Source organism: Periplaneta americana, chromosome 13 (assembly GCF_040183065.1).
Source record: "Periplaneta americana isolate PAMFEO1 chromosome 13, P.americana_PAMFEO1_priV1, whole genome shotgun sequence".
Lineage (NCBI taxonomy): Eukaryota > Metazoa > Arthropoda > Insecta > Blattodea > Blattidae > Periplaneta > Periplaneta americana.
The window spans coordinates 136,834,558-136,906,646 of NC_091129.1; the positions used below are offsets into that span (position 1 = coordinate 136,834,558).

Sequence of the window (72,089 nt, forward strand, 5' to 3'; positions counted from 1 at the left end):
CTCACTATTATACAGGGACATCATTTTATTTTTACTTCAATTTTTATTGTACCTGAGTTTTTTTAATGTACTTCACTCCCACCCCTCTACTAATGAAGTTTCAACTGTTTTCAAGACAGAATCAAGGCCGCTTGTAGTAAACAGCTCTGAGTTACTGAGTATAGTAAGTTCCAGAAATATTTCCAGTGACGAAAGAACTTTTAATATTGAATCATATTTTCGCACAGGTACTGTCCGTTTGCCTACGTCGCATCCCGATTTCCCCCACCTGCTTCTGCACGGCCCTCTGTAAAAGCTGGGCTGTCTTAGCTCTTTTCTGAAAACATTAATTTCTGTTAGGAATTGGACGTTTACGTAATATTACACAACTGTTTACAATAACTTAAATAAAAGGACCTCGTTAAGTAATTAACTGTCACGTGATTTCCCTCCTTTCTACGATCCTGCGGAATAACCACTTGGACGGACAGTAGATAACATGTCTGAGTAATTTTATCTATGCGAGTCGGGCAGAAGTGAAGACTGAATTTACATTACATAAGGTACTCTTTTATAGAGTAGGTATAGAATTATTTCAACATGAGTTACTAGTACGAAGGACGAAACTGGTAATTGGAATTAGATGTAATAGTCTATAGTGCGATAATATGCACAAAAGAACTGAAGCCTGTAGGCTATCGAAATTAATGGCTACCATCTTCAAAAATGTGTTTAAATATCCATATTATGATTATTTTTCAATTGAACTTCATTATTCTCTATATTGTACGCTAATGTGCTGTAGACAGTATAATATACAGTGCATAATGAATACGTTCGCATGGATAGCTCAGTTCGTGAGTAAAAACACTTATTCTTTATACAGTCCTGCATTTTGATTAAATAAAAATCCTAATGAAAATTATCGAACTCAAAATCGCGATATTTCCTAGTTTACGTAAATGGATGAAGTACTTTTCTTCCCTCCTATACCTAGTAAAGTGATTTGTTTGTTTTTTACGCCAGTATCATCGAACTCCAGTTGTGGAAGGGGATAGCGAACGGGTTTTCCGGTTCTCTAAAGGTATAGCCAGGTTAATATTAAAAATGTTAGTAAAAATAAAATGATGTCCCTGTAGTTGTTGTTTAGTCAACTGTCCGAAGACAGGTCTGAACCTCACAAGGGATACCAACATGGCACCACTTATGAGGCAACTAGGCCAGGAGATAATGAGGTAGAGCGGCCAGTTCCTTTCCCTCTCCATTGCATACATTATTTTGCTTCTCCAGAAAGGCAATAAATACAGTAGTTCATTAAAATAGTGTGACTTCTGTAAGAATGTCGACAATCGTAATGTGCTGTATTATTGCATACCACACTGCTGTGCCTTCTTAAATTACTTTATGAACATTAATATTTCAGATAGAGTCACGAATTGCAGTGATAAGCGGCAATTAAGCCGGCAGTCAGTGTACGCATTTCATAACGAAAAGTCGGCCGTGCGATAACAGGCCGAGTCCCGGTATTCCTCGTTCCCGAGAGTGCCAATCTCGAGAATACGATTCTCGGAACTGGCGTTATCGGCCAGCTAGTATCGCCTACGAGAACGAGCGGGAGTAAGAGTCTGTTTGCCCGACACTACATACATCGCCGATTAATGTTGTTTTAACACGAAGTAAATTGAATACATTGTAATTGATGTCACATTTTTTTACTATAAAAGAAAGGGGTACTTAATACACGCAAAACTACATACATATTATGAAATAGCCCCAAAGAAGCAAGCATACCTTCTGATACAAAAATGGAAATATTACATCCCCAGACACAACTTCGATCTTGTTACTTTTCTTGTACCTAATCCTTAAAAAACACATATTTCTTTAAATACCTGTCCCTTGATTTCTCAGGAATCAATCGGCATTCAGCCTCTTTAACATCGTTTAAAATTGTGAAGAGGAGGAAACCTGAGTTTACACAATTGCTCATTTTGATGTAATACAATTAGTGATTTTCATATAGCCATTGTTCAAATAAACAAGGCAATGCTTATCAACAACATGACGTTGAAACTTGTGTGTCGGTTTCTGATATATTGTACTTTATATGAAGAATGGTTAATAAATAATTAATAACCCGGTACACTCGCATTTATACACATTTTCAGACTCTAAACACCCAAGAAGGAAGATTTTTTGAGAGCTGAACCTGAAAATCGAACTCAGGACCTTTAGATCTGGAAGCCAGCATGCTACCACCAGACAACTTGGATACCAAAAACTGTAACGACACTACCCTTCTAGAGGAAACAATTGATGTCATATATCTCATATTAATACAGTTATTAAATTTAATTAATTTAATTAACTTAAGTGAGTTTGAAAACTTCTACAATTTTATTTTATTCAAAATTTATGAATTTCAAATAACATGAACATGTTTACAATACTATCATCTGTATAATACAGTATTTAGTGCCTTTAGGATTAATTAGTTTTTAAATTATATTTTTAAAGATAGTGACATCACTAAAAAGGCTCCTTGTGACAAAGTTTTCAAAATGTTTAGTTCGTCTTGAAAATAATCATGGGAATATAAATTAATTAGCTCTTTGAGCTCAATCTAAATAGAGAGTCACAATACATTTTTAAGTGGATTTTCTTAATTTTTCACCATTATTTCACTGCAGTGTCCCCTTAAATAGAGTTTTCGTACTTCCGTGTGCTAAAATATTGTACGTAACTGGTACGAAAATGTATTTCTCATATTCGCTTCGAAATTCAGACTTCGCATAGGAAAGTACGCGTATTACTTTCCGTACTTAACCCTGATCACATATAACAGATTGATCAGTCTAATAGACTTTCAAGGCAACAACTTTTATCAGTTTCACTATGCTGCCATCTAGCGACTACAAAAGAAGCCACGTTATAACCTTGGATGGAGTAATAGCTTGCAGCAGTACTTTCATCTAGCGGTCGTTATCAAAAAATTCATTTTCGACAGTGGAGGCCCTGTTGGTTGTTCTCTTTTATATCCTGCCATCCCATAACATGACAATGGGCAATTTCATATATATGTGATCAGAGATAGGCCCTGCTAGTCACTTAAATAATTACTTATTATTAACTTTATACATGCTATTTGCAAAAAGGAAATTGTACCTGACCAACGGAAGGAGTCCATATTGTGCCTAGCTTTAAGAAGGGGGAAAAGACTAACTCTAGTAAATTTCGAAGTATATCACTTTTATTTATTATTATAATAATTATCTGGTTGGTTTGGCTTACAGACGTGGTAAGCAGGCCATTACTGATTAAATGACTTACTTATGGTTTTAAGGATTCCGGAGGTTCATTGCCGCCCTTACATAAGCCCGCCTTCGGTCCCTGTCCTGTGCAAGATTAATCCAGTCTCTACCATCATATCCCGCCTCCCTCAAATCCATTTCAATATTATCCACCCATCTACGTCTCGGCCTCCTCAAAGGTTTTTTTCCCTCCGGCCTTCCAACTAACACTCTATATGCATATCTGGGTTCGCCCATACGTGCTACATGCCCTGCCCATCTCATTCTCCACTCTCCTGTAACTTCATCCCTCTTAGCCTCAAATATTTTCCTAAGCACTTTATTCTCAAACACCCTTAACCTCTGTTCATCTCTCAAAGTGAGGGTCGAAGTTTCACAAACATAAAAAAGTACAGCAAGATTATTGTAGGTCGTAAGTACTTTATCATGAGATTAAAAGTGGTGGATTCCTTTGATCTAGATATTTCAAGATGCATGAAATTTTTTGGTGTTTATTATGTAAACTCAAGTCTTAACACATCCACGAACTTGCGTTTTGGCACTTTTACTAATGAAAGAGTGTTAATAAATAATTGTAACCGAGTGAAGTGAAATTTCGGTCAGTATATGGGACCGGTGCCTACCCAGCATCGTGTTGCACTTGGGGAGCTACGATAGGTAGCGAAATCCGGTTGAGAAAGCCAGCTATAACGGCTGGGAGGATCATCGTGCTGACCACACGATACCTCAATTCTGGTTGGATGATCGTCAACCTCTGCTTCGGCATGTGGACGTGAGGCCAGCAGCTGGCTGGTCGGTCTAGGCCTTTCACGGGCTGTAGCGCCACGGATTATTATTATTAACCGAGTGAAGTTCGTCCCTATATTGAACATTAAAGAGATGAATATTACTATTGCCATCATTTTTACTCAAGGGGCCCAATTATTACTTTCGCCGGAGATTCATACCATTCTTGATTCGTCCCTGATAATTACTTATCCAAGCTTACAAAGAATTAGCTCATTTATATTGGCAGCATACGAAAAGCAACATTATTTTAAAACCGAGAGCGAATCGTATGGTCCTGTGTGACATTTAAATCGGCCTAAACCGGGTTGATAATGATGTTAATTTTTAACATTTTTATCTATAGAAGTTTTCGGTTGGAGGTACAGTTATGTAAACAATAATTAATTTATCCGACTTAAATGTATTATAGGCGTATTTAATATCGGTAGACATGACTGGTATTGCGCAAATCAAGCTTTCAGGTATAACTCCCTGTAAAGTTGATTTGAATAATTTCGAGAGAAAAATTGTTCCGGGGGCGGGCATCGAACCCGGGACCTTTGGTTAAACGTACCAACGCTCTACCAACTGAGCTACCCGGGAGCTCTACCAGACACCGATCCAATTTTTCTGTCTATATCCACGGACCTCAAAGTTGGCTGACAACTGTCAATCAATCAACATTGAGTACACATTAAATCTGAGTGACTTAATTGGGTAAAGGGAGATCCCGAGAAAACCTCAACTACGACCTTGGCGCCACAAGTGTCACTATGAATTTTTCATATCCCAGGCCTGGCAGACTCGAAGCCGGACCATCTGCGTGGCAGGCTAAAGGTGTGACCACTCAGCTACCGGATTGCATTGGCAATTTTTTTTTCTTAGAGAGTTTTATTTTTATGACTCTAATTACAATTAGGAGGAAAGCCAGTAAATCGCATGGGGCAGTATATCGTATTTGTTAGAAACACAACAGAGAACTATCAGAACTATTCTTGTGATGTTACAACCACAATACATTAAAAAGGTGGCTATGTTAAGTGATGCAATATAATTAAAACACAAAAAGAAGGCACAGATGTGTTGGAAGAATGCTGGGACGATTGAATTAAAAACTAAATCAAGTGTGTAATTTCAGCGTCCACGTTTAACGGTTTCAACTAGAATACAGTATTTCCAAGGCGAACAAACTTTGGAAACAAAAGACTTACCTCTTTTCGAGCAGGTAGTCAGGATACCCCGTTAAAGGGTATGGACTCATATATAATATTAGTGATCACCATCAGTGAGTCCTCTTATATTCCAACAAATACACACGTTGGTGGAAGATGGGCAAGAACATGATGTATATTACAAATGAATATTGTGAAGAGAAATGACCACGAAAATGATGATTAATGGAAGGTGCCTACAAATAACGGTAATTCACTCTTCCAGAAAGATGAGAAAGTAGATGGTCCAGGAGATAACTAACCAAAGATTGACGAGATGAAAATAGAGATTAGGAATTGGACAATAACAAAACAGATGTACTTATTGTTTAGGACTACTCCTCGTACAAATTTTACCTGGACAGTCCGGGAATCCAAATACTTGTCCGGATTCCATAACAATGCAACTCCGAACGCCTGAAGTTTGGAAATATCGAAGCACTTACCCATTACATTACAATATTATTAAAATGAAATGTTTTCTCATGTGATGAAAAAGTAGCAACAACTACTTACCGATTAATACTTACTATATCGCTGCATTGATGTTGTGAAAGTAGAAATTCAGTGTAAAGTCAACCATTCCCAGATATGTTCATTTTTATGACTGTTTGCTATCCAAGTGAAATAAATAAATAAATGAAATTGACAAAAAGTGGACATTATAAAATAGGCTATACAGTCTGCATACTTCTGATCGGAGTTTCGTCTAATATGTACAGTCTTTCCCGGGGGTAAAAGGCGGTCAGAGCGTGGTGCCGACCACACCACCTCATTCTAGTGCCGAGGTCATGGAAAGCATGGGGCTCTACCTCCATGCCCCCCAAGTGCCTTCATGGCATGTTACAGGGATACCTTTACCTTTTACCTTTATGTACAGTCGCTCCAAAAAGATTGAGCGCTCTCTTGATAGCGCATATGACAGGATCCCGACGCTGCGTTCACACGAACACGTTTTCTTAATTTCAGATAAGTTTACATGTTAACCGACTCTTATTCAGATATGGAAGAAAGAGAAAGGACACGTTGCAGAGCTGCGAAGTAGCTAAGCGGTTAGCAGTAAAGTAGTGACTGGAATCGACGGGTGGCAGGTGGAGACTGGCGTAGGTTCAAATCCCCCTACCAACCTTTTTTTTAATTTAGCTTATTCCACGTTACGAGAGTGTGAATATGATCTTGGTGTCCTTTAGGCTTACAATTTCAGTAAATTTCGTTACGATCCTTGTCACTGTTGTATGTGAAATTGGATTGTGATTTGGATACATATAAAATAAATTCGCCGCCTCTCGATGAGATCATTGCCTGTCTCCATAGCCAAGCATAATTAAAATTAGATTCTTTCTCTCTCGCTTAATATCAGATAGGATTATTTAACGCACTAGGTGTCAGATTCAGTCCCTTGAATAAGTTGTTTCTGTATCAATAAACATGATTCCGTGGATATAAACAAAGGACAGTGAAGTCACAGTAAACAGAAGAAGCGTTTTTCTTGTATTCCATGGATATAAAGGGCAGTCAAATCACAGCAAAAAAAAAGTTTTAATCGTATTATCGTTAGACTACACTTTTCTGTTCTCTTGATTTAACAACAATATATTTGTACAGAAACATCTAACGTGGATGCTTATTAAAAAAGCTCTTAATGAGCATTATTCGAAAATATATCGGTTATTTTATTTAAAAATAAGAGACTTGGACTTACTTCCAGAACATATTAACCAAAAACGCAATCTATGAAATGGAAAAGAAAAGTAACGGACTGTAATCGAACTCACAATCTTCAGCTTTGTTGTTCTTTGCCTTAACCATCTACGCTAAACTTACACATGCGGGAATGCTGTGTATCATACTACTAAACGTTGACGGATGTCTAATTAAAAGCGATGTGTATTTCTTAATATACCGTGATTAAAATAGGTTAATTTAAAGGTCAATCAATTCAACCATTTCGTTCTCCAGAGTTTTGTAATAAAGTTAGAGACTGAGGAAAAGGCTTTAAATAACACAATATTATTTTCCATATTCTGTGAACTAATCGAGATGGTATAACGCATGCGCAGATGTGCCCAAGAGATACTTTGAAATATTAATCGGTCAATCTTTTTCGGAGTGACTGTACATCTATTATCAAACAATATTTCTCACTTATCGATATGTTTCAGAGTAAGAACAATACATTTGAAGTCTGATTAGGGGAAGGTTCAGACCTGTCCTCGGATAGTTGACTAAACACTACATGGTAATACCTGTCCCAATAAGGACCAGGTCCCTTCTGCAGACTTGTACCCTAATGGGCCCCAAGCACTTCCTATATCAGCATTGGAAACCCATACTGCCCAAGACTTCTCCCTAGTCTGTTTTTAACTATTAGAGATAATAGACTGATTTCTGGTCGACATCACACGTTTAAAAAGAAACTCCTTCCAGTGTATTAAATTAATCGTGCAAAATAAATTTCACAAACTGAGCCGTTAAGTTGTGTATTGCGAATGGTGGCGGCAGTCCCCATGCAACCTAAGAAAAGCTGATCCTGTACATAGTTATTATCGCCGCGCTCTCATGGTTAACATTCGGCAGGTCTTTGAAATTTAATTGCATTATTGTTTTCAATTTCTTACGTCGCCGCTCCAATCACCCGCCTCAATTTCAATATTGCAACCAATAAGCTGCTTCCATTATTAAATGACACCTACTTGTCTAATCCACGTGGACTAAAACCGAGGTTGCAATGTCTTGTGCTGAGAACGAACGAAGAACGAACGAGAACGAAGAAGGTATGTGATTAAAAATTATTATTAAGAGTTAAGAATGTCAACGTACTCATATATGAAATAATAGCCATTTAACAATATAACAAACTAGTGCTTATTCTTATCGAGGAAGTAGACGTGACAACGTGACGCTTAGAGCGAAACTACAGAGCAACAACCGGTGGGCAAAATTATGTTTTAAAAGCACACCGCACGTTATTGTATGATGCCGACATGTTAACCATGAGAGCGCGGGGATAATATATTTAATTCGTAATTTCATTGAAAATGGAATCTCTTTCTCCATGTTCATTATTTATTTTTCTGTCGGGTGTTAGATCTATATTGCATAGTTTGAAGGCCATTTTCAGGGTGCAAAATTTTTAAACATAAATTAACTGCAATCACTTATGAATAACAGTACGAACCGCCACATAAAATTAACAAAGATATTTTAAAACACATTTGTTAGGTCATTTTTTTTTTTAATTTTTGACCTCTTACAACTCATAAGAGCATTTTTTTATTCGGTCATTTTGGGGTATTTTAATTTAATTTTGGCCATGAATCCCCATTATTAATGTAAAATATTATTTATTTCGTTTGATATTTTCTCTACATATTTTTTTTTCAATTAATACCAATTATATTTGTATATTATTTTAATCGTTTTTCTACACAAATATTGTCATTTTACCGCAGCACACCCCCACATAATGGATCAGTCCAACCACTCCTTCAATATAGACTCCTCTATACCTGCTAGTTCCGTATAGTGGCCTTGTGGTGGACTATATGGAACTACATCAGGTAAAATAATTAAAGTGTAAAAATGATTTAAAATTAAATAAACTTGAATGTTGGTACTAGAATTTAATTACTAATCTAAATATTAATATCCCTACTAAGCCAATTATGTAAGATCAATTTTTAGGGCTTTTTGAAAGATTTCTAGTTTATAAATGCATTGTTTTTAGGACATTTGTTCATGATTTATAGGTCAACAAAATCCTAGCCCTATTCATAACCAATACCACTCGCAAGTGAAATTAAAGCACGAAACTAACCATTTAGCTGCTATCTACATTTTCTCCAGATTAGAAGAACTACAAATTTGAGGAAATTTGTTACGAAAAACATTTTAAAACGAGGGAATGGGTAAATGGAATTGAAATTCAAGAAAAAAAAAGAGCAGTGTGAAAAAAAAATTTGTTTTTATGAAAATTTCTTTAATAACCTAAAAAAACACAAATGGCGACACTGCGTCGCATTCTGTGATAATATATGTACAGTAATACTCGTTATTGCTGAGGTAGTAGTAACAAACACTAACACAAGTTCAACTAATAGCAAAAACCCGTCATTTTAGGAGACTAAAGATTTATCTTACATCTTACACAATAATAAATTATAATACAACAACCTTCTGGTTACTTGGCACATTGTGGAAAGATGGCACTCGGAATGCGAGACCAGTCGTGGACAAGCAATAGTTGCCTGTCCGAGAGTGGTCTGGAGGTCACATTATTGTCTGTAACACAGGGAGAAGCAAACGCGTACAGAAAAGGCTATTTACTTCTATTTGCCTCTGCTAGAGACCATTGATGTTCACAAATTTCGAAGGACTGCAAAATAGTCCATTATATGATTTTGCCGAGAGTATATCGTATCACTTATTTCCAAATGCCTCTTACACACCCGTAAGGAACAAATATCTTTTTAAACACTTAAAAAATCTTTTAATAAATCAGCAATTATCCATAACTTTTAACAAGATAAACACCAACATAATGGCTTCTACGTTCAGAATAGCAACAGTAACACCAAAACTGCTAGTTGCTCAGTAACCCTGGATATGACCTTAATTTGAGTATCTTACATTATCAGTCTTGTAGAAATAATACAAAATAATAAGTCGGCTGTCATGATATGAGTGGAAGATGTGCTTCAGCAGATAAGAGATCGACCATTCAGGCACGGTTTGAAAGCTGAGGAAGAAACGCATAGTTAAATATCACGCAGGGTCCTTGAAATTAATAAAAAATATTAAAATAGAGAGCAGCAGCATCTTCAGATATGTAACGTTAAATCACTGAGACGATCCGTTTATGTGAAATGTCATGAAAATGTATAAAGCAAATAATATAAAAATCTTATCTTACATAATGTAATCTCATATTACATTGGGACATGAACCAAATACATGTGTAAAATTTGGAAGCTTATCCGCATAAAATTTAGGCCTGATGAGATGTGAACAAGACGGTTCACAAACTGTACATTGGATTGATATGATTGATGCCTATTATAAACCTTCGAAAACTTTCACATTTTTACTCTCCATATATATAGATTCATTATTATTGCAGTCAACAACTCATCTCCGAATTAAATCAAAACAATACTATGTAACAATTTAGTGAATATCTTAACAATTGACATCATTTAGAATACAGTATCACTCCAGGAACAAATAAACCATAATGCGCCACTTCCAAGAACCGAGGAGTACAGTAAAAATGATGTACAGCCTTGAAACCTGTCTTCATAGTTAAATAGCAGGTTTTTTTGTACCACATATAAAGACAACCTTCACAATACATCACTTAAGAAAATTATATTCACAATGAATTTAACAGGAACATAAAATAGGAGACTTACAGCATTCGTTCAGCATTTCTATGAAGCCATATTAAAAATCCATACAACTAGTCTCTAAATTCATCTTCAGGTCACAATTACATATGGCTTTCACTGGGCAATGGCTGAAACCACTGGCATGTTAGTGAGGTGAGCATTCTTTCTGCGATGCGTTTCACAGTGCTTCAGCATGTGGTCCTTGCGTATGAATCCCTTCCCACATACATGGCAGGCGTACGGTTTTTCACCCGTGTGGAGACACATATGCCTCCTCAAGTCTGTCTTATGATTGAACTGTTTAGGGCATATCTCACACTTATATGGCTTTTCACCTGCATGTTTGCTTAAATGCTGGAGGTACATGTATTCCGCAGTGAACCTCTTTCCGCAGCGGTCACACTTGTACGGTTTGTGTCCAGAGTGAAAGCTCTTGTTGTGTTGAGTGAGATAACAGGCTTTATTGAATACTTTGTCACAATCTAAACATTTATGAAGATCACCCCTTGATATGGACATAGACTGGAAAACTGAATTCTTATTAATGACTCCATTGTTATTCGTGATATTTTTTACGTTATTGTTGTTGTTAATTACTTTTGCAGATATGTCTTCTGTGCCAGTACTGGAAATATCATCTTCATTCTTCATATCATCTATTACACTCTGTAAGGACTTCTCATGATCACCGTTAGTTGTACAGTCTGGAGTTGTCGCCGGTGATATATTTTCATCTCCACCGCCACTTCCGTTCGAGTCTGATGGAAGTGCATTGCTATTGCTGTCGTCAAGAAGACTCCCTTGATCTTCGAAGTTACTGGTCCAGAAGGAATTATTATTGTACGCGTCACTTTGCTTCATTGTTGTCAGTAAATGTTGGTTGTGTGTTATGTTATCACCATTCAAGAGCCCCCCCACATTGTCAACTGCTGTTGTGGTCGGTCCCGAGCTCACCAAGGAATAACCGGGCGATGAGGCCGCCGGATATACTGCTGTCAATCCACCAAAGCCGTTCACAGAGTTTGCCACGAAGGGGTTATTTCCTATATGAGCGAAACTCGGCAGCGGTTGGTTATCCTGCTGTGACGAGGATGACATAGACAATAGGAACTGCTGTTCATCCTGAGCATTGAGCGGGGACACGCTACCACCACTGTTGTTGCAATTACCAGAAATAGTTATGTGGTGGTTGCTGCTGATAGAATCCGGCAGCATTTGCTGGTGTTGTGGGAGCATAGAAATGTGGGGGGGCTGTGCGTTTGGGGAATACATCTCTCCGAGATTCGTCATCTGGAGCGTAGAAGGTGGTGTAGGATGTCGGGAAGGGTGAAGTGATTGGTGCTGAGGGATGGGGTGGTGGATAAGGTGATGTGTTTGGGGCTGCTGGGGTGAAACCACTTGGCCCAACATGTAATGGTGCTGGGAAGAATGTTGGGGGTGCATTAGTGGGTGGTGTAATACTGCCTCGGGTGGCGCCTGTGGAGTGGGAGATGTACGGACGGAACTGGAAGGGTCGTGCACCAAGTTGTTCTCGCTGTTGAAGTTGGAGGTGGTTAAAAACTGCAGGCCCCCCGTTTGTGCCTCCGCTGTTATCGAGGGACCTGCCATCAGGTTTGGGGGACTCCCTTGCTGTTGGCCGGCAGGTTGCAGAAGACTGCTATGTTGTAGCGACGGTGTGATCCTTCCGAAGTTTCCATTACTGCTCGCATCGTCACTTCTCGAAGATTCTTCAGCAGCCAGAGACACAAGGGAAGGGCCTAAGCCGCCGGGCACTGGACTTGGCTGAGATACGTGCGATTCTCCTGTAGGAGTTCCCCTAGAACTGCTTGGAATATCGGGTGCCGCACGACCGGGATGGTGGTGATTGCTGATTGGCTGGGTGGCGGGGTCGGGTGCCCCACTCTGCTTCACAGCGTTTTTATGTAGCGTTGTGTTGTAGTGTCTCTTGAGATGGCCAGAACTAGTAAACCACTTATTGCAGGCGGAGCAGTTATACGTTTTCGGCCTTCTCGCTTCGTTAGATTTCCAAGTCTGATTACCTTGCTGCTGGGAACCCTGCGACATAGTAGGTCCATTTTTGTGCTGGTGAGGAGATGTGGAAGACATTGGGCCTGGAGGAGGAAGACTAGATGTTGGGATGTTGTTAGGAACGGAAGATATGTGATGAAGATGATGAGGATGCATCACTTGCCCAGGAACTGGCACTATGTGGTGAGGATATCCTGCCCGCTGATATGTCATGGACTGTTGCTGAGGAACTGTCATACCTTCTTGTGATGTCACACATTGAAATCCCGGTGGTGTCGTGGAAGACGTGGGGTTATGTTGTTGCATATTTCCCCAGAGCATGGCAGACACAGAATGGGGATTCCCGCCTCTGTTATTACTCTCACCAGCTGCAGCCCTTAAAGCTGCTGCTGCTGCTTCTTCTTCAGGATGGTACACTTGATGAACTTTGTGAGAGTCCAAGTCTAGTATCTCTGCTGCTGGCTCGTCTTTGACTTTCCCACCACCACTCTGTTGACCGACGGGTGTACCAGGGTCTGGACTTTCATTATTGCCCTGAAAGTTCTGATACATTGATTCCTGCTGGAACCGCATCTGATTATTAATGAAGGAAGGCGATGGTGCTGAGGGGTGTGCAGAGCTGAGGTGCTCCATCAAAGCCGAACTGCTGTTGCACACAAAACCACATTTGTCACACTGATTCGGCGTAGACGGAGGTTGATATGACGATGGAGATGGTCCAGAAGACGTCACACCATTGTTACGATCAGGTACGTACATTTGGCTCGTCGATGTCTGTGGTTGATGATAAGGATGATATCGGTACATACCGGAAGAAGTAACAACAGGACCGATAGATGACGACGGAGACGGTGATGTTACTGAATTTGGTGAAGATATTCTGTGATTGTCCACACTGGAAGATGACGAAGGGAAGTCTACACCTGAGCCTAAAATGTACCCTGAATTGTTCCCACTATCCACAAAGAAGCCACTGGCTTCACTGCTGGTTGGTATGATGTTGCCGTACTGCTGGTACGGATTCAGAGCTCCGTTTTGTTGCTGAGGAGGCGTCCTCTCGCTTAGAGTGTAGCCTGTCGAGGTCTTGGGGGAAAACCTCTGGGCCGACGGATCTTGGAAGGGTGACGGCGCACTGCTGAAGCTGCTGGGTGTCGGGGGGTGGTTGTAGGAGTTGGGCTGCGGGCTTCCGCCCCCCGTCGGACGCCCCGTTTCGGTCTTGATCATGCTGTCACTGGAGTCTGCCGGTGCAGTCGTGATCCCGCCTCTCTGCTTGTTGGAAGATGCATTATTGTTGTTGGTCTCATCTGAAGGATTCCCCCACTTTATGAGCAGGTTCTCCTTGTGATATCGTAGATGCACATCCAGCGACTGAACGCTGTCGAAGTATAATCCGCAAGTCTTGCAGTGATGTTCCTGCTGCACACCACTATGTGCCATAGCTATGGCCCCTTGTTCTTGCACCGAGGTGCCCCGACATATATGTTATAAAAATATCTATATTCTTTGTCGCAAACAATAACGAATGATTTTCACTGCAGCGTAAGTCAATGGTAACTTGTATCAGGATGACGAATGTCTATCCATTGTCACTAGCAGCAAAACACTTTGCACTATTTCCACTTGCTTCCCAGCACCTGCTACTGACAGCATTACCTGCGAACACAAAGTGCCAAAATTATCATACGGGAAACCAGATTGCTACACGCAAACTACTATTGTATATATTTATAAACAATTATTATAATCTTTAACGAGAAAGATCTAGTTCAGTAACATCTGAAGTTTCATTGAAAACTGGTCTATGTCCGATGTCGTCAGGTATGACCTTCCAACCAGTAACAAAAAAGACCTGTTGTATTCTCCTTTACAACTCACGATAAAAGGAGCGGAGTAAATTTGAATATACGAAATTAGGTAATGGTACACACATACAAGTACGACTTTCTATTAAAAATATTCAAGCAACCTCCGCAAAATTTTATTTAAACAAATACATATCGGTAATCAAAACTGTTAAACCGTTTTAATGACATTATGAAATAAATTACTTTAAAATTAGAAAATATAGTACACAAAATCGACTACAAAAATCTAGACTTTTTGTCTTTTTCTTAATGTGACATTTAAATTGACAGCACTAATAAAATTACAGAAAAAAATTATTAAAGATTTTAAGTATATCGTTAGAAATGTATGGTACTCGAGGATATGTTTCTCATGTCAGCAATTAATCCTGCATTCTTAAAAATTAAACACTGAACATTAAAGGCTTCTTGGAATAAAAACAACTTAATATTTGAGGTACTTTTGAACTATTTTGTCATTACTTATATATAATTTTGAAGAGTCCATGACTGTAACTGTTAACGTGCCTGACCGTGTAACAAGCGGGCCCGGGTTCAAATACTGGTTGGAACAAGTTAACTGGTTGATTTTTTTTTCCGGAGTTTTCCTTCAACCCATTAAAACCAAATGCTGGGTAACTTTTGGCGCTGGTCTTTGGATTCATTTCGTTGGCATTATCTTTATCTCATTCAGATGCTGTATAACCATAGCAGTTGAAAAAGCGTTGTAAAATAAACCAGTAAAAATATTTGAATGTTTAATTGAATTGCGAAACATTGTAATTAATTATTCTTGCATGTTGAGACTGCGAGTCTGACGTGTTCGCTGATAACAAAGTAGAGACGATACAAATGAATGTAGGAGGAGAAAATTATCAGTTATTAATTTGAGCAGCAGCATGCTTTTAACTACTGCATTAATGTAATTCGATTCTCATTGGTCAATCTAGCATCAGTGAGCTCGTTCATTAGGTGAGAAACGTTCGCGTGGGATTTCGTCGTAATCAGACCTGTGATTTCAGGCACTAATTCAGCAAGTATTCAGTGAACATCACATATCTACATTTAGTTTCAATTGGCGTACAAAGTCATGGCGAAATGCAGTGACGAAGCTCTTAAGAGGTTTTTGAGGCTTAGCCTCCCCAAAAATTATAATCTAATAACAGTATAAATTTGTAATAACTAGAGACGAGAATTTCATGCACTATAAAATCCAAAAATATCCATGCATTCATGCACTATCAAACTATGAAACATGCACGAACAAGCGGACAATACATGAAAATATGCACTTTCATTTTTGTTCCAAATTTCTTATTTAACGTCACTTTTTTGCATAGTTAACAACATATCTAAAGTGGTTTGTGTGAGGTTTCTGCGCTTGTCAGTCAATATGTTTTTGTCGGCAGAAAATGACCTCTCTACATCGCAAGAAGTTATAGATGCAAACTTGAATAAACATTTTTCTGTCATTTAGTTCTTTCTTTCTTTTCCTTCTTCACTCCTGATTCCTGAACCTAAAATAAGGGGGATAAAATCGAGAAACTGAGATGTCCACTCAAAATCATTAAACCACGCATTTAAACTAAATAATATATATTATATGCATATTAAGCTAAAAACTGCTTAAATATGCATTATGCATGTTTTTATCCCCAAAAACGCCAAAACATGCAAATATACACGAAAAAAGTACACATATTTGGAACCAGAAAGTAATGAAATGGATAAGTACTAAGTTTGAGCTATGTCCTATGTTCGAATAAAAACATGCATTTGTATGGAATTCTCGTCTCTAGTAATAAGATGTACCGCAACATTTGGTTTCACTCCCATCCTTCCATATATTAAATTGGCAGCTGCACTCGCAGCTTGAGAGAAGGCCGATGTATAGGGGATTTCGATTCGCTACGATTCAGTAGCAGGATGCGGGACTAGCCGCGCTGTATTGGTTTTCTGTGATTGCGCTGCATTGTTGAGTGTTAGTTTAATCAAAGTGCATGCGCGTGTGTTAGATACTAATCCTGTGTAAAATGGCTCATACTGAGAGAGCACCGAGATCACTACAGACGTGGACAAATTATTAGCAAAATTGAAGAGTTTTGTTATATATTTTTTTTACAAAATATGATTCTTCAATTTAGATTACAGTTGACATCTTTGCGTATTTCCAAATTGAAGACACACAAAATTTAGACTACAATTGATATTTTTGCATATTTACAAATTATTAGCAAAACTTCAGTTGACATTTTGCATATTTACAAATTATTAGCAAAAGTGAAGATTTTTATTACATGTTTTTACAAAATTAGACTCTTCAATTTGGACTACAGTTGACATTTTGCATATTTACACTTATTAGTAAAATTGAAGATTTGTATTATATATTTTTACAAAATTTGACTCTTCAATTTAGAGTACAGTTGACATTTTTGCATATTTCTATCTACTGCAATGATAGAAATATGCAAAATTGTAAGCATTTTGTTAATAATTTGTCCACGTCTGTATTTGCAGAATTAAAAGAGAAACCGTATGAAACAAAATGAGCTTACAAATAGCCTATACGAGATGACACTACATTTACATATTGAAATAGTGGATGAAGACAAAATAGAAAATTTCAACTTTCATGGTATAAGAAATATCTTTGGCTAGTCGATGTGTTAAACTGGAAAAATCATATTAAAGAAATTACCCCCAAACTAAATTCAGCCTGTTTTGCTATTAGATCTATGCAAAAGATAGTAAATATCAATACCTTAAAAAAATATACTTTGCATACTTCCACTCGGTAATGAGTTTTGGAATAATATTCTGGGGAAATTCCACAGATAGTAACAATATATTTCTATTGCAAAAAAGAGTAATTAGAATAATAGTAGGTGCCAAATCTAGGGAATCGTGTAGGACTAATTTTCAAAAAACTACAAATAATGCCCATGGCTCGTCAGTATATTTTTTTCATCAATAATCTTCGTATGGTAATCGTGAAAACTTTGTAACTAATTCAACAGTTCATAACATAAATACACGTCAAAAAATGACTTTCATTTTCTATCGGCAAGTCTATCGTGCTATCAAAAAGGAGTGCGTTATATGGCAGTAAAAATTTTTAATAGCCTCCCTATCGATATAAAAAATGAAACTCAAAAGATAAAATTATTTAGGGCCAAATTAAAGAAGTACCTAATTTCTCACGCCTTCTATTCTTATGGTGAATTCATGACATTCAATAACACTTCATGAAATTGATACTAAAACTTTGTGTTGTACTAGTAGACTATATTGTAAATCTCGTCTGTATATATTTCATCTAGACTGTGACTATAAATTAAGATTTTATAATAGTACTAGCCGTACCCGTGCGCTCCGCTGCACCCGTTACAAATAAATATAAAGTAATTGCATAATTAAAATAGGACGTTTGATCCAGGGAACATTCGTGTTTGATAGAAGGATAAATCGTTTAATATGTTACTTAGTTTAAATTGTATTTAAAATATTAAAATGCGATCATTTTGATACAGAGACCACTCATTTGGTGCAATGACAATTCCTTTAACATGTTATTAATTGTTATTACCAATTATTTTTGGAAAAGCGAAAATTAACAGAAAAATTTTGGCTACAGATTTATTATTATGTTTATATTAGATTATATTATATTATGTAAAAAGTGTGTTGATAACGGATGTACTCGAATTAGAAAGTTTTTAATTTGTTGTGGGAGCTCTTGAATCTCAGGAGGAACGGCTTTTACAACAGCGCAACATAATCTGTTTGGCTCATTACCCAATTTTTTTGCATTTCATTTATTGCATATATATTTTATGTATTTTAACACGATTCAATTGAGCATAGTTAAAATTTGAATTATAAAATAATGGATTGCTAAGCTAACGTACTATTACTGCATACTAAATCAATACACTCTCGTTGTTCGTTAATTCTCTGAGATAAAAATGAATATGTTCATAAAAATTATTTTAAGAAATACAGGAAATGAATATACAGAATAACCTATCAAGTTTTCTGTGCATAAGAAGCTATTTTAATCTTACCTGTCCTCAATTCACTCACAAGTTAATGTAATAACATTATAACATTATGTCCATCCAGAGAAACTACACTTTCCAATGATGAAATAATAAATAATTATACAAGTCGGTTAATTTAGCTTCCTATATTACTTCATACAAACACAGAAACATTGTCTGTAGGCTATGTTTCATAGCTTTCGATTGTTGTGTCCAAGGCCCCTTATAGACGAAGTCATTTGTTTTTTATTTCAATACACCGCCTTAGATGGCAGTTAGTTTAATTTTAAAACTCATTTATCTCATTAAATATCAGTCCTATCAAACTTTTTCAAAGAATAAAACTTATCAGAAATCATTTTAAAGAAACTTTTGTTATGTAACATTTTTCACAAAAATCAATAATAAGCGAGATATTTCGATTTATTTAATTCAGGTCCCCTTATAACCCCCCTTTGAAATAACGTATTTTGAATGCCATATAGCCTATAATCTAAGTTACAACGAACTTAATTTATATTCCAATTTTCATCGAAATCGGTTCAGCCATTATCGCGTGAAAAGGTAACAAACATAGACAGACAGACAGACATATTAACAAAAATTAAAAAAAAAAAAAAGCGATTTTCGGTTTCAGGATGGTTAATTATACATGTTAACACCAATTATTTTTAGAAAATCGAAAATTACCAGAAAAATTTTGGCTACAGATTTATTATTAGCATAGATTAAGTTTTTTGACTTGTTCCATATTCTAGCTGTAAGCATGTATGAATACCATGGAATATTGATAAATACAATACAATACAATAAAATACAACACAACAGGATGCTCTGAGACAAGTCACCGTATATTGCTATACCTGTATTCTGTATGGGGGTGAAAATGAGTGGTCATCATCATCATCATCATCATCATCATCTTGTGGGTCTGTGTCAGGAAAGATTTTGATAGAAAAGCCAAGAAACATCTACCGTACAAAAAAGATGCAAGGTAAACAGATTTTTTCAGCATACCCAGTATTTACACCTTAGCTTTGCCCCTGCGAAATGCACATGGGAAATGCGAGTAAAACAGTAAATTGAGAATACTTCTGGACTTCTTGCAACTGTCTCTTTACCGACTGACACTGATTTTGAGTCCTTATCGTTACGCAAAGGTTTGGAATCCAAGACTAGCACACAAAGTTTTAACAAGTGACTGTGATGTAGGCTTACAGCTCCAGCTGTGAAGTGTCAGGAGATTTACACGCTCTTATTTTTATATCCGCTGAGGTCTCGGGTTCCCTGCGGTGCTTTGTTGCGTATCGGGGAGGTGTGGCGCGTCATGAGAAGAGCCGGGCGCATGATCGCATCGCATCGGCCGGAAACTTAAGCTAAATGCATAGGAATTCACATGTGCTTTGATTTTAAATGAAGAGATATCACAGCTGTTACTGAGACCAAAATTTTAAACTTTTGTACGAAATAGGAATTTAGTAAAATGTTATGGTTACAACTCTTTTTCTACTCCCAGTTTATATTTCAATCATGTGGATATGCCAATTTGACATCGACTCAATTTGTGCCAAAAGCAAATCATATGAAAAATTATACGTGTACGCAGCCGTCTTGGTGACTCAGACCAGCACATAAGGCGTATACAAATGAGCCCGCGTCCAATCAAAGGCTCCGACGAACATAATTTTCGTGGTGGAGGAAGCCAAATCTGCGAGGGTTTTTTTTTTCGAGATTCTTCCGTTTTCCTCTCTCCAGTCACAATCTTCTTCCTCAAAAAATTCGGCCAAGAAATGATTTTTTTCTTAGCGTTTTCTGGTGCTGACTCGTTCTCCTGTCATCACATGGTACATGACTTGATAATGGTTCGAGATTGGCGTTCTCAATCCACTGGTGGGTTCTGAGAGGGCTTTCGGTGGGTCACGAAGTCCCCTGACGGGATAAAGGGTCCACAGAAAATTTTATATTACAAGGTAGAATTTCAATACAAATGCCTTATAAATTTATATATAAAGATGTTTATTTCAAATTTTTTCTATGCTTTCCTTAGATGTTGCTTCATCAATGAAAAAAATTACATCGCGATTATCATAGGACTTGCAAACCATTTCCATTTGTGTCTACTGGAATCTGTAGAGATCATGGCGGTCGATATTTTGAACAGCTCTTAACATGATACATGTTTAAGGGGGGAGGTACACGACCGGCCTGCAAAAATTTAGTGAAATTCAATTCTTTTATATCTGAGCTACTATAAAAGCTAAATGAACAAAATTTTTCACGCGTAATATACATACATTACACTTTATAAAATATTATTCAGAATATTAAAATAACGAATAATTAATTACCTGTAAAAATACCAAATTTTTGCAACCGTAAAGCATTTACATAAAATATACAATTAATTAAATATCTACATGATTCTTTTACTGGAATGTTTAAAAGACCTACTTCAACAACATAGTCTGAGATCTTTCACCTATTTCTTCAAGAAATATATCTGCAGTGCTTGGGAAAAGTGACACAAGTCAGTTTCCACAAACCTTTTTTGATAATTTGTTGACAACTTACGGAACATCTGCTCGCTTGGAAAAAGAGACATAAGTATTTCTCCCATTACAATAATTCATACAGAAAAAAATCAAATCGACATAAACCAGTGTAAGTTGTCAATAAATTATCAAAAAAGGTTTGTGGAAACTGACTTATGTCGCTTTTCCCAGGCACTTAGGTATATTTTTACTTAATCGTTATCTTCGATATTAAATTAAAAAAATATATATTAAGACCTAACACTGTTTAGATTTTTATTTATGGGGAACACTAAAAAACAGTGAATGCAAATAATCCTCTCAGAGTTGAACAACTGAAAGATAACATTCGTGACGCAATTATACAAATCAGTGTAATTGGTAGGCCTTTCGTCTCTACTCACACTCTCCACCATCAGTGAAGGAGAAGATGCTACTGTCCATTTCACAAACGTTCAACTAATTGACTTTCAACACAGTGACAAATTTCATTATTTAAAATTCGTGCCAGTAATCTACGTATATTTCGGAAGTCTACACTAAGTGTTTGTGTTTCATTTGTATTGCTGTTCAAATCAACTGGCACATTAAAAAGCTATTGACAGCAGATGTTTTCTTCACCGCTAGTTACTACTCTGTGGTATACATGTGCACTGCGTCACACCCCCCCTGACTTCATAATACAAACCAACATTCCTTACTTTAAATAATTAGTTGAAAATATTGTAACAACGGCACTAAAATATACTCAAACATGTAATTGTCAAACATCTGTATGGGTGTATTTTATATTTACTTATGTACTTTATTTAATATTTTATTTTCTTGTGAGCACAGCTTGGGGGGGGGGATGCAGGTATAAGAGGTAACAGCTACAATCTCTATTAGTGACGGACTCAGGGCAAGTAGAAGGGGAAAGAAAAGCTTTCGCATCCTCTCAACTTATACGAAATGTCGTTTAGTGGAGCTCATGAATGTGATCGATGTTTTTATACGGCGATGTTCACTCTGTATAGCGCAAAATGGTCAACACTCCCAGCAGCTATTGTCATGAGGGTCAGTATAAAATTCTGTGATTAATATAACATACCGTATAATATTAATGTTAAATACAACATAATATGGTTAGTAAGTGTGCATGTAAGTTTTAATTCGGTGAAGCGCGGTGAGTTTAAGAGCCCGGTTGCTGGCAGTCGCTCAAGCACCGTGCCGCCCAGCGGCCGAAGAATAAACCGGTACTTACCGCTGGAACGCTCTATACTATGTTTCAAATTAGAATGTGTCACTTGGATTTTTCACAGCAACATGGAGCTTTAAAATTCAGTTTTTTTTTTCAAAACTTTAAATGTTGAGATGTTTTCCTTTTGAACTGACCCGTCAATTTGATACTCATAATCCCATATTAATATAAAATAGGGCTATGGAATGGTATAGAATAGTTTCGGACTTATTAGGGATTCTATGAAGCCAAACTATTAAGAACTAATCACAGGCTGGAAAATATGTAACTTTAACACAGTTGTATTTACGGCGGGTGAGATTCTTTATAGTGTGGTTACAATTCTCACAATAACGACATATTATACGGTACTTGATACTTATTTTATAATTACGACTTTTTCAGAATCCCTGTACTTTCATACAATATTTTTAAGAATTCTCCCTACCCTATTCAAAATTTCACTTGAGCTCAATGGCATTCCATCACTAGTGTCTCTCTCTTTCCGCTCAATTATTTGTACGCATTCGCAATGATAAAGATAATATTTATTTCATAATCAAAGATATTCTGTCCACCCATGACAAGAAAAATGAAGTCATCAACTTCGAGGTTGGAAATAAAAGCTTTCGATGAGGAGAAAATGTAAATGCGTAGTTATGAGAGTATTGCGTTAAAATACAGATAACTTGTTTGCATATGATAAGCTACTGGTTGCCTCCTTACGCCACACTATGCAAGATTGGTCTGCTAGGCGACAATAACCTTAGCTCAATTGCACATTCTGCATGCTAGGTGACGAGAGGGCCGAAGATGGTGATATATTATACCTATAAAAGGGATTGACGTTCGTACAGTTCACCCCACTTTGACCTGAGTGATATACAACAGATATAATTATATGTTTAAACAGGATTGCATTCGAAGGCCGTTAGACAATGGTTCAAAATGTAGGATATTATACGAAAATGTAGGGCATTTTAGGATAATGTAGGAAACTTTAACATAAAAATATAAAATACCACTAAAAGTATGTATCATACATACATTTCATATTTCCTTAAAATATCCAAATACACGCTTTTAATAGAAAAAGGAGCATCTGCGGACGTCTGGAAAAAGAACTAAGGAAGGGACTAATGAAGTGCTTTGTGTGGAGTGTGGCATTATATGGACATTACGACGAAGTGAAGAGAAACGAATAGAAGCACTTAAAATGTAGATATGGAGAAGAATGGAGAGTGTGAAGTGAACAGACAGAATAAGAAATGAAGTTGTGTTGGGAAGATTGGGTGAAGAAAGAATGATGCTGAAACTGATCAGACAGAGAAAAAGGAATTGGATGGGTCACTGGCTGAGAAGAAACTCCCTACTGAAGGATGCACTGGAAGGAATGGTGAACTGGAGAAGAGTTCGAGGCAGCAGAAGATATCAGATGATAGACGACATTAAGATATGTGGATCATATACGGAGACTAAGAGGAAGGCAGAAAATGGGAAAAGTTGGAGAATGCTGGGTTTGCAGTGAAAGACCTGCCATGGGCAGAACACGTATGTATGTATGTATGTATGTATGTATGTATAAAGAATAACTATCAATGAACCTCACCAATTTTATACTGCTCTGATGAACAAAATGTTCTTTGAAATAATGTGATGATGAACTACACAACTGAAGTTTTTAAAATTATACCTCACTGAAACAATACATTGAACTGAGTCCTTCCGGCTATCCACAGTGCTGAGAGCAGTGAAAAACCCAAACATTAGCGTTGTGTGCAGGAATAGGATAGAAATACTCCACTAGTTTCAGCAGTTCAGAATTACCTACAATGGCAAATGATCCTATAGCACAATCCATCTGCAAAAAGTAATCCTGAAATTGGCACGTGCAAGATGGATGTAAGAATTACATGCTACTACTGAAACACTTAATCCATTAACGATTGAAGAGTCCACTGCAAGAATGATGGATGTCATTTGGAATACATTTTGCAGGAGAAGCAATTGAAAGTTTGAAATGGTTAGTGCTCAAAGCTTGACTGAGATTTTCCGATCATTACTGGACAATGACTATCAGTGTTTATTTTTTTTATTTTTTTTTTATTTTATTGGGTTATTTTACGACGCTGTATCAACATCTAGGTTACTATCAGTGTTAATGCCATATAACTCTCTCTGTACATTCTATATGTCTAAGCTCTGCATTGACAGTCTTGGTTCATTTTCGACAAGAAAGTGACATCCATCATTCTTGCAGTGGACTCTTCATTTGCAAGACAACTTTTGAAGGGCAGAATTTTGTTGTTGCAGAAATTGGTTCAAATCACACACATGATCACAACAATTCTTTACATCACCTATTATAATGCTTTTTCATTGAAAAATTGAACACAATTTGAACATTATATACTTTAGCATTCAAGTTCATCCCAACTAAAACACTTGTCTGACATTGCACTGTTGCGACATGTTTCGTCCACTGCCAAGATTCAAGGACTATTGAATGACATCACCTATTGTAATGCTTTTTCATTGAAAAATTGAACACAATTTGAACATTATATACTTTAGCATTCAAGTTCATCCCAACTAAAACACTTGTCTGACATTGCACTGTTGCGACATGTTTCGTCCACTGCCAAGATTCAAGGACTATTGAATGACTATGATCTCTGACGATAACCTTGTTTCCATGATGGGTTGCGGCTAATTCTGTTCTTTACAAGTCGCCAATACATTTTAAAACTGAGTAATGAGTATTTGTTTCTCAAATGTAGGACACTCAAGATTTTTCATAAATTTCCCCGGGACGTTGGACACAAGGTTAAAATGTGGAACAAGTCCGGGATTTTCCGGACGTCTGGTAACTCTAGTCTACAGCTCGTCCAAGTCAAGTATGCGAGTGGAGATATCGGGATGGAATGTAGAGGCAAAACACAGTTGCCACGTAGGTCACTTGACGCTCACATTTCAACGTGTGCACATCGTTTAAAATACACTATGGAGCGCACGCATTTGTTGTCCTTGTCTTCAGATAAAGGCAACAGTTACGCTGCCTCCCCCTTCATGCAACTTTCTCTCCTACGCCCACGCTTGCCAATCAGAACGCCAAATCTCACTGTCAAGCAGAAGTAGAAGTACAGTCTATTTCAAAGCGTCTTAAATTGTTACCGCTCTATGAACTGAAGCGCAGTAAGAAAACTTTGCTGTCATATGAGACTGTACTGGTCTCCTCTCGTTACCGCCTTCTTTCCCTACAGAACTGTCTCCAACTTCCCCTCTCGGCTCGCAGACTTAACTTGGTCGAGCTGTATATGGACTTAAGGGTCTATTCAGGCTAATGATAAGAATTACAAAGGGCCACGATCAGCATCTTACGCAATTCTATATACATTAAGCATTACATTTCATACCATCAGCAATTTTTCGGGAACAGACCAGCCTTCTGTACGGTGGAAAAATTGAAATACCTGGGAGCAACAGTAACAAATATAAATGATACTCGGGAGGAAATTAAACATAGGATAAATATGGGAAATGTCTGTTATTATTCGGTTGAGAAGCTTTTATCATCCGGTCTGCTGTCAAAAAATCCGAAAGTTAGAATTTATAAAACAGTTATATTACCGGTTGTTCTTTACGGTTGTGAAACTTGGACTCTCACTTTGAGAGAGGAACATAGTTTAAAGGGTTATACAAATCTGGCTTTCAGGTAGTAGCTCCCTGTAAAGCAGGTTTGAATAATTTCAAGGAAAAATTGTTCCGGAGCCGGGTATCGATCCCGGGACCCTTCGCTTAGCGCGCGAACGCTCTACCGATTGAGCTACCCCAGGAACTATACACGACACCGTCACAATTTTTCCTTTTATATCCACACAACTCAAATGAGCTGACAAGACGCCAGAACTCAACTATGAGTGCACACAATACTGTGTGATGTAATTTGTAGCTTTCTGTTAAGGGTGTTTGAGAATAAGGTGCTCAGGAAAATATTTGGGGCTAAGAGGGATGAAGTTACAGGAGAATGGAGAAAGTAACACAACACAGAACTGCACACATTGTATTCTTCACCTGACATAATTTGGAACAATAAATCCAGACGTTTGAGACAGGCAGGGCATGTAGCACGTATGGGCGAATCCAAAAATGCATATAGAGTGTTAGTTGGGAGGCTGGAGGGACCTTTGGGGAGGCCGAGACGTAGATGGGAAGATAATATTAAAATGGATTTGAGGGAGGTGGGATATGATAGAGACTGGATTAATCTTGCTGAGGATAGGGACCAATGGTGGCCTTATGTGAGGGCGGCAATGAACCTCCGGGTTCCTTAAAAGCCAGTAAGTAAGTAAATAAGTAAGATACTGCCCTCTGTTGGAAGACAAGGGAAGTAGATAAGGCATCCAGCGCGAAATATGAACAAAGATGGAGAGAAAAATAATAATAATAATAATAATAATAATAATAATAATAATAATAATGTAACTTTAAGGTGTCCTATGACTTCTAATGGTACCATACTCAAACCGGCCGCAGACGATGAATTTTCAAGGGGTTACAAATAACGCATTCCAGAAGGTTATTTATGTAAGCCCAGGGCCTTATGCCGTAAATTCATTAAGAGATCTCTCTCCGAGTAAGTTGCTATAGTACTCAGGAGCTGAGACAACTGCCCAGCTTTCGGCGTCGGATTCACGAATACGACACAGCCCACCTGTCTGAATTGGACAGTCATCGCATATATAGGGCGAACAATGGGTAAACGCGTGCTAGAAATGTACGGACCCGTCTTGGGTCCAACCCTCATAAAGCCAGTCAGTCAAGTTACTATACAATTATCGCATCAGTGCCTCGATTCGGACTCCCATTCGAGGACAAAACAGGAAGGAGAATGCGGGTGTCACAACAAAATAAAGACTGCGGTGTACTCATGGTCCATTGAAGGATGTACCTCTGAAGAAATAAAGCTGACTTCCACATTCCTAAAATACGTTCCATCTCTGTGTTCTTTTATTAGACTGAGTATTAAAAAAATAAATGCAATTCTGCAGTATGCTATATCATAATTAATACTACCATTATCACTATACTGTACTATCAGCGTTATTAAGAGCTTCGTAAAATAAACCACTACAATCATTGCTTCTACCATCACCACTGCCATTACTGTATATTAATTTCATAATAAAATAAAGTCAACATAACGTCGGGAGATCGAATATATTCTGAGCGTGGTATCCGATGCAATGGTAAACTTTGAGCTGTGGTCAGTACGTATATAGCTGTTATCACTTATTTAAAGACAAGATATGTTGATGACTCAGGAAAGGTAAACAGATAACGCAGCTTCTGTAATCCACAAAACTGGACGCAATTTCTCTTGATGACTTCAAAAATCAAGGCAATTTACATTATAATTTTTCACCGTTTGTCGAAGTCCACCTGTTCAAATTGTTTATAAATAAATCTGTACCGAACTTTAATGACATTGATGTCGGGATAATGGTAAAATAAATGTAGAGAAAATATTTTTGACACACTGAAAACAAACTTTCATCTGAGATATTTTTTCTAGTTTACCTGCTTTGGCGAATGGAATAATATTATAGCGACGTACGGAAGTATAGTACATATGATATTTCCATGCAGGAATTCTGCGTTATCATAATGATGAAGGATCGGTAAAGCGGAGAAAAATTCTCTCCGGCGCCGGGATTCGAACCCGGGTATTTAGCTCTACGTGCTGACGCTCTATCCACGAAGCCACACCGGATTCAAATTCCGATGTCGGATTGAATCGTCTCAGTTTAAGCTCCATCTCTTTGTTTTCCCTTTAGTGGCCAACCCTCATGCACTGTGTCACAGATGTGTGACAGTGGCACAATGTCCAACACACTAATGTGCTGAGGTGCACTCATTACGAGTGACTAAGTGGCCGGGATCCGACGGAATAAGCGCCGTCTTAAATCACTAAGTGATTATATACGCATATCATATTATAACTATGTACCGAATTACATATGATATTTCCCTGCAGGAATTCTGTGTTATCATATGATGAAGGATCGGTGGAGCGGAGAAAAATTCTCTCCGGCATCGGGATTCGAACCCGGGTTTTCAGCTCTACGTGCTGACGCTCTATCCACTAAGTCACACCGGATTCCAAGATGTTCTAGGAGTGCCACCATCAAATGCATTTGTTAAACGCGTTTCAGTGTGATGCAAAATATTTGGAACAATGAAAGGAACAGACAAGGAGAAATGATGAAAGATGGATTGTTTGTGCATTTTAATTATAGTATGAAATATGCAGAATTTGCAAAATTTCTGGAAACCAGCAATGAAAAAGAACTTGTTAAAGCTGCAAAATCGGAGAAGAAAATAAAATAACTCCAAGATTAAAACCTCCAGCAAATCTGCAAGCAGCACTGCTTACTGAATTCAAAGTCCCGGGCTCAACGGAAATGTGCATGCAGTTATATTTTCCTATAGCGGTACGTATTATTACTTATATTTTTAGTTTATTTTACGATGCTTCAACTGCGATTATTACCTAGCATCTGGGTGAAATAAAGGTCGTAATGTCAGCGAAATAAGTCCAAGGTCCAGCGCCGAAAGTTACCAAGAATTTGCTCATCCCGAAAAAATCTCAACCAAGTTAACTTGTCTCTACCAGGATTTGAACCCGGGCTCTCTCGTTGCACAGTCAAACATGCTACTCGTTACTTCACCGGTGGACTACCAGAATGTAGTGTTGACCCTAAATACATAGTTAAATGTACAGTAGTGGCAAAAAAACCGGCTTGTAGCTGATTTCAGAGCCTTGTTCACTCCAGAGCACGATAGACCAGTAACTAAGACTTCCGTGATTCAAATCCTGCCTGGAAAGGAAACTTTTTTTTGTTCCTTATTCAAATTTATTCCCAATACTTTTCGATTGCTGGTAAAATTCATGTTCTGGGAATAATAAATTAATTAAGTAGTAAAATATCGCTGCAGTCGATAAGTATTGGGAATAAATTTGAATAAGGAACAAAAAAAAGTTTCCGTCCAAGGCAGGATTCGAACCACGAAAGTCTTGGTTACCAGTCTATCGTGCTCCGAGTGAACAAGGCTCTGAAATCAGCTACAAGGGTCGGTCCGGTTTTTTTGCTACTACTGCACGTTAAATAATAATAATAATAATAATAATAATAATAATAATAATAATAAATAAATGAGTTTAAGAAAAAGTCAGATAATATATCATTTATGCAAATAATAACAGCATTTTGTTTTATGAAAATGTCCGGTTGTCTCCAAAATGAAAGTTGGCAACCCTACGTTAGACCACGTATATACCATGCGAGACGATAACACTATTATAGGAAATTACGCATATTTATAATGTTGTGCAATGTATTGTCCTTGTAAATTCCTAACATAGTACACACATTTTTATTATGGATGGTTACAAACAAATTTAATTCTTTCGCCACTACACTGAAATAAAACATATCAGAACGCTTTCTGACGGGGTGCGAGAATACATTTTGAAAATGTAACGGATATGGACAGCGAAAAAACTGCTGGTATAAAGTTCTAATTGAGGGAAGTTCGTGAATTCTTGCACTGACATCCGCATGCGCCGAGGATGAGCTGTCGCGTCCGGTGATGAGGCAGAATGATTCGGCTGAGAGCATGCACTGCAAACTGTGACTGTTGTAGCCGAGTAACGCGTCCAGAAGGCTTGAAGATTATTTCTGCATGTTCAGTTTGTTTCTCTAGTAACTGTTTCGTTTGTTACTGTATTTACTGTAATTGTACAAGTTTGTGAAATATACAGTATGACCCAGAATAAGTATACCGAAACTAAAGAACTTAAAATTTAATTGAGAAACTCATCAACCTGTAATATACTGTATACATATTGTTAAAACTTCCCCTTAAACTTACACACGTTTCGTAACACTCCTGAAGATGCAAATAGGTTTATTTTGATACACATTTTTTAAGAGTCCGAGCACAAAACAGATGCCACTGATTGAAATCACGTGCTTGCAAACAGTGGGGTACGAAAATGCAGCCGTATATATGGATCATTCGTTGAACTGACGTTCTCTTCAGATTTAATTCCTTGGGAATCCGTCGCTGGTTTTTCTTAGGAGAATTCACGATTTTGTCAAATACCATATTAATATGTGCATTGTCTGTAGCTGTTTTTCTCATCCCACTGCTTCCTTTGCGTTGAGCCAGTTCGCCTGAATTTACTCATCCAGAGTAATATCGTCCGCTTTGATGGTGGATCTTTATTAAACTCCTCTCCATAAAGTTCACATCGGCTTTCACACTAGTTCCGCCACCTCAACCAACTAGTATGAACGAAAATAATGCTCTACGAGAAATTATTTTTCTTGGATGGGTACCATTTTGATAATAGGTTTGTTCCAGCAAACAATTCAGAATGCGTTATGAAGTAATACCGAGCATCTTTCGACGCATGCGCTAGATGAGTACGTTCTCAGAACTAGTTCGGGATTTTACGTTGTTGGAACGTTTCTTGAACTGTTCTTTCACTGCTTTCGGAGTTTCTTCTCAAATTAAAATTGTATTCATCTTCCAATCTTAATTCGTCATAAAATATATCACTATAACCTTCCAAATCACTCATGATCGACTATTTTATCATTTTAACCTGCTCAGTCTTGAAGCATTTTAACCTCAACCCCAGATTAAATATGCGTATGCGTCAGATTTCAGAATTCCCAGGTCCTGCTTTAATCGAGAACAAATTGCACTCGTTCCGAAGGAATTATAAAGCACGTTGGCACAGATATCAGAATCCGTTCTGAACCGTGCTTGAACAAACCTTATGTCTTTTTCACAGTCTTCTTTAGCAACAACTAATGTAACAATTAACAATGGCGCCAATAATATTTTCTCAATGACAGTGAGCTGCGAATGCAATATAATCAAATTTCCGTATACTTTGTTCTGGGCCATATTGTATATTTCACAAAAATCCATAAACTTCGAAGAGCTTTTACAATCAAGCTTATTTTCATATGTTTGCTATCTGATATCAGAAAGTGTTGAGTGATCTGAATTTCATGTAAATAGCCATGATCATTACAATAAATGAAGCCACCGGCGTGGCTCAGTCGGTTAAGGCGCTTGTCTGCCGGTCTGAAGTTGCGCTCGGACGCAGGTTCGATCCACGCTTGGACTGATTATCTGGTTGGGTTTTTCCGAGGTTTTCCCCAACCGTAATGTGAATGCCAGGTAATCTATGGCGAATCCTCGGCCTCGTCTCGCCAAATATCTCGCCATCACCATTCTCATCGACGCTAAAGAACCTCGTAGTTGATACAGCGTCGTTAAATAATCAACTAAAAAAATAAATAAATCGGTTTATCTGTTCCTCAGATATTCAGAATCCGTTCTTGCTTTTCGCAGATCGGGATTTCTCTTTGCTCATTTTACCCTAATTTACCAAGCGTTATGCTAGGGTTTTAGTTTATGTATATACTCTATTATAACTCGACCGAGGCGAGCGGAGACGCGGGCGTAATGTGAACTATCGCGGTGACGCTATACGAAAGCAGAAGTACAGTACAAGTGGCGCTCCGGGCTGCAGGACTCCATTGGCCTCGATCGAGTAATACTTATTATATGTACACAAATAATAGTCAAAGAAAGCTCTACGATCTTTTACAGATATACTTTAACAAATTTATATATATACATTCTCTGTAGGAACAAGGTTTCTGGAACACTTTACATAGTGGAGTGCTGTACTCGGTTTTACAGTCCAGAAGATGTATTTTTAGTTCAACGTCTCTTTACTTCAATAATTCGACAATCAAACAGAAGGTATTTCCCACCGTGAAGATCTTCGCGGTTGGAACAAGTACCGTCGACGTCTGTTGGTATGTTAAATCTGTTGAAGTTCCAAATTTTTCATGTCGAGAAAGAAACTGCGTTGATATGTAAGTAGGCGTGAAGTGAAGGCTTTTGACGACGTATAACTGGGTTACGTTCTACTGTATTTCCTGTTCTATCATTGTAAATGAACTGACGTTACTAAGGCCTTATGAAAATTGTTTGTGTCTTTTTGTTTATTAGATAAGTTCTCTATAACAAACAGCATGGCCACTTAAATTTGTATCTTGTATTTGTATTGTAAATTAGATCAATTACAATATAAAACGTTTTATTTTTCGATCTGAAACAGGAACCCTCTGGTTTTAATTCCTCTACGAAGGTTTAATGTCCATGACCCCTTAAAAATTCATCTCTTACGTCCATATTTTACACTCTTAATTTAGGTTCTAATGGAAGCCTAATGCCCTGTAGCCTACAATACAAAACATATACATACACAATGTTATAGGTAGCAGGAAGATAGACCTGACACTTTTTTTTTATCTCGACACTATAAAAGAGCAAAATACATGACATCCACGTAACTTTTACCAGAAAGGACACTCATGGTACGTTTAAATAGAGTGTCACTGAGTTGCGTGTTGTGACAAAGAAACTTATTTCTATAATCAATACTGAATTCTCACTCATATGATACATATCCCGTTTTCTATCAACTTAATTCCTTGGTTTTTGCAATTTACTAAAAGTGATATAGTCAGGGCTTCTCCTCTGAGAATATAGCCTATTACTCCTTTCTTTTTAGTTGGTTATTTAACGACGCTGAATCAACTACTCTGTTATTTAGCGTTGATGAGATTGGTGATAAGGAGATTATATTTGACGATATGATGCCGAGGATTCGCCATAGATTACCTGGCATTTACATTACGGTTGGGGAAAACCTCGAAGAAACCCAACCAGATAATCAGCCTAAGTGGGAATCGAACCCGGGGTGAACTCGCAGCAACTCGGGGTCGGTAGTTATACGCCTTAGCCGACTGAGCTATGCCGATAGCTTACTATTGATTAAGAGGCACATTTGAATTCTTCGTTAATAAAAAAAATTCATAAAGCTTTATATTTTTGCCACACAACTTGTTAGCAGTGGTGTTATCATTTGTAAATTCAAGATTACCGTGGTTTGGACTCAATAACTTGTTTGTCGACTCAAAAATTATTTTCCTCGGACGACCAATTGTCTTTCGCCTTTTATAATTTAAGTTCATTGTTGCTTTTGGTAGTGTTTTCATTCTCATTTAGTTAAATCAAATAGTTCTATGCTTCAAAAGTTTTAATTTCTTATTTCAGTATAACAAAGCGTTCCAGCGGTAAGTACCGGTTTATTCTTGGGCCGCTGGGTGGCACGGTGCTTGAGCGATCGCCGGCAACCGGGCCCTTTATCTCACCGCGCTTCACCGAATTAAAACTTACATGCATACTTACTAACCATAATGTTGTATTTAACATTAATTATTATGTTACATTAATTACAGGATTTTGTACTCACCCTCACGACAGTAGCTGCTGGAAGTGTTGACCATTTTGCACTATACAGAGTTCAAAGAGCCGATCGCATTCATGAACTCTACTGCACTGATTTGTCTAATTGCGTCATGTATGTTATCTTTCAGTTGTTCAATTGTGCGAGGATTATTTGCATACACCCTGTTTTTTATGAGTATCACTAAAAACAGTCTTTTTTACGGCAATGTGAACTTTGTATAGCGCAAAATGGTCAACACTTCCAGCAGCTGCTGTCATAGGTGTGAGTACAAAATTCTGTAATTAATATAACATTTATTTATTTATCTAAACGATAACAGCTCCCTGTATTAACAAGCTGCCATAAAGACAGAGCATATTGTGCATTAGGCAGTTGAAAGGATAAATAATGTTCAAGAGAATCACACAATAATAACAAGAAATGATTAAATAAATAATGTTAAATACAACATATTATGGTTAGTAAATATGCATGTAAGATTTAATTCGGTGAAGTGCCGTGAGTTTAAGGGCCCGGTTGCGGCCGAAGAATAAACCGGTACTTATTGCTGGAACGCTCTGTATCTTGTTCAGTATTGCCTACCAAATCTCTCACGGCCACACGTTGACTATTTCCAACCCCTTATCAAAATCTCGACTCTCTATCCAACATTTCACCAATATAAATACAGTAGCCTATATGTTTGTACAGGCCAGGAAACAATTTGAGCCAACTGAATTCTTTTTCTGAATCTGTAGTCATCAGTTGGTGGGTCAATTGGCTAATACTCGTATTATAGACCAGTTAGTGTGGGGTCCTAGGATCAAGTCCACTTTCTTAGTTTTATTAATTCAGTTACTTTCATATTCCTCTTGTATTTTATATTTGTTTTGTTAACTCACACATGCTTAAGTACATTTTATCATTTATACCAAAATATAAATACGAGGATTGTATTTAAATGTGTGAATAAATTGGCGGCAATGAAATGAGTGCAATGAAGAACGAAAAGCAGAAATAGGCATAATAATAATAATAATAATAATAATAATAATAATAATAATAATAATAATAATAATAATAATAGCAGCATCACCCTTTGTAAATCACCCTTAATTCTACTTAACTCAGTTTTATAAAATAACCCAGTCATTCATGATCCTGTAGGCCATTGAAGAGCGTAATAAAATTCCAAAATAATTTCTCTCTATTCTTTTGTAGTTAACGTCTTCAAAACTAATATATTATATAAATAATAAATAATTTAAACAATCTCTTTTTTGTTATTATGATAGAATAAAGACTTTTCGCAGGAACGGCTGATTTTCGCGAAAATTTGCGCCAAATTTACTATCACAAATCATTTAAATTTATGATAAAATCTAAATGTATTTCTTGGTGCATCTGTCACAATTCTGTGTATCGATAATTGAAAAAAACTCGGACGTGTCAATGTTATAGCTGTATGAAGTTATTTTCTTTCCTAATTGACAATATAGACAAATTCATTCAAAATTCTACGCAACAAAAATATTTCAGGCGAAAACGTTTGGAATTTAATATCGCAATTTCCCAAATTAATTATTTACTGAAACTAAACAAAAATCGTTCTTATATGAACTATGAGTACATGATTCCATGTGGCCTTTTGAGTTAAAGAAAAGAAACTTCAGATATTTATGACATTCAAGAAATATATAATTAATTTTTTTTTACATTATATATAGTAATGTTCCGATTTCTACATATTCCTATCTGAATTCCAAGTACTAAATGAATGTAAAATTAATACATAACGTTCACCAGAGTTATAAAGTCTATTTTTGTACAATGTCACACCTGTCTTGAAGACTTTTGTGCCTCTAGGAATGGCGGTTTCCATGCTTTGGAAACCACTGCAATATTATCAGTGAAAACAACATTACAAATTGTTTGGAAAACCGGAGAAAAATTCTCTCACTGCTTATGTCTGGCGTTACAATCGCGTTTATCAGCTGTTTACTAGAAATCTGTAAATACATTTCGTATGTGTTCAAACACGCAGCGATCATGCAATGCGACCAAACTCTCGCACTTCCTCAATTAGTGTATGTGCGGTTGACAAATAGCCGCGTCTGTAGCTCACCGCTAGCTTGCTGGTTTTCCATCCCAATGATCAGGGCTCGATGTCCAGCCTGGACGTTCTCATTCTCATGCCACAAACTCTCCCCACCTTCACTTTAATACAACAGTTAAAAGAAATATGGGATGAAGTTTTGATAGTAGTGCGGGTTTCCGATACGGTACTGTGCAGTATGGTACCGATGTCACTTTTGTTGACATCGTACAAAATTGTCCAATATTCTTTTGAGAAGATTAACTTCATACGTAGATGAAATTATTGGAGATCACCAATGTGGCTTTAGGCGTAATATATTGACTATCGATCAGTTTTTTTCTATTCTATAGATACTGAAGAAAAAATGGGATTACATAGTACATCAGTAATTCATAGGTTTCAAAAATGCATACGACTCAATTAAGAGAAGTTTCATATAACGTTCTTATTGAATTTGGTATTCCCAAGAAACTAGTTCGATTAACTAAAATGTGTCTCACTGAAACGTACAGCATATGGTTATGTCTCGTGACCAGAATATTGTACGAAATGAAAATATAACTGAAAATTTATCGTTTGAAAAGGTGGAAAAATTCAAATATCTTGGAGCAACAGTAAACAAATGATATTCGCGAGGAAATTAAACGCAGAATAAATATGGGAAATGCGTGTTATTATTCAGTTGAAGAGCTTTTGTCTTCAAGTCTGCTCTCAAAAACTGAAAGTTAGAATTTATAAAAAGTTATAGTACCGGTTGTTCTGTATAGTTGTAAAACTTGGATTCTCACTTTGAGAGAGGAATAGCGGCTAAGGTGAGAATAAGGTGCTTAGGAAAATAACTGGGGGTAAGAGGGATGAAGTTATAGGAGAATGGAGAAAGTTACACAATGCAGAACTGCACGCATTGCATTCTTCACCTGACATAATTGCTGTTGTTTAGTCAACTGTCCGAAGACAGGTCTGGACCCCACAAGTGATACCATCAAGGCAACATTCATGAGGCAACTAGGCCAGGAGATAATGGAGTAGGGTGGCTAGTTCCTTTCTCCCTTCACTGCATACATCGCTGACTAGCTACGTATCGGATATAATTAGGAACATTAAATCCAGACGTTTGAGATGAGCAGGGCATGTATGGGTGAATCCAGAAATACATATAGTGTTAGTTGGGAGGTTGGAGGAGAAAAATACCTTTGGGGAGGCCGAGACGTAGATGGGAGGATAATATTAAAATGGATTGAGGGAGATGGGATATGATGATAGAGACTGGATTAATCTTGCTCAGGATGGGGGGGGGGGGATAAATTTCCTTCCTTTCCCTTTTCCTCCAAAATTCCAAACTTGTGCCCACAAAATAAATTATTGTCAATGAAAAGTGCCTTTGGATAAACTCCAGAACATGGATTGCACCCTTTCCCTCTTACTTCAAAATTCCAATCTTGTGCACACAAAATAAATTATTGGCATTGAAAAGTGCCTTTTCGTAAATATAATGATGCGCATTCGACAAACGCAGACAAATCTGCTCTTTTTAGTATTTTAAGACATAATTTGGTAGGTGCAATCCGTGTTCTAAAATTTTCCCGTGCCTTTTCGTAAGCATGATGATGCTCACTCGACAAACAGACAAATCTGTTCTTTTTAATATTTTAAGATGCCTAATTATTGTCAATGAGGTAACCGTATACAGAAATATTCCCTTTATTTTACAGCTTCTATTATGTTTAACAAGATGAGTCTCTAATAACGCTTTACATACGTAAAATAAAGTAACAACGCGACTTTGAAAAGCGTGAAGAGTAAGCGGTTGCAGTATCTTTAGATCGCGTTTCAAACTGCGCGCGACATTTGCCGAAGCCAGCGTCTCGAGCACCGCCCGACAGTGAGCCGCTCCATTGTTTTGTTCGCGTGACCTCCCGTCCTTCACTTATTGCTCAGTGGGTAACGAGTGTGCAACATGCGAGAGTCGCGGCCACCGAGGTAATACGACGTTCGATTGCAGCAGAGTGATCTAGCTTGCGGGAATTCCGTGACGAACAGTTGACTAAACAACAACATAGACATTTGCTTTCATCCCATCCCTTTCATTTATCTGAAAACAGTACAACCTGTAAGCAGTTCGTCCTACCAAATCGACTATTCACTAAGAGTTTTCGCTGTTTTCCCAAGACACTATGATTTGAAGGAATAGTCCGAAAGAAAATTCCTTTACGGAAAAATAATCACCTCCAGATATAATTAACTGCTACCAAATCATTGTCTAAAAAATCGGTACGCGATTCATATGCTAAATTATCAATTCAACATATCGTCTACTTTCAGATTATTATGGTCTTACATTGTACTTCAGAGTGCAGCAAAATAATATCTTATAGAGCGCAGGCAGTACGGCTAAGCTATAATGATCCACGGTATAATAGAAATCAGTGAATAGAGACTATAGTGTGTTCGTAAAAATAAACGAATATTTTCCGGGACTAAAATAAATCGATTAAAAATTAGTATTTTACCGTGGATCAAATTTGTAGAAAGTACACATGTGGATCACTATAGCTGTTTAGCTGTTCCGACAGTACATTTCAAAGTATTGTTCTCAGGTAACTGAAAATATAGTCCACTTATTTAACAATATATTTTAACTGACAATTGAGTAGTTTAATATCAAAGACGGACATCTGTCGTCTCCATAGTTTTCATCTAGAGGCACTTTTTTGTTTCAGTGTTCTTTGTAGTATTTTAAAACAATTTATTTTTATAAATGTAGTGTTAGAGTTTGTATATAGTTTCACCATAATTGAAAAAAGAATGAGAAAATGTATAAGAATCCACATTATCTAAATTTCATCTGAAGGTCAGATGTCCGCCTTTGAATTAAGCTACTCAATTATTTTGAAATACAAAAAACGAATGCGCACGATCATGCTTACGAAAAGAAAATTCTCAGTGCGAATAATATATTTTGTTTGCACAAGATTGGAATTTTGAATTAAGAGGGAAAGGAAGGTATCCGTGTTTTGAAATTTATCTCTATTTTTAATATATTAATTTTACTTTATAACTTACGGTTACCCCTTCCAACTGCTGTTTCTCCCTTGATACAAAGTGAATTCAATACGGTTCTCGACTCTACAAAATACCGATTATAAGCGGAACACAATTTTTAGTTACACCACAGCTATGATAAAGTTACGTACGAAGCCATATTCATCGCAGTCCTAATAAATCGTGTGGATTGTGTGTTAATACCACGAAACGAATTCAAAGTTAGTTCCCGGATTGTGATGTAGCTTAAAGGTCTGGTACTTCTGGTCCATTCCACTCTCGCTTGTTACAATTATGAACATTGGAATTTTCCTTGGCATTTGGTCAGTTGGCGCAAACTATTGCTCAAAACATGGAAGAAACAAGATACACATCCCATCCCAATGACTGGAAGCTGACTACTTCTCTAGAGGAAATCGAATCTGAGTGCGCTGTTATGCTAACATTGAGCTAAAAGTGAAGGAGACTGTTACCGTAACTAATGCAGCGACAAGGAACAAAGCTTCCTTGCACTGTGATCGAGCCCGGGTCTGCATAGATTCGACTACAACAAAACCCAGTGTACCGCAGAGGAATAATTACAAACAAAGGCAGAATATTATGGCAACATTTTGGTCGTCGCAGCTCAGAATTTAAGGGGCCTCGGCGCTTCGAGTAATCGATCCACACACAATGCTACGAATACGAGAGCAATGCACAACGGAATACCCATGCTTGCAGCATCTCCGCTACACCTTAAGAAGGGCATTATGCATACCGAACAAGAAATCCTTCAAAATATACAGAAGGATGACAATGTCATTGCGTGGGATTAGTGCATATTACCTATCTGTATACATCTGATGACATTTATCTAATTGCTGCACGTATCATTGCCATACAAACATATGCATTCCATTTTATTGTGTTTAGACATTTCCATCCAAGTCAAGACAGAGGCATTGCACTGGCTAATAACAGATAAACATGCAATAACCTGAACTCAAGTCTACGACTGTGTATATATCCACGTATTGATTCAAATTATAAATAAGCAAGTAGGCCTAAGTGTTCTGCCACTGTAACTATAATACGGTCTACACCTGTGGAGTAACGGTTAGCGCGTCTGGCCGCGAAACCAGGTGGCCCGGGTTCGATTCCCGGTCGGGGAAGTTACTTGGTTGAGGTTTTTCCCGGGGTTTTCCCTCAACCCAATATGAGCAAATGCTGGGTAACTTTCGGTGCTGGACCCCGGACTCATTTCACCGGCATTATCACCTTCATCTCATTCAGACGCTAAATAACCTAAGCTGTTGATAAAGCGTCGTAAAATAACCTACTAAAATAAAAAAACTATAATACGACGCATTGTCAAAAGAAACCGGGCCACATTAATTACGTTTTCTTATGTTAGTAAGTTTATTAAGCGCTAGTTGAGAAAATATAGCAAAATGAATAGGCCGGTAACTGTAAAGAGATAACTTTCAGAACACGGATTCCTTCCTTTCCCTCTTCAAAATTCCAACCTTGGAATAAATTATTGGCACTGAAAAGTGCCTTTTCGTAAGTATGATGATGCTCATTTGACAAACGCAGATAAATCTGCTATTTTTAGTATTTTAAGATACAATTGTCAGTGAGGAATCCGTGTACTGAAATCCCCCCCCCCGTTAAGTATTGTTAATTCAGTATGTATTTGCTCTTGTAGCATAATATTGGAAGAAACCGCCTTTCATGCATCAGTTGCCGCACAAACCACTGCATTATTACACCGAACATAACCCTTCAGAATATTTGATAAATGCCTTAACAAAATAACCGTGAAAAACTGTTAACAAAATAACCGTGAAAAACTCAGAACGCCAACTGTTGTAACGGAGATCGAAATGTCACAAATACGAAAACAGTATAAACCTCCACCACAGAAACAAATAGAACCGAACCACGGACTTCCAAATTACAGCCTCATTTTATGAAACTGCTAGCACTTTTCACGTAAGTTTAAGGAAAATCACGGAAAAAATTATTGTATCAACACTTTCACAGGTAGTCATGGAAACACACGTTGGTGGTACTTACGTTAGTTGCGCCGGTCTCCGCGGGTGTCGCTGACAACAATCATAACACGGGCATTGTCTCACTACACTCGCAACACGTGGTGGTGCCTCGCTCACTGGAGTCCGGGCGGCTTGTGCGGCCAAGACGGTCCCCACTGCATGCAGCGACTTCGCCAACCAAAAGCTTCGTTTTCCTTCCCTGCCAGCCAACCAGTCATCACCAAAGATCTGGCCCCCACACCCCGCTCGCCCCGCCATAGGTCCAACCCCTCTCCTTCCGCCCCTCGCAACCCTCCTGCCAAACCGAGAGGACCACGACGGCGCCTCTGTCCCCCCTTCACCCCAAGCACCCCTTTAGACTTGGTACAGCCAGAAGACCTCTTTCGTGACATCTCAGGAATTGTTCTGTATTGTTCCCATGCTCCGGTTTCTGGACCAGCACGAGGGCTTCTCATTTAACACTTTCTTCTTCCGGAGAACTGATTGGCCTTCCTTATGGTCCAAGGTTTATCTTAGCGCGCAATTACAGTATCTTGCTGTTAAGTCTGGAGGCTTTTATTACAACGAATATCATGAAATATCGCAACCAAATGGTTAGTCCTCTATTCTGTAACGGTTACTGTACTTTCTTTGAACGCAGGTATAATGGTTTCAATTCCGCTTGAAGATGATGAACTTTTAGGCGAAAAAAAACAGCAGTAAATACAGCCTCCGTTTTACAATCAAGTAAAGTTGCTAGCTCCATGCAGTAAATATACTTCATGTTAAAATCGTGAATAAAATAAAATTACAAAGCGCAGGCCCAGTAAGAGATTCCACCACTGTCTATGGAGTGTTCTTGCGGAGTGGTAATGTGTCCATTAAAAAAGTCTTAGCCAGTCCACAACGTGTGATGTTCCACGATACTCCTCGATATACTGTACTCAAATTCATCCTTGTGAATACTGTCGAGTTGGGATAGGACTGCACTGCCAACCAGGTAGCTTCTTTTGTAAGAAAGAAAATACTAACCACTTAACCTTTCTCGCATTGTCCCTGTCAATTTTCTATCGACAGCAAAAAGATTGGATAATATGTGTTATTCATTGTGAAAACACTGACCGCTAGTTCATTGAGGAAGTGTGTATACATAGAGATGAAGAACATAAAGAGGTATTTTAAAGGGCCAATAAGCAACAAAGGACCGCCTTCAACCCTTACCATCCTAGTTTTAAATTATGTGGGACTTACTTATATTTGCGTTTAACTTTTCTTTATAAAAACAACATTGGGTTGAGTTCGAGATAATAATGAGGTGCACAAATTGAAAATATATTATCTTTTCAGTCTTATGAGTCGAGAAAAGTCGGTGCCTTCATTTTTAAATCCTCTCAGAAATTGAAAGCAATAATGTAGGGTACATGTCTTCCATCTGTTCGTGTTTGAATATCGCGACTAAAGTTACCGCAAATTATATCGGCTAGTAACTAACATAATATATCTTGGAGCAACAGTAACAAATATAAATGATATTCGGGAGGAAATTAAACACAGAATAAATATGGGAAATGCCTGTTATTCGGTTGAGAAGTTTTTATCATCCAGTCTGCTGTCAAAAAATCTGAAAGTTAGAATTTATAAAACAGTTATATTACCGGTTGTTCTTTACGGTTGTGAAACTTGGACTCTCACTTTGAGAGAGGAACAGAGACTACGGGTGTTTGAGAATAAGATTCTTAGGAAAATATTTGGGGCTAAGAGGGATGAAATTACAGGAGAATGGAGAAAGTTACACAACACAGAACTGCACGCATTGTATTCTTCACCTGACATAATTAGGAACATTAAATCCAGACGTTTGAGATGGGCAGGGCATGTAGCACGTATGGGCGAATCCAGAAATGCATATAGAGTGTTAGTTGGGAGACCGGAGGGAAAAAGACCTTTGGGAAGGCCGAGACGTAGATGGGAGGATAATATTAAAATGGATTTGAGGGAGATGGGTTATGATGATAGAGAATGGATTAATCTTGCTCAGGTTAGGGACCAATGGCGGGCTTATGTGAGGGCGGCAATGAACCTCCGGGTTCCTTAAAAGCCAGTAAGTAAGTAACATAATATCTGTCAATCGGTTGCATAGAATTGTGGACGATCTCTTAATAAACAAAAAAAACCTGTTATTCTCTGTCCAATTACATTATAACATTGCAGAATTGCTTAATCCTCTTGAGAGTAAGTGGCAATTTTATTATTATTATTATTATTATTATTATATTATCATTATTTTGCATTTTTACGGACTATGTCATAAACAACTAGGGCCTAAGTAGTTATACTATCATAAATATGTTTCTATAATATCTTTATTAAAAACTGTTCATTTAATATTCGAGAAATTAAATATATATTTACCTACCGGTAATTCAACTAAATTAACATTTTTTTAAATAATGGCTATACATCTGGGGAAATGCGCAGCTTGAGAAAATGAGATATGTGTTGACAAAAAAAAATTTAATATGAATATGAACTCCAAATTCCTCCATTCTACTCCCAGTCTTCATATTCAAATGTAACTTTTTATCCTTTCCTTCTATTTCTTTATTCAGCTTATGGCTTTAATAACCGTCAGTCTTCATAGATTCGTCACGAACTGGATAGAACACACACTTCAGACGTTTACATAATTCCCTTATTTTATACGACCGTGCTGCAACGTTATAATTTCATACAGACAACATTTACTCCAAAATTGCTTGTAATAGTATTACCATCGTACAGACGCTACGCAATGAGTCATACTAGGACATTTTACGTGAAATTGAGAAGTAAAAGCGTTCATCACTTCTGGAATGAACTGTCGCTAATGCATGTCTGGCAGCAAAGCAGCGTAAGCGATCCCGGCCTTCGAGGCGGCAATCACTTTCTCACAGCAGCAGAAGGTCGTGTGTTCGACGTTGAGTAGGTCAGTGTTCCGTCGCCCCACTTGTGCGGGCCGGGTAGTACATCTACATGCGCGCTCAAGATGCCTCCCCTCCCAACCTCCCCCCTCATGCTGTCGCTGGACCATCTCCCCTCCACTGTCTCTCTACCCCGCCGACAGAATCAAGGTCTAGCAGGGATACCAACGTGACAGCTTCAACAACCTTCGAGCTTTTCCTCTTGTCACTCCTTTCAGAGGAATTGTTTCGGCCTGTAACTATGGTTCTGAATTCACGGAACAGGTAGAAAACGCTCTACGAGATTCGCTTTCGATTATAGCATATTTAGATTTCATCTCTCCCCAGAGTCAATGCTATAAAATGTTTGTTAGTTTGTCACTGAAGGTCCTTGCTTCGAAACGGGGAAAGGGAATTCCCTCTAAGCCTCCTACAGTAATATACTGTATTTTCTATAGTCCGGGAACCAAAGAAGGAGTAGGAACCTTACGAAGATTAAGTGGAGAGAGAGATATCATCATCATCATCATCATCATTATCCTGAGAAGTATTAGGCCGAGTGGCCTGTTACGATCTTGTTTTCTGTCCATCTCTTCTGAGGTCTGCCAATGGATCTTTTTCCTCTCGGTCGATAATGTAAAATTGTCTTTGGAAATCTATTGTTGCTTATTCTGTTGACGTGATTTTTCCTAATTTTCTTGATAGGAGAGAGATGAAAATACTTTGTTTTTCAGCATTAACTAGATCTGCAAATGTCATTGTATCTCTGAAATTTAATTGATTTTAAATGCTTCATAGACAACAAGCTGTATTCATGGAAGTCAAATGCGTAATATACTGTATAGATGAGAATACTTACTAATAAAAATAAACCGAAGAAATAAGTCTTTGTTCTCATATAGTAATAATAGTAATAACGATGATGATGATGATTATGATAATAATAATAATAATAATAATAATAATAATAATAAATATTATTATTGATGATATAAAATTGAGTGTAGAAGGACTACATCTCTTAACATACAAGGTTCTCTTGGTGATAAAACTGTTCGTAAAGATGATGCGAGAAGAGGATGTAAACAACTGTCAGATACGCAAAAATCCACAATAGGACATTGCTTAAAATGCTAAACTATTAAAGATACTGTAGTTCCTTATTACAAATCACACACACACACATATGACTTTTAAGGACCCCGGAGGTTCATTGCAGCCCTCACATATGCCCTTTCCTGATTAAAAATACTGTAAATAATTTAACCCGTATTATAATGTGAAAACAATAAATTACTGAGACAGGAACATTTCATTTAAATATAATAGATTAAATATCGTTCTGCAGGACAAAATACTGCATCATCATCATCATCATCATCATCATCAACACCACCATTGTCATCATTCATCACTCCATTAGTTTTGTTCCGATATTGTGAACATTCATTTGTCCATTTTATAATAAAATAGCATACACAGACAGAACAATAAACGTTGAAAAAAATTAAAATTAAATTAAACCGTTGTTGTCAGTTACTAAAATGGATCAGACTCCTCAAATCAACTGCAATCGCTTAATTCCATTACATGTGTATTCGTACAAACATGACAACAGAATGTAATTATCCTTAATTTATAATATAGTGTGGCCCATACACTACCATAATTATCGAATATGTAATTATTTATATTTTATTATTAAATGTGTTAATTAACAGCGTTAGCACAAGAATGACAATAATAACATAATACTAACGAAAACGATAAGAAATAACGTGAATAATGTTAGACAGTAAATATTTTACTTTTAATTATGTAAAATCTAAGTTGATAAATTAAGTAAATGAAATTTACTGTTGTAAAATTGGAGTTTCAATGAATCTGGTGACAGAGGAAATAAATTTACAATTTATATTGTAGAAATGTTTGTGAGTTCTTGATCCTTCCGTAGGAACACGAAAGAATCACAGGTTATATCACCTTTAAGAACTGTGAATAAAAATTGAATATCAAAATCTTGAAGACTGGAATATAAACTGTGATATTTGTAATCACAATTTTTCTCAGAACTTCTTGGAGTCGCTGGACAGAAATGCATACAAACATAACAATACGAATTTTTGTTCGATACTTTTAATTTAATTTAACTGAGTCAGCTGTTGTAACAAAATTCCAGGCTACATAGACCTACGCATATCTAAGTTCAGATCTCACTACTGTAAAATATAATAATAATAATAATAATAATAATAATAATAATAATAATAATAATAATAATGTCATAATAAGTTCTTTAGCTTCTCAAATGTTGAAAATATTAAAATGTACGTTAAAGAGAGCGATAATATTTGGAAGGAAAAAAAGGGGGGGGCATGGAAATGGCATATCGTACACTAAAAATTCTCGGAAATCCAAGATTCCTGTAACTCCTCTAGCCATAGAATCGTTGTCAATTTGGTTGCTCCTGAAAAAAGAAATGTCATTTTTTTATTCCTGTAGTCCAACTACATATCCCTATTTTTACCAAGCCTGTGGGATTATTTATTTAGAAAATTAAGAGGGAGAAAGAGCGAAACCTTTCTAAGTGCCGTAAGAAAATAATAGCTATATGATACTCTTGAAGGAATTTTCTCATGAAATTTCCGTAAGTGAATGGATAGGTTCCCATCCAGCATCGTTATCAATTTGCGGAGGTACGATAAACTGCGATATCTGGTTTCGAATACCAGCTATGATGATTAGAGACATCATCGTGCTGACCACGCGATACCTCCGTACTGGTTGGATGATCGTTCACCTCTGCTGAGGCATGTGGACTTGAGGCCAGCAATCGACTGATCGGCCTTGGTCCTTCATATGATATTCTATCGATCATTAAGACTTCTGCTATTTTTTAAACCTACTGGTGAATTTACTTTTATATGCAATAAAATTATCATTAGAGATCGTTATGACGAATGTTCAATATACTCGTATTTAACTTACGTTGCTTTGAATCCTTCGATCATAGTGCAGGGGAATGCGTTTGCGCCGGCGACATTCTGCCTTAATAGCTTATATATATATATATATATATATATATATATGTGTATATATATGGAGGGAAAGGACAAGTTTGGTATTGCCCAAACAACCATAAGAGACAAATGTTTTGTATTTGCTATGACATAGGATAAGCCAACCTGTCCAAAAATCGTTATGTTTTGTAACTATGTTGTGGATTATTTTATTTTTGACGAGGCCATATTTCCTCCAACAGCATCGGCAAACCACCTTTATCTCATTCAGACGCTAAATAACCTTAGATGTTGATAAAGCTAAACTACTAAAATAAATAAAAAAATATTACACATACCAGTCTTAATGCATTTTTATTCAGGATGAAATTAATATTGTTCCACCATTGTTTTCTATCCCGTTTGTATGGTCTATAACAAATTATTGAATAGGTTTTCAATTCAATCCAATTTAATTCAATTCAATTTATTTGGCCATTAGACATACAGTTTTAGGCTTCGTCAGAATACATTGAAAAACATATAAATACATTTAAAAAAACCACTAATAAAAGAAACCGTAAAATTTAAATAATACAATGAAAACATGAAATAATTTGAAACTTTTAAATTAAAGAAAACTAACTAAATTGCAATCAAACTTATTTATTAAAATACAATTTCATACAAATTTGTGTTGAAAAACTCAGCAACAGAATAAAAAGGATTATTTAATAACCAATTGTAAAATCTAGTTTTGAAGCTATTGATTGGTAATTTATAATATTGACTTGGGAGCTTAATATATAATTTCATCCCCATAATTAAAAATTTTGTGTTGCTCATGTGTAATCTACAATATGGAATATTAATTTGTTCACTATTTCTAATTTCATGATCATGTATATTGGCCATTAATGAGTAATTGTCGATATTTTGTCGAGTGTAAAGTACTAGATCATATATATATATATATATATATACAAATTTATGATTGTTAAAATCCGTGATTGTTTGAAAAGTGGCTGACAATGTTCCAGATAGTTTGATTTACATAAAATTCTAATGGCTTTCTTTTGTAAAATCAAGACGCTTCCAATTTTGGTTCCATTTCCCCAGAAAATTAGGGCATATCGTATTATCGACTGAAAGAAAGAAAAGTAAGCACATCTTAAATAATTTTGAGAAACGCAAGTCGTTAATTTCTTTAACAAATATAAAACTCTTGATAGCTTTGTGCATATTTATTGGATGTGCTTATCCCATGTTAAACTGGAGTCTATAAAAAGTCCTAGAAATTTTGTGTAGTTGAGTCTGTTGTCCTTATTTATTAGATAACAAGGAGAACAAAAGTATCCACAGAAAAGCTGTACTATCTTCACCTCTTTACCACAAATTCTGCTGTGTCTAAAATCACATATTACAACCATATGTATCCATATGGAAACTATTCAGCGAGAAGGAACAGGCTTAAGACACAGAACTTGTCACGGTTAGAGCATAACCGGGATGAAAGCATGTTGCCATGACAATAAATTGCGTTTAGTAACTTGGCAACCGATGCCATGCACTAGCCACGGCTTGGTTCTAGTTAAATCTCCATTATGACTGGAAGATTATATGATCTGATCGAAACAGGAACACTAGCGCCGTAACGATCTTGACCACTGACACAACCCTATGACAACGGGTCAATATATTAAGGTGGTGGCAGCCCCCTCCATCCTCTGGTCCCGTGCAGAGAGGGGTTGCAGGGACAAGAAAACAGGCTGTATGCATGAGGCGCTTTGGGTTGCTAAGGCTAATTGCAATTCAGAGCAGATAGTACATTGTTTTGCTTGATTGGCGGGGCGTTGCCATGACTACGGTAGAGTCCGGAGAAAATATGTCACAGTTCATTTTTAACTACGAATATCTTTAACATAAACACAGGTTTCCGTATAACAAAATAATGTACAATTTTTTATTCTGCATAGGCCTAATGTGATGCAAAGAATGCAATAAACGCTCGTAAACAAACAAATAATTTGATATTCCGTATTTATTTATTTGTGTTTTCGTAATATGATACTAATAGAAGCAACATCACCGGTCTGTCTCTAGTTAAATGTTAAATGTTATGTTTTATCTATCGACGCTGGCAACTGCAGAGGTTATATCAGCGTCGCCAGATGTGCCGGGATTTTACCCCGCAGGAGTTCTTCTACAGGAGTAAATCTACTGACATGAACCTGTCGCATTTAAGCACACTTAAATGCCATCGACCTGGCCCGGGATCGAACCTGCAACCTTGGCCATAGAAGGCCAGCGCTATACCAACTCGCTAACCAGGTCGACTGCTATCTCTAGCTTTATTCGCATGGGAGTATATCACTTAATTGTGTGTGACCAAATAGACATCAAACTGCCAAAGCTGTTCTGATTTTAATTTTTTGCTTTATCCTATTTATTTACCTTTCCATTTTCTTCTTGTTTATTTGTTTTTCCTTTCATCCATGTTTTCTACCTTCTTTTTTCGTTCTTTATTTTTTCTTTTTTCCAATTTTTCCTTTTTTCTTCTTTTTGCAGTTTTTATTTTTTTTTTCTAGTTTTTCTTTTTTTATTAATTACTTGCTTCTATCTCCTTATTTCTCTTTCTTTTATTACTTCCGTTCATCACTTCCCTTTTTATTTCTCTCTTAACCTCTTCTTATTCCTTCCTCTTTCATTCGTTGTTTATTTTTATTCTGTCTTCCTTCCTATCATTACTCTTATACATTCGTTTTTTCTTCTTTTCCTTTTCGTACATTGTCTCTTCCTTTCTTTTCTCCTCTTGGTTCTTTCTTTATTTTTTCGTCATACGTTCTCTATTCTTTATTTCCTTTCATTTCATTTTTGCGTATTCATAAATTATCGCAGTATGTTTTCATCTCAAATTAAGATGTATTAATTCTTTATAACTGTGTATTATTCCCTCCTGTTCTCTTTCACTTATTAGTCCTGCAGTGCTCGGTAAAAGCGACATAAGTCAGTTTTCACAAACCTTTTTTGATAATTTATTGACAACTTACACTGGTTTATGTCGATTTGATTTTTTCTGTATGAATTATTGTAATGGGAGAAATTTATTTATTTATTTATTTATTTATTTATTTATTTATTTATTTAACCTGGTAGAGATAAGGCCATCAGGCCTTCTCTTCCCCTCTACCAGGGGATTACAACTACAATATAAAGAATACAATTATAATTATAATTAGAATTAATATTGAATTTACAAATACAATAAAAATCAAATAACCAAAAGAATTAACAGACTAATAAAAGCTAGACAGTTCATTGTAAAAATTAAGAAGAGAGAAATTGTTTTTTTATTAACTAAGTAAAAATTAAACCTAATCTACGCAGTAAGAAAATGCTTAATAAGTTTGCTTTTGAACGCTACTAAATTCCGACAGTCTCTGATGTTACTGGGTAGGGTATTCCACAAGCGCGAAAGCGAGATAGTGTATGATGATGAATACGATGAAGTCTTATGTGTTGGTATGGCTAGTATGCGGCTATTTTGCGTGCGTGTGAAGAGATTATGATATGATGACAGGTAACTGAAACGGGAGGCAAGGTAGGTAGGTGTAGAAGTGTGAAGGACTTGGAAAAGGAGAATAAGAGAATGAAAATTTCTACGTTCGTTAAGCCGTAGCCAGTTTAGAGTTTGGAAGGATGGGGTAATGTGGTCAGCGCGACGGACATCGCAGACGAAGCGAACACAATAATTATGAACACGTTGTAATCTTTGCGACTGGTTGACATTGAGGTCGGTCAGTAGAGAATCACAATAATCGAAGTGGGACATTGCTAGTGTTTCCACTAGTATTTTCTTGAGTGATAGCGGGAGGAATTTTCGAATGCTGTTTAAGGAATGTAGTATGGAAAACACTTTTTTGATAATATGGGTTACTTGATAATTCCAGTTTAAATGCGTGTCAAAGTAAACTCCAAGGTTTTTAACACAGGAAGCAAAAGGGATTAGGCTACTTATGTATTTTTTCCAAGCAAGCAGATGTTCCGTAAGTTGTCAATAAATTATCAAAAAAGGTTTGTGGAAACTGACTTATGCCACTTTTCCCAAGCACTGCAGAATTAATGTTGGATAGTGATTGCAATAATGTTGTCTACATAGTTATTATCTACCACAAAACTGGAGCTCTTATTTAACTAACCACTAAAATGCATATACAGGTAAAAGGAAATATACTTGTAATTATTTAATTTTGTTTTGAGTTTAGACCTGGTCTGATTATGAAGTTCATTTTAGCTTCAAAGATCTCAGATGGCCGTCGCTTGGCTCTGTGGATAGACCTAGCGTAGTATCTTCCATCGAAGCGGTTCAAGCTTCGATTTCCGGCGTGGACAATGGAAGCAGTTTATCTTCCGTTTACACGCAGTGGTCGTCAGCACTCGCTGAAATGTGCAATGGGTACGCGGTGCCGTCCCGTGTGCACGGTCGTGCAACAGGGAGAGATAGAGAGCATACCCGCTAGCAGCTGCGGAGTGCACCCTAGTGCATTGCGTTTTCCGCGGGTAAGAGAGACTAGCCCCAGCGTGCTCTGTGCTGACGACTCCTGCTTTACAGAAACGTTTCCAACATAGATGACATTCTGCAAAAGTTTGTGAACCTCTTATGATGCAGTGATGTTCCTTTTAAAGACATGCTAATGTGCTGAGAGATAATGTACTAACAGTCTTACTAATAAACCGTGTATAGTTTTTATACGAGACTTATGCAGAGTTGAGACAGAAAACGTTACTAGTAAACCGTGAATAAGCTATGGACGTATAAACAAGCTGTAACTATACAATGGGAATTGCTTTGCAGTAGCATCGCCGGCTGCTATGGCAGTAGTTATATACACGAAACCGCTTGTTTAAGCGTTGTATATAGGGAAAAAATATCCGCCCCTCTAACAGCTGTTCGTATCGACTGTCATTTTATGATGATGGTTACCTCGTAACCACAGAAGAACAAACCAAAGATCATAGAATTATTAGAATAATATTGCTGTAGCTTGTACTCTTTGACCAAAATGTAGTGTGGTAATCGATTAGATCCAGTTGTACTATCGATATTTAACACGCCACACTAGAGCGCTCTGCCGGATGCAATAGAGAACCTCAGATATTCTATTACCTTTCGTAACGAAGTAATGACGAAACTATGACGTAGCTGTGTAACAGCTGTACTGTTAAACACGACGTATGTAGTGATTATTAGTAAGGAATTTACACACGACTTATAAACGAGCTATTCATTGTATAAGTATAAGACAGTTAAACGTCTGTATATAGAGTTTTTATTAGTAAGACCGTAAATGTATATGCGGCACTACATGCGCGTGCTGCAAAATGCGATTCTATTGTCCGTTTTCAGTTCTTCGAATATCGGAGCGCAATGTAACGCGTAGGTGCAGTGTTCGTGAATAAATTATGATATGCAGCTTGTCAGGACCTTAGAGATCAGCCATAGTTGACACTTAGAGTAGTTACAATTCACTAAAAGTAACTAATATGGTATTCTGATTAGTAAAACGACTGTTTAATTTGAAGGATTTTTTGAAAAAAAAAAAAAAAACAACCACAGTCCAAAAACATAAATTTTCAGAAGAAACAAAAAACTATCTGACATGAGTGTTGTTGACACTTCAAGTATGAAATTCATCATGCCATTTCTTAAGGTGTTATAGAAACTTAGGAAAACTGAAGTACATGTATAACTTAAATTGGCTCATAGAAATACATGTGTAAATTTAGGTAACTGTGGACAGTGGTTGTTTTAAGAAAAAATACTCTGTTGTGGCTGAAGTGTGCCTCTCCTTTAATATTTTTCTTTATTATATCCTGTTTCTTCTCCTTTCGTTGCTTACGTTTCTTCCGTAGGGTTACTTCTGCACCTAAAGACGATTTCATAACTAATACAACAATTCACGCGCGAAAGTGTTTTTCTCTGAGGTGGCTTTTGCCGCGTACATAAGAAGCAGTACTGCCATTCTACTGCAGTTTAAAATTGTATGGATAAATGTTTCAAGATGATTCGTTCATTCATTCATTCATAGTATTCTGTCCAAGGGCAGGTCTTTCACTGCAAACCGAGCATTCTCCAGTCTTTCTTATTTTCTGCCTTCCTCTAAGTCTCCGCATATGATTCATATATCTTAATGTCGTCTATCATCTGATGTCCTTTTGTGCCCCGAACTCTTCTCCCGTTCACCATTCCTTCCAGTGCATCCTTCAGAAGGCAGTTTTTTCTCAACCAGTGACCACAAGGTGATATAAATGGGATATTTGTAAATGTTACCATCGTCCTGGTTGGACAATGACGGTTTTCACAAAAAAAAAAATTGGACTATAATTATTTTATAAAAACCACTGAAAATTTCCACTCCTATAATATAGGCCTACGGTGTTTTTTCCCCTAATAACTAATTCAGTAGATGGTCACTACAATACGCTCACCATATACTTAAGGGGACACTCAACTATATTTTGGAACTTTTTTCCTATTTGACCAATCTTTTTTCAAATTTGGAGAAAAAGTTTAATATACACATGGAAAGTAACATGCAAAATCTCAGCTCATTAGATCCAATATTTTTCAAAATAAAAAACTATTTCAATTTTTAATCAATCATTAATTGAAATATCACTTTTAATTATCATTTTTTATTTTTTGGCTTTGTGCATTTGAGTGTGACTTCTCAATGAATAGGGCAAGAATTCTACGTATTGATTTAGTTCTGTCACGTAAATTAGTGTAGAAACTTAATTTTTCATTTCTATGACACTTTTTCTCCAATTTTTAAGTTGAGTGTCCCCTTAATATATCAAATTTGCATTTTTTGGACTAAGGTTATTTTTTCGAAAAAACCTTCATTTAATCTCTCCAAAATTACAGATGGTCGCTTCCCGTGTGAACTCATACGATACCGTTTCTAAACCTAAATTCAGTTAAAATAACTGAAAACGAATACTAGCAGGAAAGTGGATAATTTATTTCTCTTCCATACTTTGTGTCATGTTGACCATTTTGCCAGGGAGCCCCGATACTTGTGAATGTTTAATGTTGGTTCACAGTATCCCTAAGGTAAATAATTCAACTAGTATTTATTAAAATATACATGTAAATTTATAAGTACAAGAAAGAACTAAATCGCACCATCATTCAAACAAAACAAACACATTAAAATTATTATATAACGCAGCTGTGAAGGAACATTCTTCACCCTCGTGTTATTGCTTATTTGTGGTATATTAGAAGGTGATCTAGAGTGACAAATGACGGGACGGAACGGGACAGAGGAAAAAGTGCAACATATTTTACTATTATACCTAAGTTTATGTCATAGAACGAATAGAATTAAGCGAAAAACGTATTTGTTATGCGCACTTCTGTTAAATATAAAATATAGTTATGAAGGCTCTTACAGTACGTTTATAAAAAATAGTCACCTACATCTAAAAATGAGAATTTGAAACGGAATTTCATGAAATTATACTAGATTGTATACAGAGTGTTTCAAAAGTGATGGTAAAAAATTTAGGGAAGAGAATCTCTCCTTCCCACTTTCTTAACAGTAATAGCAAAATAATAATATAGTATTAACCAAATATTAATGCGATCCTTGCAAAAGTCCTTCCTACCTTGAATTTATTTTAGGATTATCATAATATTTTATTTCATGTAGAGAAAGAAAATTGTTCAGTTGCAAATAAAACTTCACAAAATTTGGCGATCTTACGATGGTGCAAAAAAAAAAAAACTTTTTGCATCTACATAAAATTGTGATAGTGATAAGATATTAGTTATGTGATTCTGCTATTTTAGTTTGATCAATAGGATTCTGATATTTAACGCACTGGGTTGGAATTAATCTGAAAATATATCAAGGCTTCCCTTGTGTTTCTATGCCTGGAATCGAGTTTTATTATTTATATACTTTTTTTAACGTATACAGTACTCCCAATAATTTATTGTGTTTTTAATTTTGCCCTTGATAAAACTTTCAGTTTCTGCATAGAGTGGAGGCATACCTTTTATGAGTCAAAGATTCGCAGCTTTCTGACCCACAATAAAATTTTAGATTGAATTATTGGTTTATAAAATGCATATGCAAGTGCTGTATAATGATGATGATGGTAATAATAATAATAATAATAATAATAATAATAATAATACTGTTTATTAGCATGTTAATAAATGAGCGAAATAAAATAAATACTCATATTGTATCATCATCATCATCATCATCATCATCATCATCATCGAAGCATTAGATCCATTGTTCTATTGCGGATTGTTATTATCATTATCATAGTTACTACTTGGCCTACATGTCGTAAACTCATAGCTTCGTGTTTTCCCCAGTCGTCTGTGTATTTTCTCCTAACATATTCACGTCATCCGCATAGACAAGCAGCTGATGTAACCCGTTCAATTCCAAACTCTCCCTGTTTTCCTAATGGCATAGTCTAGAGCAAAGTTGAAAAGTATAGGCGATAGTGCGTCTCCTTGCTTTAGCCCGCAGTGAATTTGAAAAGCGTCGGGCAGAAACTGCCCTATACGGACTCTGCTGCAAGTTTCACTGAGACACATTCTCATTAATGAAACTAGTTTATTGGGAATACCATTATACATTTAGTTTTTCCATCTATTCAGGATGGAATGAGAGTCTGCAAGCAAGTCATCATTCTCATCCTTGTACACATTTATCCTTGCCTGATAACCTTCCTTAAATTCCTTTATGCCTTTATATAAATCTTCAATGTTTTCTTATTATTTGATTCTACTTCATTGAGTTTTTCCTTCAGATATAATCTCTCTTTTTTTTGCTAAGTGTACATCATCATCATCATCATCATCATCATCATCATCATCATCATCCTTAATTCTGAATAGTGATGTATGTAGAAGTATTGACGCAAATATAACGCTGCATGGCTGCCATTATCAGGAGTTCGGATAATTTCTTGTATTGTCTCAAGAGAAAACCCGGAAACGTGTTTTTTTAAGTTTGAGTGTTGTTTAGTCAACTGTACGAAGACGGATTTGAACCTCATAAGTGACACCAATAAGGCATCACTCATGAGGCAACTAAGCGAGGAGATAATGAGGTAGGATGGCTATTTATTTTCCCTCCATTGCATGCATCGCTGATTAGTTACATATTACACTAATTACTGCAGAGCAGTGCAAAGGGAGCAGTTGTTCGACACACCGGCAACAGGGCAAGGGTTGTAAATTCACCTTGTGTACCTGCAGAGGTCTGACTCTGCGGTACACAGGATAGCTGCAAGCAGTAGGTACAGCGTAGTAAAGCAAACGTCAGTACTAAAGAAACATGAGAACAGTTCGGTTCTAGTGTTACGATGTCTAAGGGGGAGCAAATTCGTTCGGCAAAGTTTAAGAGACTTAATTCCGAATATGGTGATATTTTTGATAATTGATTCAAGCATAAAACAAATTGGAATACATTGAATCGAATTATAGGTTTATTCCTGATTGTATAACAGCTTTAGAAAAGTCTGGTACAAAACTGGTTGATCAGATTTCCCTACTGCGAAATATCTGGAAGAAAGTGACTCAAGTAGACGATAAAATTGGTAAAATAATATCTGCGAAAATAACAAATAAGTTGAAAAAAATGGTGGATATTATAAACTCTGAAAGATTAGTGACAGTATTTCTGGAGATAAGGATTCCTTTGAAGAACTAACAGAAGTTGAAAAAAAATGTTTTATAGGATTTTACGTATGCCCCAGTTGTCTCAACAGACGTAGAAAGAAGCTTCTCCACGTATAAGGTCATGCTATCAGATAGACGAAAATCGTTTTCTGTTAATAACTTACAAATGTCATTTGTTGTGCATTGTAACAATATTTGGAAGAAATCTGATAACATATCACATGTGCATTAATAAATCACTCTCATTGTAAAGAAAAGGAAAAACAAAAAACAATTTTTCAAGTGCTTTTGCGAATAGAATATCATGAACCCGTTACAAATAAACAGTGATTTTGTTTGCGTTCTGTATGAAATCATACATGTATACAGTATATTATTTGTTTAGGACGAAATGGTTAATTAGTTTTGTAATTTTGAAATCTTACTAAAGCATCTGTAGGAAATTAATTGTATAAACGTTAGAGAACTGTGTCATTTCTATTGTGTCGTCTGTACGTCAACACATCGTGTACATGACCGTCGCTTGTACACAGGGAACACGCCGAGTAACGTCGGAACCCTTGCTATGATGCCATTCTGTCTATCATGTGCTCCGTCTGCACCGCTCTAGTAATTAGACTTCATATGTATACAAACAATAATATCGTTCTTCCTTTGACACATATCGTCAAGTGAGGTGTACTGCCTGATAATAGATGTACAGATAAGGAAATGAAAATTTGAGCTCCCTTATTGTAGGCCTATAAGTTTCTCTTACAACACATTGCGCATGTGCAATAAACAAGAGCCCCTGTATATATGCTAATTGTGAACAGTCGTGTGAAATTGTTGCCTACAAGCAGATGTCCCATCAAAACTCACTCCAAATTTTAATTCCATATCTGTACAAATCAGCCAGAACTTCATCAGATGTAGTTTTTAAGTGTTAAGGCAAAAATATAAGCAAACAAAATAAATAAATGTATAGACAGTACCTAAATTGATATCTTAAAATGAACAGGGTACAAAGGGAACGACATTCCTGAAAGAAAATATTACAAACTAGGTACACCAAGATGAAATGGAGATTCGAACCGAGGCGCATCGAGATGTGCCGCTGTTGCACTGTACCTTCGCAGGCTCCAGCAGTCTGTTGCAGCGAATCAGTTTCTGGAAATCCATAGGCCTATGGAATTTCCTCTTTAAAAAGTTAGCGCGGTCGTTTACGAGCCTCCTGCAGACGATGTTCCTTTGTCTAACAGGAAGCTCTTGTTGTTTGTGCAGCGGACGCTGGCTACTAAATAGCGATTTGTCTCACGAACGGCCTTCGGATTAATGCTGCGATCTTCCTTTGTTTCTGTCAAATTGGGTTTTAATGAGTATTTTAATTACCTACACTGAAACAATCTTAACGACCTTATAATTGATTGAAGTGGGTATTGCAACTTGAGCAGTATATTAATTTTAAAATTGGCACCGATTCAAACTAACAAAGACGAATGACAATTCATTAAGTGCGACCAGCACCGCTTGGTGCAATGCACAGAAATTTATGTCTACGGGCTCTTTCCATATTGCTTTTCCACACTTCCTCGGTGAATTTCATTAGAAATGTTATTCAACATGGCGTTATACAAACGAATTGTAAACTTCCCTTTTTCCAACGAATCACTTGACTCAGGGGTGATCAATTTAGATGCTCCTTTGCCAAATAGTAATATTTGACATATTTTTTATTAACGGTTGTTAACGGTGAAATTTGTAATAGCCTTCAAACGATTAAATAATAATAGTAGTGAAATTCTCTTGTTTATCCTTCAGAGCTGCTATATTCATAATTTAAAGTATTTGACTTCCATCAAATTTATAACAATGTATTACTGAATTTCGTACATAAAAATCGAAATACATTTAATTTATATTTACATAAATATAAAACCAAAAGATCAGACAACATATGCTTGAGAGTTCCTAAATGCACTACAACTGTAGCATATAATCACAGTAGCAACTTCAGTTCAAGACTTTATAACATGATAATAGATAAATTCCCAAACATACAATTTGCTAATGCTCTTTATTAAAAAAAATCTATTAAAAATTGCTGTCAACAGAGAAAATTTAAAGCTCAATTATTGTGATATCTGTGTTTTCTTTTTTTTTTCTTTTATTACTTTTTACTCCGTTATTCAATAAAATGTCTTAACATTAACTTATGTGGAATGCCCTCTGAGCACGAGTATGTAACTTACTCTTTCTGGGATGCTAGAGACTTTATATATATATATAAATCAATATGTATCTTTGTTCTGGCAATAAAGTATTATTATTATTATTATTATTATTATTATTATTATTATTATCATTATTTGCGTAGCGTCTGTGACTAAATACATCGGACCCAAGTTCCTATTCCCAGCAGGAGAGTAGAAAAAATGTTATGTTAAATATTATTTAACGACGCTCGCAACTGCAGAGGTTATATCAGCGTCGCCGGATGTGCCGGAATTTTGTCCCGCAGGAGTTCTTTTACATGCCAGTAAATCTACTGACATGAGCCTGTCGCATTTAAGCACGCTTAAATGCCATCGACCTGGCCCGGGATCGAACCCGCAACTTTGGCCATAGAAGGTCAGCGCTATACCAACTCGTCAACCAGGTCGACAGGAGAGTAGATGCAGGAGAGATGATTCCTACGTACAATCGATTTCAGAAGTCGACCATTAATACGAGAGTACTTATAGAACTAGATAACTTATGTCTTATTTAACCGTATCAAATTCTAAATGTTTATCATATTACCACGTAACTACATACGACTGGCTCTTACTTAAACGTATAAATTTCTAAACTTTTATCGTATTACCACGTAACTACATATGACAGATCCCTACGTACAGTAGATTTCAGCAGTCGATCATGAACTGGAGACAACCACTAGAAGTGGTTTACAAATATCTTACTTAAATGTATCGAATTCTAAATGTTTATTATATTAATACGTAACTGCATATGACTAACTCCAGTGTACTATCCATTTCAGCAGCCGACCATTAACACGAAAGAACTGATAGAACTCATTCACACACACACAAACACACAGATATATATATATATATATATATATATATATATATATATATATATAAAGCGTATCTATTTCTAAACGTTTGTCATATTTCCAAGTAGCTACATACGACTGATTCCTGCGTACTACCGATTTTAACAGTTGACCATAACAGGAGAGCCAATAATAGTAATATGCGTTACAAGAGCGGTATGTTGAAGTTTTCATGTTCGAGGAAAAGTTTGAAAAAGCTCAACTACGTTTCGCTTTTTCAATTTCCGAGAATTGAAAGAAAACATACCGCTCGTGTATCGTACATTATTTTGTGCGAAGATCGTTTATTAAATACCTGAAAGAGGAATTTCTAATTAGTTGCAATGAAATCTCCATCTTGGTTTCTGTTCAATGACGGCAAATTTGCAAAACAAAAATAACTATCTTCAACATTGTTGCTTTAAAATGTTTTCTGTGGTTACTATACTCCAGCAGGCCGTGATATACGTCTGTCTTTCCCCCCCCCCCCCAGTCTATAAATGCGAACTTAAAACAAACGGTAAGGTTATGTAATGATTTATTTTTCATTTTAATATTTTAACAATATTATTTATATAACATATTGCAGTAATAACATCGACAAGTTTAATTTTGCCGGTCAAGGAGATGTTTAGAAATGGAAAATATCTTTGACATTTAGTGGCGTTGTAGAGTTTAATTAATTTTTGCAAATAATTAAAAACAATACTTAACAGTGCAATTTAGGTGAAATTGCAGTGGTAAGTTTCCAATTTATAATTATTACTATATTGAACGTCTCTAAAAAGCCTAAAGCAGTAAAATCAATATGTCACTTAAGCGGTAAGAAGAGGGAAATTGTTATGTGTGCTAGGTTGGGAATACTGAATGTGGAATTTTAGACTTTCCGCGGATTGGTTTTGTGCGGGAACCAAGCAAATACGCACGATCTCGCACAAAAGTAGTCTTATCTTACTTAAAAGGATCAAATTATAAATGTTTATTATATTACCACGCAACTACATAGATGATTCCTGTGTACAGTTGATTTCAGCAGCCGACCATTAACACGAGGGAACCAATAGAACTGATTATATCATACTTCCACGTATCAAATGCGAAACGTTTATATTTCCACATAACTGCATATGACTGATTCCTGTGAACTATCGATTTCAGCACTCGATCATTAACACATACGTAACGTAACTACATACGACATCACCGATAGAACCGGTTAACTTACATCTAAGGGTACGTACACGTTGGAGAGACGATAAACGATAAAAGAAGCAGCGATGCTACATCAGAGAGAATTGAAGCATGTATTGTCATTTAGGTGTTCATATTGGAGTAACGATAAAAGCGAAGATACATGATAAAAACGACGAAAATGAAAAGTTCCATTTTCTTCGCTCTTGTCGTTCATATGATCTCTGATTAAGATAATATTAATCTGTATAATAACGGTGGTTATCAATATATCCGAATATTAATCGATTTATTATTATTTCGACGTATTAAATTAATTATTGTAGATATTGGCAAATTGATCAGTTGTGTATTTATTCGTCATATGTTATGTGATCACAAGAACCAATCACAACACAACGAATTTATACTATCTTTGGGATGAGAAACGGGTTTAATTTTGTACGTATTTAAGTTATATTAACCTTGAATTTAGCAGCTGATATTTCCTATAATCTTCTTTCATTAAGTGGATGCATAGAATATCTTCTACTGATAAATCAAACTGTTCGCTTCCCGCGTCCTCTTTGCTCCGATATGAACACTCGATTCTTTGATAATACCAAAGCGTCGCTAGGTAATTTCTTTTATCGTTTATCGTTGCTCCAACGTATACGTACCCTAACAGAAAAATACCAAATTCAAAACGTTTATCATATTACCACGTAACTACGTACGACTGATTCGTGTGTACAATCGATTTCAGCAGCGGGCCATTAACACGAGATAACTGACAGAAGTGGTTCACTTATGTCATAATTAAACGCATCAATTTCTAAAACTTTTTCACATTTCCAGGTAGCTACAGACTACTGATGCATGGGTACAATCGTTAATAGCAGTCGACCATAACACGAGAGAACCAATAGAACTGGTAATATTCAACTTAAACGTATCAAATTATAATTGTTTATCATATTACCAAATAACTAAATATGAATAATTCCTGCGTACAATCGATTTCACTAGCCGACCATTAAAACGAGAGAATCGATAGAACTTGTTAACTTATACATATCTGAGGGTACGTACACGTTGGAGCGACGATAAACGATAAAAGAAGCAGCGATGCTATATCAGAGAGAATTGAAGCATGCATTGTCTTTGAGGTGTGCATATTGGAGTAACGATAAAAGCGAAGATGCACGATAAAAGCGACGAAAAAGAAAAGTTCCATTTTCTTCGCTCTTGTCGTTTATATGATTTCTGATTAAGATAATATTAATATGTATAATTACCGATGGTTATCAATATATTATTATTTCGGCATATTAAATTAATTATTGCAGATATTGGCAAATTGATCAGTTGTGTATTTATTCGTCATATGTTATGTGATCACAAGAACCAATCACAACACAACGAATTTATATTATCTTTGGGATGAGAAACGGGTTTAATTTTGCACGTATTTAAGTTATATTAACCTTGAACTTAGCAGCTGATATTACCTATGTATCTTATTTCATTAAGTGGATGCATAGAATATCTTCTACTGATAAATCAAAATGTTCGCTTCCCGCGTCCTCGTTGCTCCGATATGAACACTTGATTCTTTGATAATTCCAAAGCGTCGCTAGATCGTTTCTTTTATCGTTTATCGTTGCTCCAACGTGTACATACCCTTAAACCTGTCAAATTCTAGATGCTTACTACCACGTAACTGCATACGACTATTTCCTGTGTACATTCGATTTCAGCAGTCGACCATTACGCGAAAGTACCAATAGAACTGGTCAACATATCTTATTTAAACGTATCAAACTGTACATGTTTATCATATTACCACATAACTACATATGACTGAATCTTACTCAAACGTATAAAGTTTTAAACATTTATCTTATTACCACGTAACTACATACAACTGATTCTTACGTACAATCGATTTCTGAAGTCGACCATTGCTACTAGAATACCTATAGAACTAGTTAACTTATGTCTTCATTAAACTTATGAGACTCCAAATGTTTATCATAATACCACACAACTACATACGACTGAGTCTACCTTAAACTTATCAATTTCCAAAGCTTTATCGTTTTACCTCGTAACTACATACGACTGATCCCTTTATACAATCGATTTCAGCAGTAGGTCATGAACTCGAGAGAAGCGATAGAATTGGTTCACTTATATTCTACTTAAATGTGTCGAATTCTAAATATTTATCATATTACCACGTAACTGCTTACAACTGACTCCTGTGTACAATCGATTTCAGCTGTCGACCATGATACGAGAGTGCGAATAGAACTGCTTAGGCCTATATCTTACAGAAAGAAATGAAATTCTATACTGTTATCATATTACCACTTAACTACATACGACTGATTCGTGTGTGGAATCGATTTCACTAGCCGGCCATTAACAGTAGAGAACTAATATAACTGGTTCTCTTATATCTCATTTAAACGCATCAAATTCTAAACGATTGCCATATTTCTACGTAGTTACTTTCGACTCATTCATGGGTACAATCGATATTAGCAATCAACCATAAAAGGAGAGATCCAATAGAACCGATCATATCTCTCTTAATCCTATCAAATTATAATTGTTTATCATATTACCAAATTAGTACATACGACTGATTCCTGTGTACAATCGATTTCAACAGCTGACCATTAACACGAGAGAACCGATTGAAATGGTTTTATCAACAGTAATCTCACTAGACGTTTTGATTTATCTAGAGAAAATCAAAACTCGAGTGGGATTTAATTGACTATTACACGATTAGAAGAAAGTATATAAAGATTAGAAGTAACGAAGTACTCCAATACAATAAAATATTAATTGACTTACGAAAATACAACTGTCTTCAAATGTATTATTGTACCATCTCAACATTACAAATATTACGCTAGATGCATGCTAGATGGCAGTAGTGAGCAATGCCTTCTCGTCGAGAAGTTCTCGATCTATTATACACGATGGCAATGTTTTTTAGTCAAGAAGGCTTTGTTGATTCAGTTTCATTTTTATTAAAATGCAACATTCCACTTCAATTACCCGAATCCCAGTAATCAACGTCACTTGACAGATGATTTTCAATAAATCTTAATATTAAACAATCTCTGATACGTGACTATCCATAATATCATATAGCAGAAGCTATAACATAACCTAACTAATATACACAAGTGTTAGAAAAGTTTTAATTAACGACGATGACATAAAAAATAAACATGAATAATTTTAAAAGGAATAATTATTGAATGCACAATTTTCAAATTTGAACGTGGTTGGTGGTTCAATTGATGTTATATTGGACGTGTGCATAATAGAAGTGGAACTCGTTGATTTAGGCCTACATGGTGTATTCAACTTATTCAGGATTTCCGAATGGTGCTCTTCATTTATTTGTAAATCGGATTTCAGAAGATGCATAGGTATGATCAGTGATTTTTATTAATTCTTATTCTTGAATGCCAATGCGAGTCATATTTGAAACTGCTGTGCATTGACTGGAGTGGTTTGTAATTTTATATATATATATATATATATATATATATATATATTGACGTCCAGACCAGCGCAGTTTCAAATGTTGGCAAACAAAGAAATAAATGCTAGGGATGCGATAAAATTAAACAAATGCTAGGGACGCGATAAAATTAAACAAATGCTAGGGACGCGATAAAATTGTGCGATAAGCAGCCATGATTGGTTGAAATATGTCCTTTCGTACCGTTTTATTGGTCAAAAGTAGTATGACGTAATAAGAGTGTAATAGTCATAGTTAAACGTATCATATTCGAAATTTTTAACATATTGCCTTTTAATTGCGTATGACTAATTCCTGTGTATAATCGATTTCAGCAGTCAATTATAACACGAGAGTATCAATGGAACTGGTCAACATATCTTATTTAAACGTATCTAACTCTACATATTTATCAAATCGCCACATAACTACATACGACTGAATCTTACTCAAACGTATGAAATTTTAAACCTATATCTTATTACCACTAACTACATACAACTGATTTCTACGTACAATCGATTTCACAAGTCGGCCATTAATAGAGAGTACCTAGAGAACTAGTTATCTTATGTCTTACTTAAACGTATCAAATTCTAAGGGCCGTATTCATAGACATTTTTAGCGCGGGTTTTCGGTGGATTATCAGCGTTTTTCGTATTCATAAACCAGTGTTAGCGATAGGATATGATTTGAATTCTGTACTAGTAACCAGTGGATAGCCGTGGCTAGCTTAGTACGCTCGTAGCGCGTGCTGCGAAATGTCTATGAATACCACCCTAAATGTTTATCATATTACCACTTACGTAGCCGGCGATGTAGCAATGGAGAGGGAGAGGAACTGGGCATCCTACCCTATTATCTCTTGCCTCAAAAGTGGCACCTTGTAAGTATCACTTGTGAGATTCAAACCTGTCTCTGGACAGTTGACTAAACAACATGGTCCGCCTATCTACACTAATGTTGAATCGCACTGTTAATAAGAGTGGTGACTGAAATGGACAATAGGCTCAAGTATTATTATTGTTATATTATTATTAGTGTTATTATTATTATTATTATTATTATTATTATTATTATTATTATTATTATTATTATTATTGAGGTATAAAGTTACAGGAGAATGGAACGCAGAACTGCACGAATTGTATTCTTCACCTGACATAATTAGGAACATCAAATCAGACATTTGAGATGGGCAGGGCGTGTAGCACGTACAGACGAATCCAGAAATGCATATAGAGTGTTAGTTGGGAGGCCGGAGAGGCAGAAACGTAAATAGAAGGATAATATTAATATGGATTTGAGGAAGGTGGGATATGATTGTAGAGGCTGGATTAATCTTTGGATAGAGGCCGATAGCAGGCTTATGTGAGGGAAGCAATGAACAACCGAGTTCTCTAACAGCCCTAAGTAAGTAAGTATTTATTATTATTATTATTATTATTATTATTATTTATTAACCTTGTTTTGTTACTTTGCAAACTATTAATCAGAAGCGGTCCATTGCATTGTATTAGCGGTCTTTCACTCGAACATTCTTTTACTTTCCGTATATTTTTAATTCTCGTTTGCTTTTTAGTCAAAGTCTGCAAATAATTTCTATATTTCTCCTTTTTCTTATTACTCGACAAAAAAAGTAGGGACCTGCAGTACGTAGAAGAAAGATCATGTTATTTGGACATTATCTTACATCGATTGGTCCACATCTGTGGAGTAACGGTCAGCGCGTCTGGCCGCGAAACCAGGTGGCCCGGGTTCGATTCCCGGTCGGGGCAAGTTACCTGGTTGAGGTTTTTTTTCTGGGGTTTTCCCTCAACCCAATATGAGCAAATGCTGGGTAACTTTCGGTGCTAAACCCCGGACTCATTTCACTGGCATTATCACCTTCATCTCATTCAGACGCTAAAAAACCTAAGATGTTGATAAAGCGTCGTAAAATAACCTACTACTACATCAATTAGCCTGTACGTACGTATATTGTGCTTACGTTTGACAGCCCTCCTCTCACTATTGCTTTGCATCTGTGGAACATGACCAACTTCCAGTATCTGGTGTCGATCTGCGGACATAGCTAAGAGCAGGAGATGCGTCACTGTTCGCAGAAACTATAATTGCCTTCGGAGGCAGGAACAGGGGGCCGTCATAGCGTTCGTCGGCCGCTTTGTTCCAGTTTCCAGAACAACTTGCACTCAGACTCTCCCCTAGTATACGAACCGCCTGCCTTCTTCTTGGAGTTCACTCGATACTCACGTTGTAATTGTTGGAACATGGAAGCCGTGAACTAAAGCCAAATTAATCCAAGTTTGAAGGGACCTGCTGATTATCTTCTTCCTCTTCTTCTTCTTCTTCTTCTTTTCCAAAGCTATACCTATCGGTCCTTCGCTTCTTCTGTGTTAATCGTCCACTGCGTATTTCCGATTTTCTTTCAGGCTCATTCACAATGAAAATTAAACATAACGTAAGCGTTAACTTACGAACATAAACGTTACGGTAAAATCAAGAAGTCATACCATCATTCACGATGGGAACATAAACATAACAGCAAACATACTTGGTAACCATGGAAACATAACAACGACGCCATTTCCTCATATTCTGTCGTATACTTCAGCGCTCCACGATTGTGTTCTGTTTGCAAATCACGTAAGCATAAGCATGAAAGTTTGGAGTTTGCAAACTTTCATGTTAACGTTTTACGGTAATGTTTATGTCAATGCTTATGTGAATCATTGTGAATGATCCCATTTGGTAGCCTGGGCGCAAACTTCTGTGTTTATGTTACGGTTATGTTTAATTTTCATTGTGAATGGGTTCCTCTTTCAGATTCACAAGGCAATACTGCGAGTATTTTCCGTAATCTAATTTCGGTCGTTCTTCACATAGAAACCATAAAAATTCAGTAAAATAATTTAACACAGTAATTTCCATCTGCATTTGCATTTATTTGTATCATGAAATTTTATATATCACAAAGAGATTCGAAATAATACACAGTCCCACTACTTTTTTCGGCACTTTTAAATATTTCCTTGCACGCTTAAAAATTTAAGTGATTCCTTATATCCTGATCCTTCAACACGTCCCTTCTTGTCCTTTCTATTATGTATCTAAACAAAATTGATCTCCGCTGCTTGAGTTTCACTTTAAATTTTTCTTTTCTAAGTTCATTCTTCATTTCCATACAATTAACCTGTCATTTTCACAGTTTTTAAATTGAATTTCAGAATCATTTCGAGTTACCTTTTGTAAGATTCCTTTCAATACTACCACCCGTATTATAACCAAAGCTTTCTCGTCGTCGTCATCACCAATATCAGCAGCAACAACAACATCAGCAACAGCTTTTATGGGTTGGGTCTCCAAGATTCATCTCGACGTCAAGGAGCTCTTGATCTTCCCATTTAGCGGTGTGACGTCCTCTTGTTATTTTCGCTTTTTTGTTTTATAATTATGTTAATACCGAGTATACTCATATATGATGTAAGTTATCATAAATTCTATTTAATTGTTTAGTACTATTTTTGACACAATAATGATGATGATGGTGGTGGTGGAGATCTCTATTGCACATTCGTTGTGGTAAATTGATTAAGTCACACTGCTAAGTATTCACTGATTGATAAATTTTGATAGTTGTTGGTCAGCCAACTGTCTGACAGATCTGAACCTCACAAGTTATACCAAGAAGGCACCATTTATGAGGCAACTAGGGCAGAAGATAATGGGATAGGATGGCCAGTTCCTTTCCCTTTCCATTACATACATCGCCGATTAGCTACATATTACACTAATCAGATTTCAAATGTATACAAACAATGTTCTTCCTCTGACACATCGTCAAGCGAGATGTACTGTACATATCAGACAGAACCGCAATTAAAGGCAAATTTTGATTATTTATTTAAATTAAGGAATGTATCCTTTTACAACTTTTGATTAACAAAATATCTTTCTGAATTTGGTTTCTCAGTGCTAGACCGTATGCTAATTATTTCACTAATACGAGTTTGATTCCCAAATTTGACTAATGTAATACTTGTGCAGAAATAAATCGGAAGATGAGCGTTTCTTTAGGGTTCTTATTTTATCCTTCAGTCAATATACGAAGGTTTCAGAGCCATAGTGGGCCAAGCGCCGTATATTAAAAATGGAGAAATACTCAAAATATTATTTTTAGTAAGTTGTTTCTATTTATGTGTATTTAATTTTCCAATTCTGAGTTCGTACACATACATTATGTACATTACATGTATATACGATTTTTCCCGAGAAGTAATATTTTTGCCTTAATGTGTTTTGCTTGTAAACCGACGATATTAGACTTTCGTCCCATCTACGTCTCGGCCTCCCTTAGGTCTTCCAACTAACGATTTTATATTTTATATACAGTAGTTTTATTTTAAGATGTTATAGTTTCATGTTTACTTTAATATTTACACAGTACAATGAACTCTTTAGACCAAAAATTCAACGATCTATCAAATCAGTTTAAAAGACCAGTTAAAAACTACAATAATGTGCTACAAAACCTATTAATACTGTGTCTTATCTAATTTCAATGTAATTGTACTGATGCCAAATTAAATAAGAAATTACAGAGAAACTATAAAGGTTAAAGTTAGCCTTATTAGTGGCCAAATCGGTCCAGAGGATGATGGGAGGTTAAGGCTCCCACCTTTTACAGATAATTGACATTAATAGCAGGCAGAGATCAAATTCTGTTAGGTTCCATTTTGGAAATCAAGCAATATACTGTAGCTATTTGTATGATATCAAGTTGTCTTGCAAGAACAAACAAACTATTAGTCATGAGCATATTATGGCATCAATAGGTTATCTGGAATGTGGCTAATGTCACGTGATATACGAATTTGATGTAATCGCCCGAAAGAATGGACAAAGGATGCCAAGTGTCGAGAAGAGTAGTCGTAACTCGGCTCTGATTAATTACTTACACTTTTATCTGGATTACCAGGTAGCTGACTTCAAGAGAAAACGATCATACAGCGTCATGTAATTGGAAACGAGTGCTTTACGGGGAATCAAGTTGTTTTGAGCTCTCTCGGAAAGTCGCCGCCTTGAATCTCGGACGAGACAGGAACATCTGTTGTGGATGAGGTTTACAAAACCAGTGTTTCTAGCCAGAAGTGCATAATTAATAATAATAATAATAATAATAATAATAATAATAATAATAATAATAATAATAATAATATGGAAATGTAAAAATTGGAGATTTATCGTTTGAAGAGGTGGAGAAGTTCAAATATCTGGGACCAACAGTAACAAATATAAATGATACTCGGGAAGAAATTAAACACAGAATAAATATGGGACACGCCTGTTATTATTCGGTTGAGAAACTTTTATCATCCAGTCTGCTGTCAAAAAATCTGAAAGTTAGAATTTATAAAAGAGTTATATTACCGGTTGTTCTGTATGGTTGTGAAACTTGGACTCTCATTTTGAGAGAGGAACATAGGTTAAGGGTGTTTGAGAATAAGGTGCTTAGGAAACTATTTGGGGCTAAGAGGGATGAAGTTACAGGAGAATGGAGAAAGTTACACAACACAGAACTGCACGCATTGTATTCTTCATCTGACATAATTAGGAACATTAAATCCAGACGTTTGAGATGGGCAGGGCATGTAGCACGTATGGGCGAATCCAGAAATGCATATAGAGTGTTAATTGGGAGGCCGGAGGGAAAAAAGACCTTTAGGGAGGCCGAGACGTAGATGGGAAGATAATATTAAAATGGATTTAAGGGAGGTGGGATATGATGATCGAGAATGGATTAATTTTGCTCAGGATAGGGACCAATGGCGGGCTTATGTGAGGGCGGCAATGAACCTCCGAGTTCCTTAAAAGCCAGTAAGTAAGTAAGTAAATAAATAAGTATGTAAGTAATAATAATAATAATAATAATAATAATAATAATAATAATAATAATAATAATAATAGTAATAGTAATAATAATAATAATAATAATAATAATAATCCGTGGCGCTACAGCCCATGAAGGGTCCAGACCGACCAGCCGGTTGCTGGCCTCACGCCCACATGCCGAAGCAGAGGTGGACGATCATCCAACCAGAATGGAGGTATCGTGTGGTTAGCATGATGATCCCCCCCAGCCGTTATAGTTGGCTTTCGCAACCGGATTTCGCTACCTATCGTAGCTCCCCAAGTGCATCACGATGCTGGGTGGGCACCGGTCTCATACACTGGCCAAAATTTCATGAGAAAATTTCTTCCCCCATGAGGACTCGAACCAGCGCGCATTCCGTAACGCGAGTCCTAGACAGGATGCCGTAGACCACGACGCCACGGAGCGGAAAGTAATTAATAGACAAAGATAATAATTCTCTCTATACGTCAATTTCCAATGAAAGTCACCTCTTCCGCAACTATTTACTTCTCATGCTGTTGCCGCAAATTCATTTTTAAACGACAGATACAAAGCAGGAATAGATTACAAAAACTTTTCGAGCGGGAGCGCGCCACGCAGTCCGCACTATCAGAGCATTGCCAGAATAGACGGCTTCTGGAATGCCATCCAGGACGCATTGCCGCTAAATGTATGAAAAAACGAAGAATTGGGGAGACTTGCTTTGATTGGTGTGGAGCAATCGAAGAAAGACGATGCGACAAAAAAACAATTATATGGGCAGCCTTCCGTCTGTGGCCACTTATTGCTAAACTTGTAATAATTATCGTACCGTAATGGAAAGGAAAACATATTGTACTCTTATGAAATGTTTTAGTGAACTTCGATTATTTTCATCGTGATAGTTCTTCACAAATTTCAACAAGGTGGACGCATTGTAAGTATTGTCGGACCATCGGATCTATGCCCCTTCAGCGCTGTCGTCGTTCTTGGAAAAGTTAACGCCTCTACTCACCCCATTCCACCCGTTTCTCTCCCACTACGTCAAACAGCAGGCCACGAACCTTGCCGAATAGGAATGTTGCCAAACTTCCGTTAAACAGTGTCATGTCTCTTGAATATTGCTTAAAATACTGTAAGGTTAATTATTACTTATTCATAATTTAATAATTTAAGTAGGTCTACTGACGCTGATTGACTTTGCAAAATGCTATTACTTGCTTAATAATATTTCTTTCACCACTCCGTGCTACAGTATTCATGTTGAGTAGACAACACTGGACTGCAAGTGCAAATAAACTGTCCCGCAAGAAGGCTCAAAATTGTGAGTAGTGGGGGAGAGAAAGAGAGAGGGATAGAAAAGAGAGAAATAGGAATACAGGGGGAGAAATGAATTGCCGAGGCTGAGAAGGAATTAAGGTTCAGTTCGCATATCTTACGGGGGCACAGATCCGATGGTCGGACTATAAAGGCAAAGACCCATGCCATCAATGTTGTTCGGAAGTCGTGGTCTTGAATTTGGATTCAAATTAGCAATAGTTTAAAATTTAAAAGTTCATAGACTCGAGGATGTGATTCCTGGTTCCTGTAATTTGTTATACTTTCTTCAGTGATCTAAGAAAATACATCCAGTTGTGCTTCTAAGAAATCTCATCTGCTCTGTTTTTAATCTCGATAAGTCTTGCTGTCATAGTTGTGTTGAAATTGTTGATGGAGTATCGCTTACAGTAAAGCATTTCATAAAAAAAAACCGCTTTTCTCCCATTTATTTAAACACGAATTAATTACAATCATATTATAAAGTACAGCAGGACAGCAAAATGGAAAGAAAAGAGAAGGAAAATCTAGACTTGTCTCGAACATTTTTTAACCGTCAGCC

General features: G+C 36.6%; 1 protein-coding gene across 1 annotated transcript; it reads right to left on the minus strand.

The window, feature by feature from the left end:
* Positions 1-10,624: 10,624 nt before the first annotated feature.
* On the minus strand, positions 10,625-41,044 carry zld (zelda). The gene is made up of 2 exons (XM_069844327.1): positions 40,909-41,044; positions 10,625-14,337 (listed from the first exon to the last, which is right to left on the minus strand). Exon 2 carries the CDS (start codon positions 14,119-14,121, stop codon positions 10,771-10,773), a length of 3,351 nt encoding a protein of 1,116 aa, XP_069700428.1. The 5' UTR covers positions 14,122-14,337; positions 40,909-41,044; the 3' UTR covers positions 10,625-10,770.
* Positions 41,045-72,089: the final 31,045 nt, after the last annotated feature.

Excerpts from the sequence above, each read along its gene's own strand:
- zld (XM_069844327.1), bottom strand. The coding sequence starts at position 14,121 with ATGGCACATAGTGGTGTGCAGCAGGAACATCACTGCAAGACTTGCGGA.